The following is a 59,054-nucleotide window of genomic DNA, read 5'->3' on the forward strand; positions in this document are numbered from 1 at the left end:
ACCCCAAGCCTGAGGTTGTAGAGAGCGTGCAGCCTGGCAGTGGTGTTCTTCCCCAGCCCTCCAGATGACTCTGCTCCAGGGGCCCATGGCTTCGGTGCAGCTCCTAATAGATGAGAGGCTGAAGCTCAGAGGGGTGATTTGTCCAAGGACACACAGCTCTGGGAATAGGACTCAAGCCCCCTGCCGCCAGCCCACAGTGGCCTCTCCTGATTAAAAAGTCTGGGGCAGTTAGAGACACCCCAGAGGGCAGCCTGCCATAGTGATGATGTAGTGGCCATGGTGGGAGAACTGGGCTGGGGTTCTTGGCCAGCCCATCGGAGCAGTAATCTTGGCCCCTAGGTGGATGGGTGAGGCTTATATCCCCCTGGGAGGCAGACAGGAACACTCCCCCATCCCCACTCCTCCCTAGATAGCTCTTGCCGGAGAGCCACAGGGAGCGGGGGGAGCAGCCACTTACAGCCTGTGTGACCTATGGAAGTTGCCAGATAAAATTCAGGATGAATCATTGTTTTAGCATAAGTATATCCCATGTGTACTGTTGTTTACCTGAAATTCTAATTGAAATGTGCATCCTGAGTTCTCATTTGTTAAATCTGGCAAACCCAGACCCACACACAAGTCCCTTTCACCTCTCTGAGCCTCAGTTTTTCACCTTTGAGAATGAACCAAAATACCACCCTGTAAGGATCCTGTGTCAGTTAAGTGAGATGATGTCAAATGCCTGGCACGAAGGAGGTAAATGTGTGAAGCTGGCAGGTCTTGCCCTCAGAGTGCCCATACTCAGCAGGTTCCTCTGTGCTCCTCCCCATCCCTTTCAGGGTGGAGTTTCAGACCCCAATCTGCAGGACAGCGCCAATGGCACATTTTCAGGAAGGTAACCCAATGTGGTAGAAATAACTATCCCAGGCTGGGTGTGGTGGCTCATGCCTGTATTCCCGACTCTTCGGGAGGCCAAGGTGGTCAGACCACCTGAGGTCAGGAGTTTGGGACCAGCCTGGCCAATATGGTGAGACCTCATCTCTACTAAAAATATGAAAAATTAGCTAGACTAATTCCATTTACAGGCTGTGTGACCTTGTGTGAGTCACTTACCCTCTCTGAACCTCAGTTATCTTATTGGTAAAAGGAACTATGTCATCATGCCACCTCCCCAGGGATTCCGATGATGAAGTGAGGTCGTGTATTAAGCACCCAGTAGGAAGTCCAGTATTCAGTAGGGCTCACAAGGAAGAGCCTGTTAACATCTTGCAAACACACCGCAATGCAGCATCAGCCTCAAAACACCCCAGAGAGGAGAGTGCTTATCCCGTGGAAAGAATGGCTACAGGAGGAATTTCAGGTCCTGTGATGGGCAGATGAGGGGGATCCTTTCTGCTCTGGGCTCTCCCTGGCCGCTCTCCTGTGACCCTCATGCCTAGGTGAGCTCTTTGGAAGCTAGCACGTCCCAGCAACCCGGAAGTCGGGCCCAGCCCTCACAAGGTGGAGGTAACACCTCCTTGTTGGCTTCCATAGCTCAATCTGTTTGTCTTCCAAACTCTCTTAATCCTCTTAATCTTTTTACATCTTACCTGCTTGGTGGCTTCCAACTATATTTGCCTGTCGGGAACTTCTCCAGAGCAGCTCCATCCAGTTCTCCTCTAGGCTTGGCTGCCTTCCTCGTGGTCATTCAGGGTGCTGTCTTCCAGCTAGGGGAGCTTTATTTCTTCCCTTTTTTCCTCACCCTCCCCCAAAGAAATCTTTTTTGTCTTATTTTGTCTTTTTTTTTTTTTTTTTTTTTTTTTTTTTTTTACATTTCCTTTCGTGCACCAGCCCTCTGAGTGCCTGGTGAGAGCAGGAAAAGGTAAGACATTTTGCTAAGCACCTACTGTGTGCCAGAGACCAGCCGCACTGCTGCCTGGAAGCCTCACATAGTTTGAGGTCATCATCCCTTGTTTGTAGGTGAGGTGCTAGAGCCCCGCACACAGGAGGTCACTCACGTAACATCAAGCAGCAAAAGTGAGACAGACACTGAACTCGAACCCATGCTGCCTCCATCTCCACAACAAATAATTTGTTGTTTACAATCTCCTCTGTGTTTTGTAAAGTAATTCCAAGAAGCGCTTTTATCTGCCAAGAAAAGTAAAGAGTAAAGAGTGCATAGATGATGCGTGGCAGGCTCTCACAGAACAGCTCCCTCCCCAGTTCCAAATGCCACCCCCCTGCCAATGACTTTCTAACAAAACCCTGATCTTTTTGAGTGGTGGGGACAGAGAACGCAAGGATAGACCCCAAAAGGTCCAGGAGGAGAATTTTGCAAGAAAGGTGAGACTAAGACAATCTCCATAATCAAGAACAGAGAGCAGGAGGAGTGGGGGAGAAGGAGGAACGGTGGCTCTGGGCAGAGGGGCCAGGAGATTTTTTGTTTTCTTTTTTTGATATGGACAGGAAGATGAAGACAGAGGTCTGAGGGAGTGGGTGGAAGAGAGCAAGGAGCACCAGTGTAAACTCCATGCCTCCTTCTTGGTGTCAAAACGTACAGCAGAGAATTGCATGCTGGGTGGGGCGGAGGACTAGCACAAGAATGTTCGTAGCAGCTTTATTCATCACAGCCCAAACTCCACACCAACAGAAGGGATAAACAAAGTGTGACACTGTGTAAGCATACAATGGAATAGCCCTCAACAATACCATAGGAACTGACACACACAGTAACACAGATACATCTCACCAGCATGCTCATCAACAGAAGCCAGACTCAAAAGGGCACAGGCTGCATGATTCCATTCACATGAAGTTCAAGAACAGGCAGAAGGCACCAGCGGTGAGGGAGAGCAGAGCGCCGGTTACTATGGGGCTGGAGGGGAGCGCTGTTGACTCGGAGGGCACAGGCACCTTGCTGGGGAGATGGATACTCTGCACTCTGATCCGAGTGGTGGCAGAGGGCCTGTGCCTGCAGGTGTAAGCCACCGAGCAGTGCACTCCAGATGTGCACATTTTACTCTGTGCAAATTATGCCTCCATTGTTTAAAAGAAATATACAAGAGTCACATTACATACACACTTGACTATCTGCACTTTGCCTAATAGGACTCAGAGAGAGAAACAACTAGAAATTGCAATTTAAGTAAGGCAGGGGGTATTGTCTTCTTCTTCTTCTTTTTTTGAGACAGAGTTTCACTCTTGTTGCCCAAGGTGGAATGCAATGGCACGATCTTGGCTCATTGCAACCTCTGCCTCCCTGGTTCAAGCAATTCTCCTGCCTCAGCCTCCCAAGTAGCTGGGATTACAGGTGTGCACCACCACACCCAGCTAGTTTTATTTTTTTGTTTGTTTGTTTGTTTGTTTGTTTGTTTTGAGACAGAGTTTCGCTCTTGTTACCCAGGCTGGAGTGCAATGACGCGATCTTGGCTCACTGCAACCTCCGCCTCCTGGGCTCAGGCAATTCTCCTGCCTCAGCCTCCTGAGTAGCTGGGATTACAGGCACGCGCCACCATGCCCAGCTAATTTTTTGTATTTTTTTAGTAGAGAAGGGGTTTCACCATGTTGACCAGGATGGTCTCGATCTCTTGACCTCGTGATCCACCCGCCTCGGCCTCCCAAAGTGCTGGATTTTTTGGTTATTTATTTGACCCGTGACCCCGCTCTGAGACTGAACCTCACTGTGACAGTGCAAGCATGGAATTTCCTCTCTTCCTCACACCTCCCACCTCCCTTCTAGGAGTCTGGGCTTTGGAGAAATGGAAGAATATGCCCTTCCTGTCTGTCTGAATGTGTCCCTGTTGTGACATTCACAGGGTCATTGCTGACCCCCTCTACTTCTCACATTAATGATATGTGCATTACTATCGATGTCTTATTTCTTGGGAAGTGTTTATACTCTTGCAACAGCCTGATAAGTAAAATTATCCAACACTTGGAAATAAGGCAGATAGATAACCAGTGTCCTTTCAAAGTCAAATGAGAGCTGTATCTGACAAGCCCTCCTAAGGATCAACTGACACTCTAGGGGAATGTCGCTTGGCTTGACTTATTATTTACTATTGATTCGAGCCCAGATTCGGTAAAGACAGCTGTTAACTGGTAGAAAACTGATAAGTTGCAAATTATTTTCCTCTGGTAGAGATGCAAATGATTTCTTTCAATAGAGAAGATATGCCCCACATCATCATCCTATTGTCCCATAGAACATTAACCAGTTTTGTATCTAATGTAGCAATCTTATGAACGTTCCAGAATTCTTGTTGTTTTAACTAACTCTCCACATATAGGTATACGTATTTTTTCATATCCATTGAACTAGCTTTGTCACCTAGCTGGTTCCTGCATTAACAACTTACAGGAAGACACTGATGTATTCTCACCCTGTATTTCTATAAAAACTGGGTATTCGATATTTTGAAAACTAGACTTTGGCTGGGTGCAGTGGCTCACGCCTGTAATCCCAGCACTTTGGAAGGCCGAGGTGGTCGAATCACCTGAGGTCAGGAGTTCGAGACCATCCTGGCCAACATGGTAAAACCCTGTCTCTACTAAAAATACAAAAATTAGCCAGGTATGGTGGCACGCGCCTGTAATCCCAGCTACTCAGGAGGCTGAGGCAGAGAATCGCTTGAACCTGGGAGGTGGAGGTTGCAGTGAGCTGAGATCGCGTCACTGCACTCCAGCCTGGGCAATACAGTGAGACTTTATCTCAAAAAGCAGAAGAAGAAGAGAGATATTGGAAGGGATGTTAAAGACCCTTTTGGGGCAGCCTTCCCGCCTCCCACCCGCTCCCTCATCTTGGTAGATGGAGAAAGTGGGGTTCAGAAAGATGACAGAACTTGCCCAAGGTCATGCTGTGAGTTAGGTATGGGTTGAACAGGTGAGATTCCAGCTCTACGAACTTTCTGAATCCAGAGAGCGCGGCGGGGGCTGTCAGGAGGTGCCCCCGCCCTTCAACCCAGCATCCTCATTTTTATCTATTTGACATACTTCAGATGCCACACAAGATTGCAAATGAAATAGAAGCCCCTACCACGTGAAAACCCTGGCTCTGGACCACCCTCCATCTGCCCAGTTACAATAGCCTTCCCTCATAGCTTCTCTCCTCCGCCTCTTCTCCTCCGCCTGCCTCTGGCAACATACTCAGAAAACTAACAAACAAACAAAAACATGCTGATAAGAAGTAGACAGATGTGGTCAGCTTGAACACATTGGCCTCCAGTCTGGGAGAGACAGAGCCCCCCCATCTAACGAAAAGCATTCCCAGGGTTCAAGCTAACAATGATGCGGTGTGCATGCTGCCAGGTAACAGGCACCCCGTCAGTTAAGCCGAGTAAGGCTAGACGGCCCGTTCAAACGTTAGCAGCAATTCTCTCTAGATGGTGGAACACACAGGCTTTTGTTGCTGGGTTTGTTGTTGTTGTTGTTTTGGTTTTTTGAGATGGTATTACAGGATCTTTGGGGTGTCATTTTTCTGACACCTGGTGTCTGCGGCTGGTGGCACCTTTGCCCAAGTTTGGCTCGGCCCACTGGGCTTGTTTCACCCACTCTGCCCTGCAGGCGGCACTCAGCTCACATTTCCAGCCTGAGTCCCACATCTGCCCAAGACAAGTCAGGCGTGGAACCGTGAGAGGTACATGAGTGAGCGTGGGGTCCAGCCGCTGCACACAGTCAGACAAGCTGGCTGCTCGCGTGGGTGAGCAGCTCCAGGTGCCAACACAGGTGCTGGTTCTCTGCGAGGCTGCGGCTGGACCAGGTACACCACAAGCAGCTTCCAGGGGTGGCACTGGGGAACATGGTAGCACCTGGAAGCTTGCAGACACCAAGAACCACAGGGCCCCAAAAAGGGAGTCATAGCCCTGGCTTGAGGAGTTGCCAGGTCTGGGTTCCCCAAAGGGCTGCAGCTCTTCTCACTTTCTCTTCACCTACAACATGGCAAGCAAGGGGCATGTTTCCGTCCTGTTTGTGTTATAGCCCTTTTAGCCTCACCATTCGACAGCTCCCATGTTCTTATCCTGTGACCAGCAAGAATGAGGTACGCAGACACGCGGAGGGTGAGCAAGACGAAGAGGAGCTTTATTGAGCAGTAGAACAGCTCAGCCTCTCGCAGGGGTCAGCTCCTTTCTGCAGCCAGGGTGTCCTGATGAGGGTTCGGCTCGTAGCAGAGAGGAGACCCTGGAGTGGGTTGCTCCTCCTGGCAGCTGGTCATCCCTATGTCTGCCCAGCTCTGGCTGAGCCTGGAGCTTTCATGGGCCTCGGAGGGGAGGGGGTGTATGCTGACTGGTCTATGGGTGGCCACAGGCAGGCCCAGAAAAGATACCACCAGTTCCCACACCAGTCCGTAGGACAGGCAACCTGGCCCCCAGACTTCAGGACCTCCCTGGCCTGAAGGTGGGGCCTTATCAGGGACCCACCCCCTTCCACCCAGGAGCCTGTCTGACTCCTGCTGCTATTCATGGTGCCCAGGCTGCTCATGCCAAGGGGTGCCTGCAGGCCAGTGCCAAGCTGCCCTCAGTGCCCCCTTGGCTTCCCCACCATGACAGTCAATGCCCAAAGTCCAGAGGGGACCGAGGCAGCAGGGGGCCAGCACGTTGACACTGTCTCAAGTATGCACACACCCCGGGCTGCAGCAGTGCCCAGGCTCAGCCGCAACTTTGCTTCGAGATTGGAGTTGGTGCCAAGAGCAGGGAGAAGCCAGGCACTGGGAGCAGGCACTTCTGAGCCTGCAAGGGCAGGGGGAGGGGACCTTCCCAGGCCCCCAAGAGCGCAGGGATGCCTGGGCCCACAGCTGCAGTTTAGGTGGCTACAGCTGCATGGGTGGCAGCAGGGCGGCCACCTGCTCTGTGGAGCAGAAAACCTGGGTCTTCAGCTGTGGTTTGTGCAGCTGCAGCAGGTGTCCAGGAGGGTGGGGTTCCCACTGTCCCCAGCTCCCACTGACTACATGGAGCAGGCAGCCCTGGCTGTGCCTCCCTGCTGCAGCAGGTATGATGTCAGCGCCCATTCCTGATGGCCCACTGCTGCCGTCTGTTTTGCTTTTTTGAGATGGAGTCTTGTTCTGTCTTCCAGGCAGGAGTGCATGGTAAGATCACAGCTCACTGCAGCCTCAACCTCCTGGGCTCAAGCAATCCTCCCAGCTCAGCCTCCCAAATATCTGGGACTAGACAGCTGCATGCTACCACACCTGGCTATTTTTAAAAATTTTAGTATAGATGGAGTTTTACCATATTGGCCAGGCTGGTCTCGAACTCCTGACCTCAAGTGATCCACCTGCCTTAGCCTCCCAAAGTCCTGGGATTACAGGTATGAGCCCCAGCATCAAGACTTGTTCTTTTTCTAAATGTTGGTAAAAGCTAGTGATTAAGTGTTCACCTATCATAATCAGATGAGGTAGAACCTCGTTCCCAATGTACAGGTAAAACTGAGGGAGCCGGAGGTCAAGTAATTTCTGAAGACATGCAACTGGGAAGCCGCAAGTCTAGAAACAGAGCGCTGTGCTTCCTTCTCACCAATGCACTGCTCTTTCTTCTTTGTATTTTCCAAGCTTTTGGCAATGAATTGCATGTCACTTTCATAATCATGAAAAGTCCTACAAGGGGCAGATTTTTTTAAAGATTCCTTCCGCTCTGGTGTTCTGTGCTTCCCTGGTTCTCAGAGCCTTGCCCTACACAGCCTCCACCCCACATCCTCACAGACGCTGGCCTCACCGCCCCCACCCCCACACCAGCTGTTGCTGGGGCAGGACACCCAATGTTCCTGTCTTGCTGAAGGCTGCTCAAAATGTCCCTGGTGAACTTCTGGGCCCTGGGGAAGTGTAGGGGGCAGGTCTGGAGAAGGGGAAGTGGGAAGGGATGTGAAACTTGGCCACAGCCTGGCGCCACTCCTGCTGGGCAGCCCACAGGAGCCCTGCGCAGAGGACAGGAACATCCAGTTGAAGTTGACAACGGGAGGCAGGTGAGGCCAGAGTCCCAGAGGGAGGGGGCTATGGAGTTCCGGGACCCAGGGGAGCTGGCCCAGGAGGCTGGAACACTGAGGCAGGGAGGGAGGGAAATAAGTGTGGCTGATTCTGTGGCAGGACAGGGATGGGGGTGCAGCACTGATCCACCCAGAATGGGAGAGCGGAGGGACCTCAACTCCTAGAGCCAGAGCCTGGGGGAGGGTGTGAGGCGGTGAGTTAGACTCAACAACTGATGGGTAAGACCAGGGTTTCTGGGTCTGGCCCCGAAACACCTAAGAAACTGGGAAAAGGCTGGGGTGCTAGAGCTGGCAGTGGGACCCAGCAGAGGGGACGGTAGGGGCAGCCAGCCAGCCATTCTCGGGTGGATGCTGAAAGCCACTGAGCATGCGGAAGGGTGAGCAGGTGTCGTGCTGGGTGTTTGTGAAATCCTGTGTGTATGCAGAGCTCCACCATCTGGGTGAGTGAGTGTTCATTAAATAAGGAACAGGCGCTCGATACATATTTGTTCAATGAAATCGATCACCTGGGGGAGTGTATGAATGTGTGTGTCGGTGTGAGTGAGGGACAGAGTCTATTTGGGTATCAGTTGTGTGTCTAGGGGTGCGTAGTGGATTTCTGAGTTTCCACACCATGTTTTGTAGGTGTGTGGATGACAGGATGTGTTTGTGAGTGTGTGATGAGGTGGGTGTGCTCGGTTGCGTGTGTGTGTGTGAATTTGTGGTTCTGTGTATATGCGTGGGGTCCCTGGAGCTGGATTGAGAGTGGACGCTGAAAGCCCTGGAGGGTGTGTGTGCACTGGGGGAGGGGTGTGCATATATCATGGTGTGCACGGGACCCAAGGGTGTGAGCTGGGTGTGAGTGTGTGATGTCCAGCCTGCCCAGGCCCTCCTGTGTCTCCACAGGGGCATCATGGAGGGGTCCCGGGGCTGGCTGGTGGTCTGTGTGCTGGCCGTGTCGCTGGCCTCTACGGTGACCCAGGATGTGTGCCGAGCACCAAACGGGAAGGACGGGTTGGCAGGAAGACCCGGCAGACCGGGGCGGCCAGGCCTCAAGGGGGAGCAAGGGGAGCCGGGTAAGCAACCCCCTCGGGACACCGCCCCTCCGACCTCAGCCTGGCCTGGCCTCCAGGGCGAAGGCTTGGGGATGGCACTGAGAATCAGGAGTCCGTCTGCCCCCAACGCCCTATGATGAATCCTCTCCAGTTTGCACTTGGCCCCAGGCGCTAAGGGAGGCCCAGCCTTCTCCCCGGGCCACGTCCCCAGCCTCTCCACTCCCCATTGACGGCCTGGGTCCTCTTCCTTCGGCTTCACCTTCCCCCCTCTGGAGAATGACTTGCTTTGAGCAGTGAATGTGAAAGTTCCAGCAGCAATGATGAGTCCTGGCTCACAGTTCTCTCACCAGCATAACGAGGACCCAGAGTTTAGTCTCAGCGGCCCCCGCCTTGCTGTGTGACCTCAGGCAAGTTATCAACCCTCTCTGAGCTTAAGTGGCCTCATCTGTAAGATGGAGAATAACCCCGCGTGGCACATAGAGAGGGACCAAATAACTGCAACTGCCCCTTCACTTCCTCCGGCACCCTTGGTGCTGTTCGCACTTCCACCTCCCCAACTCTTTAGGCTTCAGAAACTCTCACATTCTAGAAGAAAGGCAGGGGGTGATGGAAAAGGGAGGTCCTGATCAGAGCAGAAAGGGAGTCTCATGAAATCCCCCTGAGCCTCCCGGTCCAAAGCAGACTGGATGGATCACATAGACATTTGCAGTAATTTGCATCCGGGCATCCTACGTGGGATACCTGAACCCGCAGAAGTCAAGGTCAGTGCCCTGGAGGAGGGTAGAGGGCCCAGCCTTGAGCAGGAGCACAGCAGAGCAGCGAGCACCACGCATTTCCCAGAACCTGACACTTTTCCAAGTGCCTGTTCACATTCCTCTCCACTTTACAGATGAAGGGGAGGCTCAGAGAGGTTGAGACACTTGCCCTAAGTCACACAGCCAGTCAGAGCCAATGTCCTGAAGGCCCAGGTACTTCCTGGCCCTTTATTCCATAGACTCAGGGGGTCCAGTTCTCTCCCTGAGGACTGGTAGGCTTTGGACTCTCACTCCCAATCTGCCATTTCTCCCCACAGGGGACCCTGGCATCCGGACAGGCATCCGAGGCCTTAAAGGAGACCAGGGGGAACCCGGGCCCCCTGGAAACCCCGGCAAGGTGGGCTACCCAGGGCCCAGCGGCCTCCCCGGGATCCCTGGCCCGCCAGGAATTAAAGGCATCAAGGGCAATCCAGGAAACATCAAGGACCAGCCGCGGCCGGCCTTCTCGGCCATTAGGAGGAACCCACCGATGGGAGGCAACGTGGTCATCTTCGACACGGTCCTCACCAACCAGGAAGGCCCGTACCAGAACAACTCGGGCCGCTTTGTCTGTGCTGTGCCCGGCTACTATTACTTCACCTTCCAGGTGGTGTCCAAGTGGGACATCTGCCTGTCCATCGTATCCTCCTCTAGGGGCCAGGTCCGACGCTCCCTGGGCTTCTGTGATGCCAACAGCAAGGGAATCTTCCAGGTGGTGTCGGGGGGCACAGTGCTTCATCTGCAGCAGGGTGACCAGGTCTGGGTCGAAAAAGACCCCAGTAAGGGCCGCATTTACCAGGGTTCCGAGGCTGACAGCGTCTTCAGCGGCTTCCTCATCTTCCCATCTGCCTGAGTCAGGGAAGGACCACCCCCCCGCCGCCACCCTGCCACCGCTCTGGCTTCCATGCTTTGCTCTGTAAAATGAGGGTGCTGTTGCTTTAGTTGCTGAAGGGAGGGGGCTGGCTCCAAGAACCCCAGGACTTGCTGCCCCATGACATGGGCTCTAAGAAGCTCGTTTCTTAGAACTCTTCCTGGAATAAACATCTGTGTCTGTGTCTGCTGGACTTAAGCTTCAGTTGCGACTCATTAAGAGAGAGGCCTAAGAACCATAGCAATCGAGTGTTTAAGAGGCAGACCCGTGCTTAGTATTTTCTTTTTTTTTTTTTGAGACAGTTTCAGTCTTGTCACCCAGACTGGAGTGTGATGAGACAATCTCTGCTCACTGCAACCTCTGCCTCCTGGGTTCAAGCAATTCTCCTGCCTCAGCCTCCTGAGTGGCTGGGATTACAGGCGCCCACCACCACACCTGGCTAATTTTTTGCATTTTTGGCAGAGACGGGGTTTCACCATGTTGGCCAGGCTGGTCTCGAACTCCCGACCTCAAGTGATCCACCTGCCTTGGCCTCCCAAGGTGCTGGGATTACAGGCGTGAGCCACCACACCTGGCCCATCCCCAGTATTTCAGGTGGTATGTTTAGCGGGTCCTAGCAGCCTCGTTGGCCCAGGTTCCAATCCTGATGCCACCACTTCTTAGCTGTCTAATCATGTGCGTGGTATCCAAGCTCTGAGACCTGTTTCCCTATCTGTTAAGTGGGACTGATGATACCACCTACCTCAAAGCGTCACTGGGAGGATTCAGTGATGTAATATGAGGATTGTAGAGCACTGCTTGGGTCATAAAAAGGGCTATGGAAGTTCCGCTGTTGTTACATTTTGTTCAATCTTTATCACCAAGCTCTCTATGTGGTATGATGGCCCTGCATTGCAGATGACGAAACTGAGGCTGTGAGGGGCAGGCATAAATCAGCAAATCAGCATTGAAGGGGAGGAGCTGGGGGCCGGGCATGGTGGCTCACGACTGTAATCCCAACACTTTGGGAGGCCGAGGTGGCTAGGTCACCTGAGGTCGGGAGTTAGAGAGCAGCCTGGCCAACATACAGTGAAGCCCCATCTCTCCTAAAAATACAAAACTTTGCTGGGTGTAGTGGTGCATGCCTGTAGACCCAGCTACTTGGAGAGCTGAGGCAGGAGAATCACTTGAATCCAGGAGGTGGAGGTTACAGTGAGCTGAGATTGCACCACTGCACTTTAGCCTGGGTGGCAGAGTGAGACTCCATCTCTCAAAAAAAAAAAAAAAAAAAAGGACAAGGTCGAGGAGAAGCTGGGATTTGAACTCAAGCCTTACTGATGCCCAAGCCTGTGTTTAACCACTACCCTCACCAGCCTCCCCGTTTTCTGTGAAGCACTTGACATATCACACAGGTGCTTTTCCAACCTGTACTAGGAAGGCAGGGGCAGCAATCAGAGACGGGGAGCAGTTGGCCCAAGGGCACTCAGCCGTCCTTCCTGGAGCCAGGTTTCCTGAGTCCAGCCCTGGGCTTCCCCTTAGCAAGGTGTGGAGGCCAGGCTGCTGCCTCTGCTGCCTGCTGGACGTCCCGCCGGGGCGGGGTAGGGGGGGAGGCTGGGAAAGTCGTGAATGCTCACAGTGCATTCCAGGGCCCTACTTGTCTGTCTGGAAGCTGCTACAAAGTAGCAAACCCCACCCTGTACCTCGAATGTGGGAGAAATCAGGATACCGGGAGTTCATACCCGAAAATGTCCAATGCCCTATGCAGTTTCTCAAAGGAAGCTGGGTTTATCTTTGTGCTACACACCACACACACACACACACACACACACACACACCAGTTACACCTTCACGCCCACAGGCTCAGTCAGGGAGGCACAGCCATCATGGCACATGGCCCCTGCATCAGACATACAAGTAACATCCATGAACCATCTAATCTTTCTCTCTCTTACTCACACCCCCGAGACTCATGTCCCAAACACACTCCTTACACCCAGGGGCACACATCCTCCTCCCTCCAGCATGCCTGAGCCCCAGAATGCCTGTGTCCTCTCCCACATGGACCACCATACACTTGAACTCCCGCAGGGCCATCCTCAGAAACACAGGGGCTGTCCCTCCCACCCACAGCCTGACTCACAGATGACCTTACATCCTGGAGCGTACCACCTGAATACCCACCTCTAAAGTACAAGACCCTTTCCTGGGACTGCCCCTGCCCTGCCAACAGGGTTTGGGGGGGTCAGGAAGAAGTGAGGGGGGCCCAGGGAGAGGGGGAACCCTCCACGGTCTCAGGGCAGCCCCTCAGCTCCCTCCCGGGGTCAGCTCTGCCTGTCCCTCCCCGTGCCTTGCCCACCCACATCACACGCTGCTTAAGAGGCGCCAGGGAAACAGACAGGTCTTCAGGTACCTACGTTCTGGCAGTCCACAGCCATTGATGCTCTGAATCCCAGGAAAATTGATGTGGACGCTGAGGCTCAGAGAAAGGGGACATCCACTCAAGGACTCCCAGCCAGAAAGGGGTAGGGGCCTGGGGTCGGATCAGGGCTGCCGGACCCCGCAGGGTTAGGGCACGCAAAGAAAATGCCAGGGGTGGAGGCTGCATCAGCGGCAGCAGAGGCCAAGGTAGAGAAATGGGGTGTGCAGGGAGTGCCCGGCCGCCCCCTTACCCTAAATCCTACCCACACCCCATCATCCGCCCACTACACACGGCAAAATCTCTGGACCCTCCGGGAGGGGAATGAGCTGGAGCCGGAAAGGGGCCAGGTGGGCGGCTCACGGGAGGGCTGAGCGTGGGCCGCGGCTGCCACCTGCTGGACAAGCCGGACCCAGGCGCACAGGAGGTGAAAAGGGAGGAGAGGAGCCCAGAGCCGTCCAGGCTGGCTCGCCCCCAGCCCTGTAACGCAATGTCCGTCATTTCTGCTCATCCCAGTCTTCCGAACCGCTAGGGACTCCTGCGGCAAAGTGCATGCATGCCCCTTAACTCATCCCACGCTCTGCAGCCCCACGGCACAGGCACAGGGTGGAGATACGGGTGGGGAGACTGAGAACCTAAGGTTTCCTGAGCGCGGCAGGGGCAGAGCTCCGAACACCTGACCGTGCCTGGCACGGGACAAGGCATGGATGTGTGTTATGCACTGAATCCAGCCACTGCCCTGCATGGGAGCTATCGGAAGCCCCCGTGTTTCAGAGGAAGACCCGCAGGTGTGCGGTCGAGGCTGGAGCCCCACTACTGCCTGACAGCCCTTTCATTCCTAGAAGCTCATGTAAGAAGAGGGAGAGGGGAGGGCACCTCTAAGCCCTGCCAGCCTGGTCCTGACCGGGAGCCCCTCGCCAGCCATGGTGGGCTCCAAGCCCAGAGGCAGGGCATGCCCGGGATGCAGGCGAGGAAGGTGGTGTTGGCAGGGAAGGTGGAACTGTCAGGGGAGACCAGGGGCCCCAGCAAAGGAAGAGACACCAATACGGGAAGCCGAGGCCCCCGGGGTGGACAGAAGGAGGGCCAGAGGGACCAGTGACTCGCTGAAGGTATCTGGTCTACGGAGTGACAGGGCTGGAAGGAGAAGCCGGGGCCCTGACTCTGTAGCCAGGGCAGCCCGTGCACCACAGCCCCTGCCTGCCTGCCATCCAAGCAGCTCCATCCTGGGGGTCCAGCTCCAAGTTCGACCACTAGGATGGGGCGCGTGGAAGTTTCTAGAACAATCCTTGCCACTTGACAAGTACATGCGAGGCTTGTTTCTGGGGGCAGCTGAGCAGAGGGATCAGAGCAAGGCTTTGGGCCCCAAGAGACCATTCAGTGTGTGACTTTGCATAATGGCGTACATCTCACACATACGACACACACGCGTGCACACACACGCGCGCGCACACACACACACACACACCACATACACCTCAGTTTCCTCATCTGTAAAGGGGGAAAATAACTTCCTCCTAGGGATGATGGGAAAACTGAGTCTCAGGCACAGCAAATGCCAGCGTTGAGCATTAGATGGGCGGAACCTGACTCTGGGGGATGTCTGTGCCTTGGGGGCTTGTGCACACACACACACATACCACACACACACACCAGACACACCACACACCACACACACACACCACACACCACACACACACACAAACCACACACACACCACACACCACACACACACCACATACATCACACACACACACCACACACACACCGCACACACCACACACACCACACACACACCACACAACACACACCACACACATACCATACATACCACGTACCACACACACACCACACACACCACACACACACTACACACACACCGCACACACCACACACACCACACACACCACACACCACACACACACCACACACATTCACCACATACACCACGAACACACACACCACACATACACCACACACACCACACATACACACATACCACACACACACCACACACACCACACACACACTACACACACACCGCACACACCACACCACACACCACACACACACCACACACACCACACACCACACACACACCACACACATTCACCACATACACCACGAACACACACACCACACATACACCATACACACCACACATACACACATACAACACACACACACCATACATACACGCACTACACACCACACACACACCACACACCACACACACACACACACCCACACCAGACACACACACACACACACACACACACACACACACACACACGCCCTCAGCCAGATGCTGGGGCAGTGGACGTTTCCTCATTTCAGACACTCATGACTGCCGTGGGATTGTGGACGGGGGTGTTGCTGTGGTCAGTCTGGCTCAGCACCCAAAAGAAAGTGTCAAGTCAGGGAAAATTCTGGGAAAGGGGATGTGGGATTGGGGAGGACATGAGAAGGGGAGGGGGCCCAGCCCTGCTCTGGGCAATCCTTGCTCTGACCACTCTGACACCGTGTCCTCTTGCCTGGGAGAGAGGAAGCAGATCTGAGGACATCTCTGTGACCAGGCTAGAAGCTGCCCACCCGCAGGTGAGGCCCGGAACCCTGCCCAGGTAAGGGCAGATGGCCGTTCCCCCACCTTCCACCACCTTACTGAAACATGGTGCCAGGGCAGCTTGCTGTGTGAGGGGAAGGAGGGCTCCCACTCCCTGCGGGGCCCCGGGACCTGGGTTTAAGAAGAGGCGTCACCATCCATCCATGGTGAGGCTCCCGGCGGGGGGGTGGGGGGGGCAGGGAGGCAGGATCCCGAGAGCTGAGGAGGACGGGCCCTGGGGAATGAGAGGGTCGGCGAGGTGGGGGCAGGTGAGGGGCTGGGGGCCAGCTCAGCTCTCTCCCTCCCAGCTCCTTCTCCGGGATGGATGTGGGGCGTGGCTCCCACTTTGGGCTGAATCTGCTGCTGCTCCTGCTGCTGCTGCCCCTCAGGGGCCAGGCCAACACAGGCTGCTACGGGATCCCAGGGATGCCCGGCCTGCCCGGGGCACCAGGGAAGGATGGGCACGATGGACTGCCAGGGCCCAAGGGGGAGCCAGGTGAGTCTGCTGGCCTGGTTTGGGGGTTGGGGTCTGGGGCAGGGATCAGAGTGTCTGGGGCTGACCAAGGGGTGGGAGACAGCAGGAAGTGCATTCCCTTGCTGCCACAGCTGCCCCTGGGCAGAGCTGGACTCTCACTGTGGGTCCGGCTCCTCTATCCTCAGAGCCCAGGCTTCAGGCCTCCCCAGAGGTGACATTGGGCCTGGCGCACCTCCACGATCCTCCTCCTCCTCACCCGATTACAGGATGGGAATAAGAGCGCCTGCCCCCGAAGGTGGCCAGGGGGCTCACAGGAGACAGTGCAAGGAAAGTCTTCTTGCCCTGCAACATGGGCACCTGGGAAGGGAATATATCCAATGCATGACTGCCAGGGTTCAAGTCCCAGCCCCACTGAATCCCTCTATGTGAACCCGAACAAGTTACTTAACCTTGTCGTGCCTCAGTTTCCTCATCTGCAAAATGAGGAGATGGTTGCTGTGAGGAGTAAGTTAACTTAAACATAAAACAGCCCTGAGCACCTGGGAGCTCCATACAGGTGCAGGCTATTGAATCGTCGGTTTTATCAGAGATCCGTGCTCACCTCCCTCCTTAGGATTCTGGATAGTTGGAGGGGTGGGGAGCGAGAGGTCAGGATCGCAGCCAGAGAAGCTTCTATTAGAGGCCCACAGGCAATCGTTGGCATAGGAGAAGGGCTGAAGCTATGAATGGGTGACGGGGGCTGAGGCTGGGTGGAGCCCTGGGCATGTGAGTGCCATGTCTGTGAGCAAGCTGTGCACGTCTGAGACTCGGGGTGTGTCTGGAGCCGGCCTGGGGTGAGACTGAGCAGAGGTGATGGGGGACAGGGGTGGAGGAAGGGAGGGGGGCCAGTGAAGAGGAACGTCCTTGGGAGTGGCCTCACCATCACCTTCCCTCCTGGATAGATGGGCTGGCACCAACATTCCCGAAGGAATTCTCCAATTTAAGGGGAGCTCAGTGAGGCCCCCGGGTGTGCCATTTTCCAGGACCTTGTACTTCACAGCGGCCTCTGCCCATCTCCCCGCCCGGGGTAGCTGATGGCCCCCCCGTGATTGAACTCCCAAGTCCCAGGCACAGTCTCAGTTTTAGGAGTGATAAAAAGAGGCCACAATCCCTCGAAGAAGTGGTTGACTCTCATTTTGCACATGCCAAACCTGGGCTTCAAAGAGTTTGCGCAACTTGTCCAAAGTCACACGGTGGGATCCTGTCCAACGCCCAAGCCCACATTCTCCACCCCTGCCCTGGCTGCCGCTCCAGCCCCCCTCCATTGCTGTTTCCTGGTGCTCTCCCAATTGCTGATTTGAGGACATCACAAAGGATGAGACGCTGCCCCGCTCAGCATCACCAGCAGCCACCACGAGGACCAGACCCTCCAGGGCACACTCCTATGGTGTGCCTGGCACTGGGCCTTCTCCCACTCCACCCTTTCAGGGACTCCCTGTTCTATCATGCGCATATCTCAGCTGATGCAAAGGGACAGAACCTGGACGGAGCTTGTGCTGCCTCCGACCAGCCTTCTGGGTTTTTGTCAAGAAGGTCTGAGAATTTCACATTTTAAGTGAGTTCTGAACTTGTTCATGTTGGGCTCTAATTAAACATTTTAAAAATCACCGTGGAGGCCACACGATAACTGTGGCCACATGCCATCTGTGCGTGGGCTGACAGTCGTGGCGTCTGAGATCCCGCCCAGCTCTGAGCTCCCTACTTGCTCCATCACAAATGTGGAAACTGAGGCCAAGAGATGGGGAAGTGCCCTGGGCGAGGTCAGAGGGCAGGTCAGTGGAGGAGCAGGACTTGCACCAGGCTCTCTCTCCCCTCCGGCCAAAGCCTGACTCCCTGCACCCTGCTTCTAGGGAGATGGAAGGAGATTCTAGAGACCAAACACCAGTGCTGTGTTCCCTGGAGGACACCCCCAGGGTCCCTCTTCCCTGTCCCCCACCCTATCACTGTCTTCCTGCCTTCTCCATCTCCAGGAATCCCAGCCATTCCTGGGACCCGAGGGCCCAAAGGGCAGAAGGGAGAACCCGGCACACCTGGCCATCCCGGGAAAAACGGCCCCATGGGACCCCCTGGGATGCCTGGGGTGTCCGGCCCCATGGGCATTCCCGGAGAGCCAGGCGAGGAGGGCAGATACAAGCAGAAGTATCAGTCAGTGTTCACGGTCACTCGGCAGACCTCCCAGTTCCCCGCAGCCAACGGCCTGATTATCTTCAACACGGCGGTCACCAACCCGCAGGGGGATTACGACACGAGCACTGGCAAGTTCACCTGCAAGGTCCCGGGCCTCTACTACTTCGTCTACCACACGTCACAGACGGCCAACCTGTGCGTGCTGCTGTACCGCAACGGCGTCCAGGTGGTCACCTTCTGTGACCACATGTCCAACACCAAGCAGGTCAGCTCAGGCGGAGTGCTGCTGCGGCTGCAGGTGGGCGAGCAGGTGTGGCTGGCTGTCAATGACTACAACGGCATGGTGGGCATCGAGGGCTCCGACAGCGTCTTCTCCGGCTTCCTGCTCTTCCCCGACTAGGGCGCTCAGGTGGGCTCCAGCCCCACGGGCCACCCACCTCCCTCAGCTTCCTGCATGGACCCACCTTACTGGCCTGTCTGCAACCTTGCCTAGACCATTTTCCCCACTGGATGGACTCCTCCTCCAGGAAGCCCATCCTGACCACCGCCCCCTCCATGGGTTCTCTCCCTCCTCTGAACTCCTGTAGGAGTCACTGCTTGTGCAGTTCCCGTGACATTTAACCAATACCTTCTGGTTCTGCCATTTGTTTTTTTTTCAAGTATTGGAAGGGGTGGGGAAATATATAAATAAACAGTGAAATCAATAAATATGCCTGGCTCAGATTCCTCATTGCTGATTCCTTGAACTTCGGATCTTCAACTTGGCGTCGTCCATAGCTGTCTGTGGGCTCTGGACTCAAGACATCTGGCTGGTGCTCAGGGAAATCTTGGCTGCCGGTTTTAGGACACTCGGCACCATTTGGCCAGGTGGGAGAGAGATGTTCTAAGAGTGGTTACAGGCTGCCAGAGGTCCCCGAGGGATCACCTGCTGTCACTTGTCTGGGGGGAGAGGCACTGTCATCGTGAAAGGTGTCCAAGCTCACGGGTAAATGGCAGTAAGTCTGACTTCCCAGGCCTGTGCTGAACTTCGGGAGCATGTACCATGGGAGGGAATGGGGCTTGGGGAAGCCCAGTACAGACAAAGACAAGATGTGCAATGAATTTGTGCTGAATGAATAAGAAATTGGTGTGAATTAATGAATGCATAAGTGGATAGGTAAATGGCTAAAAGCAGAGTAAATGAATGAATGGAAAAAAAAATCATAATAGCTAACATTCATTGAGCACTTAGTATATGCCAGGCATTACACTAAGCACTTTACACATATTGACTCGTTTAACATTCATAATTATGCTCTGAAATGGACATGAGGGGGAGAGAGAGAGAGAGGGAATTGGCCCCCCAGAAGTCTGGCCTGCCCCAAATAACTCACAGGCTCTGGGACTCCCAGGAGATCTGAAACCGCTGCTGCCCACCGGCCACCAGGTTTGACTGGGAGGTTGTTGGGGGGCGGACCCAGCCGCCATGGTCCTTGTGGAGGTTGATGGAAGCCCACTATTTGATGTGCAGGTGCAAAACGATAAAAAGTCTAACTTTCCTACACAGACTCCAGGTCCGGTTCTCAGCTCCCCGTCAGACTCCAGGCTCGCTCTAGCCTGGGAGAAACTGGCCGGTCCTGGCTGTGGTCACAGCTCGGTTCCACAAAGCCCCACAGAGTCATGGAAGCCCCAGTCAACTGAGGCATGAGCTGTTGAGAGCAGAGGCTCAAGCTGAGTTCTGCAACCACCTCCATTCACTTTGGCTCCTCTGCTTGGGAGGGGCTGTGTCACGCCTCCCTGCCTTCGCCCATGCAGTCCCTCCCACTCATGCAAATCATCCATCCACCTGGATAGTATTCACTCAACTGTCAGGAGTCAACACAAACATCACCTCCTCCATGAAGCCTTCTCCGATTTACCCCTTGGGTCCCCACGGTGCCCTCCACAAATTTGGGCACAAATTCCTGACTCCTTAGAGCCCAGGCTCTCAAATCAGGTGGTGAATAAAATTAACCTCAAGACTTATATAAAACAAAACACACAAAACCAGATCTCGCAACTTTTTTAAAGGTTTGGGGAAGACCAGGCTGTAAATGGGTTGGCGGTTTGCAGGGGAATCTCACACACACAGCCCACCCACTAGCTCTTGTGCGCTTACTCACACGTCTGCCTCCCCTCTAGATGGTAAGAATCCTTGGCACAGGGCCCCTTCCATACACACCTGCCACATGACTGGGCATGAAAAGTGTGTAAGATGGGAAGGAGGGAGAGAAAGACCCCCCACACACACACACATACACATATATACACATGCATATAAAGGCACATGTACAGACACACACATATACACATACATGTATAAACATACACACATATACCATACATACACATATATGCATACAAACATATACACACATATACACAAATATACACATATATGCATACATACACACATACATACACATATACACATACATATATAGGCACATGCCCAGACAGACACACACATACACACATAACTGCATACAAATACACATATACACATTCATACACATACACACAGACATGCACAGACATACACACATATACACATACAAAAATATACCGATATACACACACACATATATACACGTACACACATACACAGACTTATGCACAGACATACACATATATACACATACACACACATATATATACAAATACGTTATCCACACAACACATAGATATATGCATACACACAGAAACATACAGACACACATATACGTGGACATATATACACATACATATACATACATACACACTGACACACACACAGACATCCAGACATCCGCACACATCCACAGACACACACATAGACATGCACAGACACTCATGCACACATACACGCAGATATACACACAGACACATACACACATACACACATACACACATGTATATGGACACACACATACATACACATACAGAAATCCAAGTGGGAGAGCAGGAGCCAGGGGCCGAGGAACCCGGTCGGTTCACTGAGTCCAGTGTCCCCGGCAGGGACAGTGTGAAGGCCACGTCCACGACATCCACTGCTCTCTCCCACCAGCCCCTTAGTCGTCCGCCTGGTGACACCGAAAGTGATACATCTTCCTTCTCATTTCTCTTTTGTTTAAAAAATCAATACCCCGTTTCTGCAGGCCACAGTGTCGGATCAGAAACCAGTACTTTGGAAACAACCATCTTCGTGCCATTTTTATTTTCCGTAATTGTTTCTTTGCCGCCTTCTCTTTGGCAGGGGAGGCCGGCCTTTGAAAACGCCAGCTTGTCTGCCTTGCTGAGGGGAGGCGGGTGAGAGTTTTCCGGTGGGGCAGGCAAGGAGGGGTGGATGTGGGGCAGAAGGCGGGACAAGATGCCCCAGCCGCAAGGAACCCCTTTCTGACTACGAGAAGGTGAGGGTACGGGTTTCTTCTGCTGCTCTACAGGGACTGGGGTTTCCACTCTCCATCAGGGATGCCAGTCCAAACTTTCGTGGCTACAGACACCTGCTGGCTCCCATCAGGAGTCAAGGCCCAGGGACCCTTCAGCTCCTGATCCCCAAGTCCAGGCCTCCTCCTAATCCAGGCATGCATGGCTTCTTTGCTCCTGGGTTCCAAGAATTCCATCTTCTCTTCATGTAAGTAATACCATTCCCATGTTTGCAGTGGGTGCCCACCAAGGGCTGGGCACTCACCTGGTCCTGGACATAACCGAGTGACCTCGCTGGCCCCACAGCAGCCCCAGGAGATAGGTGTTTGCGCCTTCCATTTCTACACGAGGAAACCTAGGCCAGTAGACCTTCCTGAGGCCACATAGTTAGCAAGAGGCAGAGCTGGGATTCAAACTGCCAAAGTCCGTGCTCTTAACCCACCTCTGCTACTTTCTCTGCTCACTGCTTCTACCCCAAATTCACGTCCACCTTTTCCCATTGCCATTAGCCACCTAAGAATTCGAGACACAGGGGCCAGGCACAGTGGCTCATGCCTATAATCCCAACACTTTGGGAAGCCAAGGCAGGCAGATCACTTGAGGTCAGGAGTTCAAGACCAGCCTGACCAACATGGTGAAACCCTGTTTCTACTAAAAACAAAAAAAAATACAAAAATGAGCCGGGTTTGGTGGCCTGCACCTATAGTCCCAGCTACTCAGGAGGCTAAAGTAGGAAAATCACTTGAACCTGGGAGGCAGAGGCCGCAGTGAGCCGAGATCACACCACTGCACTCCAGCCTGAGAGACAGAGACTCCATCTCGAGAAAAAAAGAAAGAAAGAGTTAGAGGCCCAGGCCCACTCGGCTTTGGGAACTCCCAAAACCCCTTGACTTGCAACCTACTAACTCCCTTCTCCCTCTGTGGGATCCCCTGCTTCTGCTCCTGCCCCTAGCCCGGGTTCCTTTAGGCCCATGGTTGACTGAGTTCAGAGTCCTTCTGGTCTTATCAAGCTTATCTTTCCCTCCTAATCACCCGCTTCGATTAACACTTAATTTCCACCAAGCCGCACCCACCAGCCCGGTGATTTTCCATCTCCAGGCACAGATGTCAAGAGGGCAGGCTCTCCAGCTCCTGGTGCTCGCCATTCATCACGTCTTAGATGCAGCCACAGGGAGAGGGAGGCTGATACCCCAGTGCCGGGGATGCCGGCTTCCAGGCCTGTGTCTGCCACTTCCATGAGGCATAGGCCCCAGCAGTCACGTCTTTCTGTGACATTTACCACAGAAGCAATGAAGCCTCATGTCCTTCTGTGTTTAACACTGGTCTCCCCCTGTAGAAGGGAGGCCCCATGGGGACAGGGACAGTGGCCGATTTGCTAAGAGCTCACCCTTCAGTGCTTAGCACATGGAGGGGAACACACAATATTCGTTAAATGGTGGCTCCCCGCTCCGGGCCTCAGTTTCCCTGTATATAAAATGAGGAGGATGGGCCGAGTAATCTCAGCCCCTCTCCAGCCCTAACTTGGCGTGATTCCAGGATCAAGAAGAAGCAACAGGCCCCTGCCTGGGCCTATTACTGTCATCAGCTTCAAGCCCTGCTGGAAGCAGAGGGAGGGGCATGAATAAATAATGAGCACATTTAAAACGCATTATGAGGTTGTTTTCTGAGAACAGGGAAAGAGCAGGGGCACAGAATGGGAAGGAAGCAGAAGAGATGAGCCCAGAAAGGGGAAGCCTGGGACATGAAGTGATATTAACAATGAGCACGTGCACAGTACTTTACAGTTTACCCCACACACTTTCTCCCCCATCATTTCTTCCATTATCCTCCCAGCAGCCCGTGAGATCTGTATCTGTAGAGCAGGTAGAATTATGGTCTCATCTCATAGCAGAGAAAATTGGGGCTCCCTTGGGGTGCCCTTGACTGAGAACATGTAAGCTGGCAAGTGGCAGAGCCGGGATCGGAATCAAAGTCTCTGACTCGAAGTCAGTGCTCAGGCACTGGGCCAGCCACATGATGCTCACGGAACACCCCTGCCCAGTGTAGAAGAAGATCACGAGGTCAGAGTGCCTGGGCGGGTGAGCCGCCAGCTGCAGACGGTTCCCCAAGACTGCATGTTCTCCTCACAGCTGCTGAGTCGGCAAAACTGAACTCACACACCCACCCATCTCATTTACAGTAAATCCGGTGGGTTGCAGAAATGGGACCTGAAACTGCCTGAGGGCAGCAGGGTTGGGGGACAGTGAGGGCACGGGAAGGGGTCATGGGAGGGGACTGCCGTGCCACGGGAGGGGACCGTCAGGGGAAGCCCTTCCCGCCTCTGGGGAAGGGAACTTCCGCTTCGACCCAGGGCAGCAGACCCACGGCTCCTGGTCCCACCGCTGCTCAGCCCAGCGGCATCACAGGACACCAGCTTCCGAGGTGAGGACGGGGCTTGGCACCTGGGGGAGGCTGGCAAGGACGATATGGAGAAAGTGGTGATTCCATAAGTGTGAGCTTTGCCTCCGCTGCCTTGGAGCCAGCTGGGCTGTTTAACACTGCAGACAGCCGGGCCCAATCCCAGACCTGTGGAACCCATCTTTCTGGGGAGTCTGGGGAGTCTGCTGCCACCCAGGGCCCAGCGGACGGGCAGGCCACCACAAGTGGACGCCTGCAGCCTAGGGGCTTTGGCATCACAGACTCGAGCTGACTCCAGCTCTGCATCATATGCGTTGGTCATCTTGGGCAAGCCACCTAACCTCTCTCAGCCCGGCCCCCCTAGGGAGAACAGAACCTCTCTGGGCCGCTGTGCCCTACAGGAGATCAAGCTTGCAAAAGCTTAGTGCATGCCCTGGCTCAAAATTTATCAGTAAACCAGACACCGGAGTGGAATTAGAACCCAGACGCCCCTGCCCGGCCCAGCGTTTCTCCAGCATCTTGCTTCTCTTATTTCTTCACACTCTGCTGAGAAAGCTCGGCTTGACTCTCCCAAAGAAATAAGGGACGTTCAGGTGGAGTTAGGGTTTGTTCTTAGCTAGTGCTGAGTGAATGCGATGTTTGTGCGGGGGGATGGGAAGTGGTCCTGCACCGGGGACCTTACTTCTTCTAAGCACCTTCTCCCGTCATCCTTCCGGCAGCCCGGTCAGGCTGAAATCAGCATTGCCAAGAGGCTCAGAGAGGTCGAGGCACTTGCCTGAGGTTATGCTGCCGGCTGCACAGAAGGGGCTTTACAGAGTGGGCCTGACTCCAGGTTGGGGGAAGGGACAGCTGGGACCGGAGATGGAAAGGCCAGAGCTGGGGGGAAGACGGGAGGAACCTGACTGGCCATGATAATGGGCTGGCACAGGCAGGAGGCGGGTAAACCAGGTGAGTCGTAAGCCCTAACCCAAGCCTGAAACTCGGTGGCTTTTGAAATGGGTTAGAACCAGCATTTTCCCACTCCCGCTACCCCTGGCTTCTCCAGGAAGCCCACGTCCCTTCAGAGCCCTGCTCCCCCCCCACCCCCCCGCACCAGCTGGCCTCAGCGCTCCGCCTCTGGCTGCCTCCAGCTGACAGAGCCCCTCCCTCTCAGCCCAGTCCCTCCGAGGGATTGTCTTTTTTTAACTTCTCCAACCACCCTTCCCTTCTGTTCAACCACTCAGGAATTCTTGGATGACAGTGAGAATAATAAAATAGCTAATATTCATTAAGCACTGCCAACATGCCAGGCTCCATTGGAAGCTGTAACTCATGTCCTCAAGCCAACCCTATAAGGGAGAGAGTAGCATTATTCCCACTTTATAGGAGGGCCAACTGTGGCCCGAGAGGAGGAGTGATTTCCCCAGTCCCTGAGCTAAGAAGCAGCAGAGAGCTGACGTGAATCCGGATGGTGCTGCTCTTCTTGGGACACTGCAGGCTCCCACTGTCCGGTGAATGTTTGCTGCCTGCAAAGAGCAGCGATCAGCGTGGTGGTAAAATCCCACTTCACCGAGCCCTGACCATGCGCCTAACACTGCTCTTAGCGTGTCCATTCATTCATCCTTGTATCAGGCTATCTGGCTTCACAGTTTATGTTTTAACCACCAGGTACAGTGGCCTCTTAACGTAACACTGAGTTTTAAGATCTAATGGATATGAGTTTGAATCCCAGCCACATAGGAGCTGTGTGACTTTATCAAGGTGCTTGCCCTCTCTGATCCTGTTTCCTCATCTGTAAAATGAGAAAGCCAGAGAGCGTTCTCAGGGGTTGAGCATTCAAATGACATGAGATAAAGGCATGTAAACCATTTGGCTCAGACCCTGACCCATAAGTGCCCAACTTATTAACGTTGTCAAATTGCCATTGTGTAAAACCTTCAGCAAGAGCAAGAGTGAGAGCGGATGCCTATTCAGGGCTAAGCAGGACCACGCCCCTGAGCTACCGTCTCTTCAGAGCACAGAGCCTGACGGAGTCTAAATCCATCAACAGCAGACCCTGACCACACTCATCTTTACAGCTTTCCTCTCCTCGGTGCACGGGGTCTGGCATAGCTCAGGGCTTTGAGGAAGAAATTTATCAGGACTAGGCTGAGGGGCTGAGGCTAATCTGTAGGTCATAGGAGCCAAATAGCAGGCTTTTCTGGTCCCAGGGAGCCCTCCACATGCCAGACCCTGGGGTTGGTACAGCCGGCATGAGGCAGAGAGGGTAGGGGTTTGCCCACAGCCCTACCGTTAAATCATTTGCTGGGTGACTTGGGGTAGGTTGCTTTCTAAGTTCTGATCATCAGTTTCCTCATCTGAGAGATGGGAAATTCATCACAACCCCCTTCCCCAGGGTCTTGTGAGAATCAGAGAGCCGCAGTAACAGCAGAAGCAGCCACAAGTCCCAACGAGAGCTCAGGGTTGGGGGCTTTGTGACTCTTTCCCATCCATGGCCTCACCTGGGTCCCTATGGCCACTCTGGGAGGTGGGCAGAGACCGCTCTGCTCCCCGATTTTAAAAGAGGATACAGTTCAGCCTCTGAGGGAAGGCTTCCCGGAGGAAGAAGGCTTTGACCCAGGCCTTGAATAGTGAAAAAAATGTGAATCTGGGCAAAGGTGGAATGGGCTGCCTCAAGAGGTAATGAGCTGCCCGTCACTGAAAGGGTGCAAACCGTGGGTGGAAGAGCCCTTGGCAGAGATGTCATTTCCTCATACTCTGCTGAGAAAGTTCAGCTTGACTCTTCCAAGGAAAGAATGTGATGTGGAGATGGAGTTGTGACTGGTTCTCAGGACTGAGTGAACACAGCGTTTGTGCCGCAGGAGACTGGGAGGAGGCACCGCACGGGGGACCTTGGCAGAGACGTCACTGAGGAGATTAGAACAGTCTGAAGGGTCCTCAGGCACTTAAACATGGAATTACCATAAGCGGTAATTCCTCTCCTAGGTATAAACCCCGAAGAATTAAAAACAGATACTCAAATCCTCGTTCGCAAATGTTCGTAGCAGCACTCTTCACAATCGCCAAAAGGCGGAAATGTCCCAAATGCCCACCAATGATGAGTGGACAAAGAAACAGCCGAGCGAGGTGGCAAGTGCCCATAACCGCAGCTACGCAGGAGGCTGAGGCAGGAGGGTCGCCTGAGCGCTAGAGTTTGAGACCAGCCTGGGCAACACAGCGAGACCCCATCTCAGCAGAACAAAACAAACAAACAAACAAAACAAATTGTGATCTAGTCTGTAAAGGGAAAAACACAAAGTATGTTTCGCCCACTCTCACACCACAACAATCAACACAAAGACTTCTGTGACCAAATGTGCGGGATTTCCCCCGACACACCAAGCAAGCAACCAAATCTGCTGGGTGTCTTTCCATTCAGTTCTGACACTACCCAGAAATAGCATCACACCCCACAGGCTGAGAGCTCAGTCCCACAAGACCGCTCCCCCTCAGACAACAGTTACAAGCCCAGACCCCCAGAGCATCTGACCAGCAGCTTCACGTTGGGGTTTGTGCCCACAAACCCCTCCTTGGGTTTGGTTTCTTTGCTGGAGTGGCCCGCAGAACTCAGGGAAACACGTTTACCGGTTTGTTATCAAAGATACTACAAAAGATACAGATGAGGAGATGCCCAGGGTGAGGTATGGGGGGAGGGGCGTGCCAATGTCACACCCAGGTCCCTGGGCATACCATCCCCCAGGAACCTCCATGTGTTCAGCTATCTGGAAGCTCACCGAACCTAGTTTTTGGGATTTTATGGAGGCTTTATTATGTAGGTATGGTTGATTAAACCACTGACCATTGGTAATCAACTTAACCTTCAGCCCCACTCCCCTCCCCAGGGGTTAGGAGGTGGGGCTGAGGGTAAACTCTCTAAGTCTACCTTGGTCTTCCTGGTGACCAGCCCCATCCTGAAGCTACCTAGGGCTGCCAGCCATCAATCAATCATTAGCATACAAAAAAACATCTCTTTGGAAATTCTAAGGATTTTAGGAGTTGTCTGCCAGGAAAGGGGTAGAAGACCAAATATAAATTTTGCAATATCACATGTATCCGTACAATGGAATATTACTCAGCTATAAACAGGAATGAAGTACTGATACATGCTACAACATGGATGAACTTTGAAAACATCACACTAAATGAAAAATTGTTTAACTCCATTTACACGAAATAATAGGAATAGGTAAATCCATAGGGACAGAAAGCAGATTCGTGTTTATCAGGGGCTGGGGGAAGTGGGGTGGAAAAGAAACTGCTTCATGGGCATAGGGTTTTATTTTGGGGTGATGAAAAGTCTTGGAACTAGATGGGGGTGATGGTTGCATAAGACTGTGAATGTATTCAATACCGCTAAAATGCTCGTTTCCAATTGGTTAAATTTATGTTGTAGGAATGTTGCCTCAATTACAAATATATAGGCTGAGGGTTAAACTGGATGGACTTTAAAGCCACTCTGTCCCAAGAGCTAACAGCATGGGACACTGGCCATGCTGACCAGTTTGAGACAGCCCACCAGCTTCTTCCTAGTTCTCTGGGATTTAAAAGCGGCCAGCACTGCTCTCCTGCCAGAGTCACAGCTCTGAGAATGTTCCAGCAGCAGAGACGGCCTGGTACACTGGCAGGGACCTCGGCTTCATTCCTTCCTGTGTGACTCTGAGCAAGTGACTTAGCCTCCCTGTGTCCTCTTTGGTGTAGGAATCACAGTAGATGCCGGGATGCTCGAAGCATGCAAGGTGGCCTGCTCATAAGTGGCATCGCACCCTGAATTCAGAAGCTCTACTGAACAAGAGCTTTGGGGGAATAAAACCCCAAACCCACAGTAGCCTAATTGCCTCTCCAGTCTTGCATCCTGTCCGTTGAACCCTCGCTCCCCTCTGCCATGCTGGCCTCCTGCTGATGCTCAACATTTCAACCCCTGTCCTACCTCTGGGCCTTCTCCGCACTCTTCTGTCCTCCTGGAACATTCTTGCCCCCACCTTTTCTGAACCTTTAGGTCTCAGCCTAATCATCACTTCCGAAGTGGCTTCCCCTTGGAGAAGACTTTCCTGGTGGGAGGACATCCCTCCCAAAACCCGCCACCTTCCTTCCACCTCCAGCCCAGTGACTCTGCCTCCCAGCACCTTTCCCTTTCTTTCAGAGTGCCAACATAGTCTATCACTACTTCTATTTACTTCTATGCTGACCTGTTTATATCTGTTTCTCCACCAGGGGCACAAGATCATGAGGGCAGAGACTGTGTCTGTCTTGTTCTTCACTGAATCCCCAGAACCTTGCACAGGGTCTGGTAGATAGGCAACAATCAGTGAACATTGTGGGTGAAAAGATGAATGGAGAGACAGATGGAGGAATAGAGAGATGGATGGATGAGTGGATGGATGGATAGATGGACAGAGGGATGTAGGGATGTAGGTGTGGAAGGATGCATGGATAGATGGATGGGTGGATGGATGGATGGATGGGTGGATGGATGGATGGATGGATGTACAGCAGGATGGAGGCAGGGATGGATGGATGGAGGGATGCGGGGATGGAGGGATAGAGAAATGAATGAATGGATGGATGGATGGGGGATGGATAGATGCAAAGATAGAGGGATGGAGAGATGGATGGATGGATGGTTGCAGGGATGGACAGAGGGAGGGAGGGAGGGAGGGATAGATGAATGGATGAATGGATGCAGGGATGGAAGGATAGGGAGATGAATGGATAGATGGATGGATGGATGGACAGAGGGATACAGGGATGGAAGGATGGATGGATGGATGGATGGACAGCAGGATGGAGGGAGGGATGGATAGATGAATACAGGGATGGAAGGATAGAGATGGATGAATGGATGGATGGATGGATGGATGCAGGGATGGAGGGATAGAGATGGATGAATAGATGGATGGATGGGTGGATGAATGGATGGATGGATGGATGCAGAGATGGAGGGATAGAAGGATGGCTGGCTGGCTGGATGAATGGATGCAGGGATGGAGGGATAGAGATGGATGAATAGATGGATGGATGGCTGGATGGATGGATGGATGCAGGGATGCAGAGATGGAGGGATAGAGATGGATGGATGGATGGATGGATGGATGCAGGGATGGAGGGATAGAGGGATGGCTGGCTGGCTGGATGGATGGATGGATGCAGGGATGGAGGGATAGAGATGGATGAATAGATGGATGGATGGATGGATGCAGGGATGGAGGGATAGAGGGATGGCTGGCTGGCTGGCTGGATGGACAGACAGATGGACGGATGGACAGATGGACAGACGGATGGATGGATGGATGGATGGATGGATGGATGGATGGATGGATGAATGGATGGACAGATGGACGGATGGATGGACAGATGGACAGATAGATGGATGAATGGATGGATGGGTGGATGGATGGATGCAAGGATAACAGCATCACCTCTCACATTGTCTTCTCCTCCACAGGAGGCATCTGACTTGGTATGATGATGAAGATCCTGTGGGGCAGCATCCCAGTACTGATGTCGCTCCTACTCCTGGGCCTGCCTGATGTCTCCTGGGCCCAGGGCAGCTGCACTGGGCACCCAGCCATCCCTGGCATCCCGGGTATCCCTGGGGTGCCTGGCTCTGACGGCCAACCTGGGACCCCAGGGATAAAAGGACAGAAAGGTACCATGGGCTTTAGGGACACACTAGTAATACTGACCAAGTTCCCATCTCCTGCCTCCCAAGTCACAGTTGCCTAACTTTGAGACCGCAAAAGCACAGGCAGATCCAGCAGCTTGCTGAACGCTTGCAGTAACTTTGCAGGGAGGGAATTCTGATTCCCATTTGACCGGCAGGAAAACTGGCTTCCAAAAAGGCTACTGACTTACTCAAGGTAGCTCAGCAAATGTTGAGGCTGAGACCAGACCACGGGTCTCTTACTATTAAATTCAGGTGGAGAGAGTGCCGCTGTTCCCAGACAGTCCTGGTGTGAAACTTCGCCTCCTGGGCACGTGACTTCTCTCTGACTCGCTATTTCCTCACCTGTAAAATGGGGACCACAGTATTTTGTGGGGTTGTCATAGGGTTCAAATGAGACTCCCTACCATGAAAACCCCTCTATAAATTGTGGTTTATTCATTCATTTAACCTAAGGTTATACAGCAACCCTCTGTGCCAGTCACTATCCTCACATAACCTCATCTAATCCTCACAATCCCCCAAAATATCTTCATCCCCATTTGACAGATGAGGAGGCTGAGCCTCAAGAAATGTGACTCAGCCAAGGTGACACCTCTACAAATGGCAGATGTGACATATGAAGCACACCTGTCTGTCCCCAGAGCCCATGTTCTCAGGCCCTAGTCTCCACCACTCTACGAAAATTGCTTTTATCTTCTGTTGTGCCAAACCAAGGGGCAGTGGCTGCTCGGGGGGTGGGGGCGGAGTGAGAAAGATTCTAAAGTCCATTTCCAGGGGCAGCAAGACTGAAGGCCACGATTAATTAGGGATGCCTGCCAGGGGGGAGGGGTGGAGAGGGACAGCACTCATTATCCCCGCTCTAGCCTGAACAAGGACCCCTACGCAAGCCTGGGAGGAGGGCCAGCCCAGCACCTTCCTCAGCAAGCAGTCATTCCGCTCCCCACGGCCATCAGTCCCCATGAAGTTCAAGCATATCACAGATTCAGGAAGCTAGGCTAGAGGGAGACCCAGAGCCCCTCTCTGACACTGCCTTCTTTGTTTTATAAACGAGAGGCTGAGGCCCAGAGAGGGGCTGGGCTCTGCCCAAGGCCCCAGCATGGGCCTTTTTCTTTTGGTCTCAGTGATGTCATCTCTTCGGTCTCTGCTTTTCCAGGGCTTCCAGGGCTGGCTGGAAACCATGGTGAGTTTGGAGAGAAGGGAGACCCAGGGATTCCTGGGAATCCAGGAAAAGTCGGCCCCAAGGGCCCCATCGGCCCTAAAGGTGGCCCTGGGGCCCCTGGAGCCCCGGGCCCCAAAGGTGAATCGGGAGACTACAAGGCCACCGAGAAAATTGCCTTCTCTGCCACAAGAACCATCAACACCCCGCTGCGCCGGGACCAGACCGTCCGCTTCGACCACGTGATCACCAACGTGAACAACAACTATGAGCCCCGCAGCGGCAAGTTCACCTGCAAGGTGTCCGGCCTCTACTACTTCACTTACCACGCCAGCTCTCGAGGAAACCTGTGCTTGAACCTCATGCGTGGCCGGGAGCGTGCACAGAAGGTGGTCACCTTCTGCGACTACACCTACAACACCTACCAGGTCACCACCGGTGGCCTGGTCCTCAAGCTGGAGCGGGGGGAGAATGTCTTCCTGCAGGCCACCGACAAGAACTCGCTAGTGGGCTTAGAGGGTGCCAACAGCATCTTCTCCGGGTTCCTGCTCTTTCCAGATGTGGAGGCCTGACCTGTGGAGCTGCTTCACACCCCCACGCCCCCCTCCACTCGCCCCACCAGCAACTCGCACCCTATCCCCAGCCCCACCCCTTGCCCAGCCAATGCACACAGTAAGGCTTGGTAAATGTTGCTGAGTGAATAAATCAACTCTTCAAGGCCAAGAGACAGTGGTCTAATTGAACTCTGTGTCCCAGCACCTGGCACACCGTAAGTGCCAGGCTCAGAGTGTTGGTTACATGAATGAATGAACCATGAATGAATGAAGGCCTCTGTCCGAGTCCTGCTCTGTGCCAGCCACCCAGTGGGAGGCGGGGGTCGAACACCCACTGCGCTCCCAGCAGTAGGGTACACCTTTTCCTGATTCTCCTGTTAATCCTCATTCTCTTCCTGGGAGAGAGGGCGCATCGTGCCCAGCTTTCGGAAGAGCAAACTGGAGATCAGAAGGGATGCAGGGATTCTCCACAATCTCATAGCAGGGCTCGGATTCAAGGGCAGCTCTGCCCACTGATGACCTGAAACCTCTTTTAAAGGCAACTTACCTAGGCCAGCCCTGAAAGGTGCTCTGTGCTCGTCCCTTCCCATTACCCCTACCAAGGATCAAGGGGTCCTCCTCCAAAGCTTTACATGACCTTGAAACAGTAACTTTTCCCTTTTTTATTGTCCCCACATGCCTTCCTCCCAGTATCTTCCCAGCCTAGCACAAGCTCAGCCATCCAGTTAGAGCAAATGTCACTCCCTGCTCAAAACCTTCAGTGGCTCCCCAGTGTCCACCAGATATAGTCCTAGCCCATGAACCTGGCCTCCCAGCCTCACTCTACTAGGACTTTCTGTCGTCTAAACAAGCCCACCTCCGTGCCCTTCACCTAGAAGCCTTCCACTCTGCCCATCTACCCATCCTGTAAAACCTCATTCAAGCCACCCCTCCTCCCTGAAGCCAGACCAACCTAGCTCTCGCACGCTCACTCCTCTGGCCTCCTCTAACCCCGGAGCGTGCACAGCCAGCATCTGGCTTCTCATCCTATCTCCCCAGCTAGGCTGGAGCTCCACACCCTGCTCACTTCTGAGCCAGCACAGAACCCACGATGGACAGCAGTCACTCAGTAAAGATTCATTGCTGGATTGGCTGAGACCACAGGCCTAGGACTCCAGAGTCCCGCCCAGCTCTGCACCTGCTCCCCTCAGCCTCTCCTACTAGCCCCACCATCAAGACCCTCAACCAATCCTGACCTGAGGTGGGAGGGATTTAAGATATTCCCGCCTATGGCACCAGCCCAGCCTCCTGTTTGGCTGGCCCATCGCTCAGGACTCCATTCACTGGGTGCTGCTTCTGCTCTATCTCCTGGGCCTGGGACCCGGCCTTGGTGACCTGCCCTAATCCCATCACAGTCCAACATGCCTGGCTCCACACAGACGTGCATGCGCCTCAACTCTTCACATTTATTTATTTATATTTATTTTTGAGACAGGGTCTTTAGCCTATGGGTTATAGTTTGCCAACCTGCTCTAGACCCAAATGTGGCTCTAACCTTGGAGAAGAGGAGCGGGAAGGTGGGCCCAGCGCTGCCTGACTCCCTTCTGACTACAGTATGAGTCCTGGCTTCTTTACGCCCATTGATCCTGACCCACACGCCCCTCCCAGTGGCCCACAATGCTTTGAGTCGATTGAGAGAGGAAAGGAGAGGAAAGGGCCAAGATGCAGGAAGGTGGGGGTGTAATAAATAGCGGTAACAACAGCTCGCAGCACGCACGGTTCTATGTCTTCATGTTAACCCGTGTAACCTTTGCAATCATGCTCCCCTTTTACAGATGGGAACACCGAGGCAGAGCAGGTCAATGACTTGCCCAGCATTCTGCAATTAGTTAAGTAACAGAACCAGGTTCCACACCCGGCAGGTCAGTTCTGGAGCTGCTGCTCTGTCACTGCAGACAGAAGGATCCCCGAGGGGCGGTGCAGGTGGCAGTTGAGGGCACTGGCTCTTGACTTAGACCTGAGTTCAAATCCTGCCTGGGCTTCTCACTAGCTGTGTGGCTCCCGTCAAGTGACTGCACTGGTCTCCTGTTTATTTGTACAGGGGTTTCCTCTTTCACCCCCATACAAATAAACAGTGCAGCAGTGATGTCCTGGTGCAGATCCTTGACGCTTTTCCTGGGTGAAGCCCCTACATGTGGACTCCCCCAGTGAAAGGATATGCACCCTTTGAAGGCTCTGAAGTGTGTTTCCAAATGGAGGGATGGGCGGTCAGAGCTCTAGGCTGCTCCAGGCTTGCTGCCACCAGGGGGGAGCAGACACCAAGGCAAGGACAGCCTGGAGAAGGGGCGGGTGGTTACGCGGGATGGTGGAAACTCCTCCCTCCCTGCTCTCTCGTCCCCCAGCCCTTCCCACTCTCTGGGTGGGCACTGAACTTCCAGGGTGGTGGTGAGGTCAGCTTTCAAGTCCGAGATTCCTCTAAACCAGTGTCCTCAGCCTGGGGTCTCAGCATCAGCATCACCTGGAAACTGATCAGAAATGCAAATCCTTGGCCCCATCTCAGACTGGCTGAATCAGAAAATCGGAGGGAGGAGCCCAGCGGTCACCTGCCCAGGTGATTTTGTTGCAGCCAGAGCTTGAGAATCGCTGCTCTAGACCAGAGCTTGCCTACTTTTTCTGTAAGCAACTAGAAAATATTTTAGGCCTTGCAGGCCACACAGCGTCTGCTGCAACTACTCAGCCCTCTTTTCGTAACATGAAAACAGCCATGAGCAATGTATAAATAAATGAACGTGGCTATGTTCCAGTAAGTCTTTATGAACACTAAACTTTGAATTTTACATAATATTCATGTGTCACAAAATATTTTTCTTTTGTTGTTTTTTTTTTTCAACCATTTAAAAATGTAAAAACCATTCTTAGCTAGCAGGCTGCACACAACAGTCTGTGGGCCGGATTTAGCCTGTGGGTTACAGTTTGCCAACCTGCTCTAGACCCAGATACGGCTCTAACCTTGGAGAAGAGGAGCAGGAAGTTGAGCCCAGTGCTGCCTGACTCCCAAGCCAGTGCTCCTTCCTGTAAGTTCATCTGCCAGATTCAAACCTGGGGAAATTGACAGAAAAACTCTCTGGGTCTCACCGCCCTTAACAATAAAATGGGCATTGCAATCTCTGTGCGATCTGAGGCACTGGGTCCCCAATTTTACTGGGCAGTGAGATCCCCTCGAAATTTGCTAGTATCCAGGCACCATCCCAGAGGTTCTAGTGGTTCTGATTCCATCAGATTAGACAAGATCTGGAGGGGCCTGGGAAGGTGCCCTCTGTACTGATTCCAAAGTGGCCTTCCACCTCCAGCCAGGGGGCTGGCTTAATGAATACAGAAACTTGAATAAGAGCAGATGCAGTCTCTTCCCCCAGAAATCCAGTGGCTATATGGGGAGAGGAAATGGGAAGCAGACGTTTTGTCTGTCAGCACCTACACAAGATGAGAAATGCAGCAGAGGAGAAAAGCCTAGGGGCTCAGAGAGGCTGGATTCAAATCCCTCCTCTGCCACTTCCAAGCTGTGTGTTCTCAAGCTGATTACTTAACCTCTCTGGCTTAGTTTCTTCATCTGTCACATAGAGGTAATAATATCATACTCATTCCAGAAAGCTGATGAAGATTAAATGAGATTCTGTGTGCCAAGCCCCTGGCACATAGAAAGTTCCCCACAAGTAGTAGCTGTCGTTATAGTGATGGGTTGTTATTGAAATCGGGGTGCTATGGTGGTGCAAGGGTTCCCCAAATTTCCATGTACACAAAACTCACCTAGGTCTTGCCAAAATGCAGATTCAAATTCAGTAAATCTGGGGTAGACCCCTGAGAATCTGCTTTTCTAATAAGTTGCTGGGAGGCACTGACGCTGCCTGGCTGGCACCACGCTTTAGGTAGCCCCGGTCAGGAGCAGTGGTTCGGCATTTTGATTTGTGATGAAGTTAAAATCTGTCATCCACAGGCCCTGGTTAGCCTAGGGACTGGTAGACGGCAAGGGCTCTGTCATTAACATGTTACTGGTATTGTCGCTATTGTGTTCATGGTGGTGATGCTGTGATGGGGAGGATGCGGGAGCTCAAGGTCAGGGTGATGCTGTGATGGGGAGGATGCGGGAGCTCAAGGTCAGGGTGATGTTGTGATGGGGAGGATGCGGGAGCTCAAGGTCAGGCAGAGGAAAGGACAAAGGGTGGATCATCATTTCCCCAACGGTGAGCACTGTGGTCCCCCTCCTGGTTTGTCCTCCATGTCTTCACCTTTCTGTTCTCCTGCTGATAACGGGGCACCAAGTGCCCTGCCTTAAACAACACAAACAATACACACAACACACACACACACACACACACACACACACACACACACACACATACAAACACACACGCCCTCCTTCAGAGAAAGCTGCAAGCTGCATTTATTTTTGCACATAGCCAGAAGGCATTCTCATAGACAACCCTGTTGACCAGATGCAGGAGAAAAGTGGGTGTTTGCTCAAGAAACTTAGCAGCCCACCCAGGGAGGTGGGGACACCTGCAGTGAGGGGACCTGGCAGAGCAGGAGGCACCCTGGGTGGGAAGTTAAGAGCTCCCAGTTTTAGGCTGGCCTCAGAACCTGACTTATTGTGTGACTTCAGACAAGTCACTATCCCTCTCTGAGCCTCAGACTATCCCACAGAAAGAAGAGGTTACATCAGACTCACCTGGGGGGCTTGTGATACAGTCTTGAGCCCAAGCCTAGCCTACTTATTAGGAACTAGGGGAGCTTGGTGATGCCCTCAAGAAAAAGGCAACGAATAATGGCAGGGTCACCGACCAGTGAGAAAGCAGCAGCCCTGTCCCTCGATCACACCCCACTTACTCAGAATCCTCAGCTACACAGAACACGGCCAGGACCCGGGAGGGCTGAAACTGACACCTCACAGCCCAGAGAGCCTGGAAGATTCATGTTTATCAAATGAATGCATGAAAGCATGGCTATGTTGGTTAATTAATTAATTGACTGATCGACTCCAGAGACTATAGGGCCTGGAGACAGATATCCATAATAGATGCACAGTGAATAGCTGCCAAACAGAATGAAGAAAGGCAAGATGGAAGGACTGTCAAAATTATGTCCTGCCTGGAAAGATAGGGCCTATAATAATAACGCTTCCTAGGCCCTTGGGACATTTCCAGGGGAAGGCTTGGCAACTGGAAGGAAACGAAAGCAGGCAGGGAGAAGCCAAACTGAGCGTGGTGAACGTGCCCGCTGCACAGACATCAGCCCCTGACATCCTCACAGCAGCACCTGATGTGGGCGTCGTCACCACTGTTCAGAGGCAAAGACCCAGTGGACAGCTGAGGCTCCAGAACTCCAGAGAGACCCGCCAGGGCTCAGAGAGTGTGCAGGGCTTTACGCACCATGCTTTCTTTCTTGAGACAGAGTCTCACTCTGGCTCCCAGGCTGGAGTGCAGTGGTGCGATCTCAGCTCACTGCAACCTCCGCCTCCTGGGCTCAAGCAATTCTCTTGCCTCAGCCTCCTGAGTGGCTGGGATTATAGGTGTGTGCCACCATACCGGGCTAATTTTTGTATTTTCAATAGAGACGGAGTTTCATCATGTTGACCAGGCTGGTCTGGAACTCCTCGAGTGACCTGCCCACCTCACTCTCCCAAAGTGCTGGGATTATAGGCTTGAGGCACCATGCCTGGCCCATACTTTCTTCGAAGCCTCCCTCCTCATTTCTGTTTACGTCTTCCTGCCTCCCCCTCCTCATTTTCCATTGCTTTTGCAGATTCTTCTCATTTATGTCTTCTCATCACTTTTTTTTTTTTTTGAGACAGAGTCTTGCTCTGTTGCCCAGACTAGAGTGCAATGGCGTGATCATGCCTCACTGCAGCCTCAACTTCCTAGACTCAAGTGATCTTCCTTCTCCAGCCTCCCAAGTAGCTGACACCACAGGTGCGCACTACCATGCCTGGCTTATTTTTGTAGAGATGGGGTTTTGCCATGTTGCCCAGGCTGATCTCAAACTCCTGGGCTCAAGCAATCTGCCTGCCTCGGCTTCCCAAAGCACTGAGATTACAGGTGTGAGCCACAGCACCCAGCCACATCACATATTTCTTCCTATAACCTGCCCTACAGCATCTGCGGAGCAAGAGAGGATGCGAACAAGCCAAGCAGCAAAAAGAAGGCAAAAGAAGCAAGGCGGATGCAGCAAGCAGCTCCGATGTGACGGGCGCCACGCCAGACGCGGCCTGCTGCTTCTCTCTTTGGCTTCTGGCTTCAGCCCCACCAGCTTCATTCCTGCTTTGCCACTTTCTAGCTGGATGACCTTGACAAGCAAGTCGCCTCGACTCTGAGCTTTTATATCCTTGGCTGCAAAATGGAACTCTATTGGCTGCTGTTGTGACGAGCATTCCGTGAGCTCGTGCATGTGAAGCACCCGCCTGGTACATAGTAGGCCGAAAACAAAATCCGGCTGTTACAAAGAAACACAAGCTGGTCAGGGTGGCTCACACCTGTGATTCCAGCACTTCCAGAGGCTGAAGCAGGTGCGTCCCTTGAGCCCAGGAGTTCAAGACCAGCCTGGGCAACCTAGTGGGATCCTGTATTTACAAAACATAAAAAAATTAGCTGGGTGTAATGGCACACACCTATGTCCCAGCTACTCGGGAGGCTGAGGTGGGAGGTTCTATTGAGCCCAGGAGGTTGAGGCTGCAGGGAGCCATGATCACATCACTGCACTCCAGCCTGGGTAACAGAGCAAGACCGTGTCTTCAAACAAAACAAAAGAACCACACACCTTCCCAGACACATTATAGGTCCTCAACAAAGGTTAGCATCCTTAGCCGTGAAATGTGACTACTGGTTGTTGTAAGGTTCAGACGAGCCACAAGAGGCAAAAAATCCTGTGCCCACCTCAGGACAGATAGTTCCTTCTCCCTCCAGCCTGGATTGCAGCCACTCCAACCAGCCCCGGCTTCTGCAGGGCTTGCGGCGGCCGCACGTGAGCGGTGCCACAGAGTGGGCCTGTCTGCAGGCTCCAGGCCCGAGTTAGCACATCTCGGGGCGGGCTCCCCCCGACAGCACAGGTAGCCACAGGAGAGACAGCTGGGCCCTCGTTAACAAGGTGTCTCCAGACCGTGTTTGGAATACGTCAGCTACTGTGATTAAAGACAGTACATAAATGTCAGCCTCGCCGGGCCCCAGCCCCAGCTGGTTTCCGGGGAAGGAGACCTGAAAAATATGTCTTCATTCCTTCTGTTTTACAGCTTAGGCCGTGATGGCTTTGTACAGAGCGAGTTCACAGTGGTGGAAGCCTGTGCAGGTCCTGCCAGTCATGGGGAGAGGGAGAACAATTTCCCAGTGAGCCCCCAGCCAGGCCAGGCCTGATCATTGTGTGACCTGGAGTCATTTTTCCCCTTCAGAGCCTCGGTTTCCTCATCTATAAAATGGGGACGATGATATATGTGCCCATGGGTTCTTAAGAAGAGGAAGATCGGCCAGGCACGGTGGCTCACACCTGTAATTCCAGCACTTTGGGAGGCCGAGGTGGGTGGAGTCAGGAGGTCAGGAGTTTGAAACCAGCCTCCTAACCAACATGGTGAAATCCCCTAGAAGGAAAAAAAAAAAAAAAAAAGATGAAGATTACCTTTGTAAGCTGCCCAGGGTAGTCTGTCAATCAGAGCAGGACTCACTGCAACCAGGAAATCACAAAAAGGGGCACACTGGGGCATGGAGCTGCCCACATCGTAGACACAGGTGCTCAACGAATGGCCCTTTCCTTGGATCCAAGCAGGGAGAGACTTTGACATCCTCAGTGAAACCACATTGAAAGTAGGTCATGGGGGGCAAAGGAAGCTGCAGGAGCACTGGTCCCAGAGTCGCTGACTCACTGTGTGACCTCCGATAGGTGACTCCACTCTCTGGGACTGGGTTTCCTCATCTGTAAAATCCCTGGCCTGGCTGGGCTCTTCCTTTTGGAGCGCTGTGTGATGAGGCCAATGCCTGGCCTCAGCTTCCCAATCTGTAAAATGAGGGGACTGTACCAGATGATCTCTGGCTCAGCTCAGCTCAGGCATATGGAATTTTTTTCCAGGAAGGAAAACAATGGTCGGGACTAGGCTGTGTGGAAAAGGGAGATTTAATGATTGACGAAGGGCAGAATCCCAGGAGAGGCTATCCTGGAGAATGGAGTTACCGACCTGAGGTCACACAGTACGTGGGTGACTCTGAGACTAGTGCTCCGGCCATTCCTATGGCAGGAGAGTCCCCCAGGGAGGCAGAGAGATAAACCCAGGGCAGGGAGTGAGCTCACCATGCTGCAACAAAGGTGAGTCTGGGAGACCTGCCTCCCAGGCCCAGTGGCAGGATGAGGGCAGGGGAGGGGACTGGAGATGCCTTTTCACAAATTGCTTCCGAACCTCAGAAGAAAACAGCCTCACACCAGCCACGCGCCTCCTTTGTTCCAGGCTGTGTTCCAAACAGTTTACACATCTTCACTCGTTTAATCCCCATGAGGCAGGTGCTACTGTGATGCCCATTTCACAGATATGGAAACTGAGGTATAGGGAAGTAATTTGGCCAAGTCCTCACAGCTACTCTGCAGCAGAGCTGGGACATGGACTAAAACATGGCACTAAAGCCACTCTTTTGAAGTATCAGTGATGAAGAGCACCTTTTAATGAGTACCTACTATGTAACAGGCATTGTGCTGGCTTCCTTACAGGATGATCTTCATTAACTGGGACAGCATTCTTATGAGGACAGCACTTTGTTACCCACCTTTCATAGAGGAAGAAATGGAGGCACAGAGAAGCGAAGCACCTGCCCTTGGCCGCAGAGCCGGACCGTGGCTGAGCTGGGAGGCTGACCCAGGGCCCAGGCCCCTTCCACGCCACCAGGCTGGACAGGGCCCCTTCCGAGAAACTCTGAGAAGAGGCTACAGCAAGTGTCAGGAGACAGGACGCAGCTGTGCCTTGTGCAGAACGGTGTGAACGTCCGTCAGGTGGTCCTGAGACAAGAAAAGGAGTCCAGGACACAGCTGGGTGGTGGGGAGACGCCTATGAAGGATGTCTGGGGGCTTTGAGGGGCTCTGGGGGTTTCGAGGGGCTCAGGGGGGCTTTAAGGGGTTTCAAGGGGCTCTGGCAAGCTTCACACACATCAGAGTCGTGAGGGCAGGTCCTTTGATGGAGCGCCTACTGTGTCCTGGGCACTGTATTAAGTGCTTTGTATTCATTCTTGCTCACTTCTTACCATGGCAGGAATGGCACAGGTATCATTGTCATCCCCATTTCATGCATAAGGAACTGAGGCTCACACAGGTGGAGTCACTAGTCCAGGGTCACATCGCTAGCAAGAGGCAAACTCAGGTCCCCCCGTCTCAAAGCCAGTGACTTTCCAACAGGCTACCCCTTCCCTCCCAGGTTCGAAGGGCTCAAGCCATCCACACCGCATGGCTCAGGATCGGGTGCACGGGGCCCCGCCCCTTCCTAGCTCCATTCCAGGACCCTGAACGGGTTAACTTCTCTGTGGCCCCGGGTCCATCCCTGCCAGCCCGCCACCCCTGCCCCTGCGTTATGAGGACCAGACCAGCCATCGCTCCGGGCAGCTGATGAGTTCTCTGCTCAGTGGTTCGCGCTCCAGATATTAAATTACTCATAAAATATTTGGCCCATCCCCAAAGTGGCTGCTGCCTCCTCCCCGTGCCCACCGCTCACTTCGCAACAGAAGGTCACACTCTTCCATGGGGGAGGAGCCCTTGGAAAATGAACCCAACTTCATCTTGGGGGATCTGGGAGCCCAGGAAGAGGAAGGCTCTGGTGGGGTTGGGATATTCCAAGGGCAAGGATTCTGTCCCCCAATTCTGGGGCCCTCTGGCCTGGCCTGAGCTGAGGACTATGCCCCCAATCCCCATGCTGCAGGGTACAAACAGCCCAGAACTGCTGACCACCCCAAGTCCCTCAGGATAAGGCCAAGGGTGACCTGGAATAGGTTCCCATTGTCTGAGGGACGAGTGGTCTCTCCCCCCCTCCTCCCTCCCCTCCTCAGTTGCCATGGCAACCACAGTAGCGGGTGGGAGGCTGGACCGCTCAGCTCCTGGCCGGGCTACCCGGCATGCTCTGCTTTCACCCAGTTTTCTCCTTCTCTGCCCCTTGGCAGGCAGGGGGTGGGGCAGACCCAGCCCTTTCACTGGTCAGCAGAGGGTTTGCAGCCAAGGGGCATCGCCTCCAGTCCCCTGCCTTCAGGCAGGGGGTTATCCGGCACAGCCCCCAGCGATGGACCCTTTCTGAGTGTGGCTCATCAGAGGATGATTTGGGGGAGTGGTCTCTCTCAAGCCCCCCTGGAGTTAATGAAGTCAGTTAAGCCCTGGGATTAGAAGGTCGGGGTCATGGGTACAGCCCATGTTTGCAGAGTAACACCCCACCCTACCCCTAGCTCCCACCAGCTGTTTCAGAAATGCCTAATGCTGGTTGTCTAGGGAACTGGTGAGAGGGTCTGGGCATGACATGGCAACCTCATCCTGAGTCCCCCAGTCACAGTCCCTCACAGCATACACCGCAGCCTGGGCATCGGGAGCCTCCTCTCTTTCTTCCTGCACCCCCATAGAGGACACATTTTTCATAATAGTAGTGTACATATTACTAGTAAGTTCTTATCACCCTGGCCTGGAGTTTCATACGTGTAATACTGAAAGAAACTGGGTTTAGCCTTTGTCATGGCTCTACTGGCGGTACACTGCCAGCAGGTGGCGGTAGTCACTGTCCAAGTGTTTCCTGAGATTCCAGAAAATGATTTTCCACGTTTACATCCCACCACCATAACCTAGAAAATGCCATTGCTTTCTTATTTTTATATTAAGACTACAGGACTTTAAAATAGCCTAAGTGAACCAGGCTTTAAACAAACTCGATGTTTTGGTAGGAGAGCATAGCAGACAGCAGAACTCTAGAGCCAAATGGCCTGATTTCAAATCCTGGCTCAGCCGCCTGCTGGCTGTCTACCCTTGGACAGGTTACTTCTCTGTGCTTCAGTTTCTTTATCTGCAAAATGGAGATGATAGAAAGCACCTCCCTCAATGCATCGTTTTAAAGACTCAATGAGCAAATGTACACGAAGCATTTAGAACAGTGTCTGGCACAAAGCATTAAGCTCTTTAAAAATGTTGGTTATCAATATTTAAAGATGAGTATAGGACAAAGTTTCAAAAACAATTCATATTGAGACCCGCAGACATACCTTTCTCTACTTGGTCTTTCATCTAGTATTTCTTTCTTTCTTTCTTTCTTTTTTTTTTGAAATAGAGTCTTGCTCTGTTGCCAAGGGTGGAGTGCAGTGGCACGATCTCGGCTCACTGTAAACTCCAACCTCCTGGGTTCAAGAGATTCTTTTGCCTCAGCCTCCCAAGTAGCTGAGATTACAGACATGTACCACCACACCTGGCTAATTTTTTTTTTTTTTTTTTTTTTTAGTAGAGATGAGGTTTCACTATGTCATCCAGGCTGGTATTGAACTCCTGACCTTGTGATCTACCTGCCTCAACCTCCCAAAGTGCTGAGTTACAGCCTATTTCTAATCTGGTGATTCATTTTAGGGCTGCACTGCTAGACGCCCATCATCTCCCCAGATGCCTCCTCCAGCTCCCTCAACCCCACATTCAAGCCCATATCCTGATGCCTTCACCTTCTGGGTGTCTGTGGGATCGTCCCTGCATTCCCTGTGCACAGCCATCCTGATCTCATTCCTGAACCACTGCAACTGTCCCCCTGCCTCTTGCCTGTTCCCCTCCAACCAATTTTCTCACCGCTGCCACAGTGATTTTTCTTTTTCTTTCTTTTTTTTTTTTTTTGTGAGATGGAGTCTCACTCTTTGCTCAGGCTGGAAGTATAATCTCGGCTCACTGCAACCTCTGCCTCCCAGGTTCACGAGATTCTACTGCCTCAACTTCTGGAGCAGCTGGGACTACAGGCTCCTGCCACCACGCCTGGCTAATTTTTTTATTTCTAGTAGAGACGGGGTTTCACTATATTGACCAGGTTGGTTTTGAACTCCTGATCTTGTGATCCACCCAATCCCAAAGTGCTGGGATTACAGGTGTGAGCCACTGCACCTGGCTGGGAGTGATTTTTCTAAAACAAAAATACACCTATACTCAGATGCCCTCCATGGCTCCCCAGTGACTCAGTATCAAATCCAGGCGATTCAACTAGGTCCGCTCCCCATCTCCCACTCCAGCCTCATCTCCCCATCTCCACTGCAGCCTCGTCTCCCCATCTCCACTGCAGCCTCGTCTCCCCATCTCCACTGCAGCCTCACCCCCCCATCTCCACTGCCAGAATGCCATGCCCCTGCCCCAGCTGCCTCCTTGCAGTTCCCCCAAAGCCCTGGGCTCCCAGGCGCTGCAGCCTGAGCAGGGGCTACCTCCTCTGCCTTCGTCTCTTCTTTCTCCTGCCTGCCCAGCTCCTGCCTGCTCAGCCTCAAGATGTGGCCCCTGTCTCCCCTTCCCTGGGAAGCACTTCGCAACCCCTCCATGGCCTATGGACCGGGTGCAGACCTTTCTCGGCAAGCCCCGAGCCTCTGCGTGCTAGAAAGGGCCTGTCTCATTTCACTGGTATCACCGGCGATGCCCTGTGCACAGCCGGCCCTCGGAGAACCTCTGAGGAATGAATCCAGAACGTCCACTTCACCTGCTCAGCCTGCAGTGTCGTCTTTCCCATCTGTTCTGTCCCAGCATCTCCTTCCAGGCCTGGTTCAAATGTCACCTCTTCAGGAGCCTCCCAGTAACCCTCACCCCATGTCATCCCTGCATGGACTATTTCACTCTCTCCTCAAAGAGGCAAATGCAATAGACATGAACTGGACATGTGCTGAATGAATGAATAGGATTATGGTCTAGACCAATGTTTCTCAGCAGGGGTTGTCTCCCCCCCAGGGGACATTGGCAATGTCTGGAGACCTTTTTGGGGTCACAGGGGTGCTGCTGAGATCTGGTGATGGAGGCCAAGGATGTTGTAACACGTCCTGCCATGCATAGGACACCCCCCCAACCAGGAGCTGTCTACCCCAAACGTCACTTTCTCAAGGCTGAGAAACTGGTCCTGAGCCTGTTACCTACAAATCTGTCTTCCTAGCAGCCAGAGGGCCCCAGGCGCCAAGGCTGATCTTATTTCTCCTGGTTTTCTCAGCGCCCACCGCACAGCAGCCACACAACAATTTTTTAAAATAAGCTCCTGGGTGACATAATTCCTGTCCTTTTTCTCTCCCAGCTTCCCCCTCTCACGCAGAGCTTGGCCTCAAATGACCGTCAGAGGCCCCGTCTGGGGCTGTTCTTTGGTCCTGAGACTTCAACTGGCTAAGTCCCTCCAGTGTCTGTGGCCCTCAACCTTCTCAGAGTCTCCTGGTCCCCACAGCTGGGTGGAGTGAACAGGCAGGAAAGAGAGATCACAGTTCCGAGACAGCAGGAGCTTTGCTGGGCGCTAGGGACCTGAGGAGGGAGTCCTGGCTGGTGACTCACTTGCTGTGTGACTTGCCTGAGTCACAGACCTGTCTGGGCCTCCAGCTCTCAGGGAGGTGATGGGGGCGTGCGGACAGAGCCTCTCTGGGCTCGCCCCATCTAAAGGACTGCCCCCACTCCCAGCACCTCGCCTGCATGCGAGGCTTCCTGTGAAATCCTGGGACCCCGTCTTTCCCCAGCGTGGGTGCTCCAGATGCTCCCGGCTCTCCCGCTCACTGGGGTGCCACTGTCTCCAAGGGCGCCGCTGTCAGCTGTGACCCCTGCGCCCCCAGAGGCGGCCAAACAAGCGGCCTTTGTGGTCTGTGCGTCCGGCGGCCCTCGGGGAGCGTCACAAAGGGTGGGAAGAAAGGCCGCCAATCCTCTTAGGGACAGCTTTCCCACTGCGGCCCATCTGCTCCTGGGGAGACTCATAACCGCCGCCTGGCCCCACGGCGAGCAAAGCAAGCAAAAGCTGCCCAGGAATGAAAGGCAGGGGCCCGGGCAGCCCAGATCCCCACGGCAAACACAGGCCTGGCCGGGGGCCTGGGAGGGGGCAGGGCTGATCCCCGGGGGAGACCATGGTTAAAAGCGCCGCCCCAGGAGGGGGACCCAGGGCTAATCCCCTCCTGTCCCACGCCTTCCCTTCCCACACCCCTGCAAGGGGAAGGGGAGAGGCAGGGAAGGGCTGGGATCAAAGGTCCTTCCTCCTGTGCCAGGCGCTCAGTGGGGCCCTTTCTACCCACCGCTATCTTTTCCTTGAAGCACCCTATTTTACAAAGTGGCTCAGCAAGAGGAAATCACTTGCCCAGGATCACCCAGCTGTGATATGGCAGAGCTGGGTCTCAGCTGGAGGCTGAATCCGAATTCTTCCGTCTACCTAGCTGAAGTTTGCTGAGCCTCTCTATGCCAGGGGCTCTACAACCATCTCAGTTTCTTACTGCAACTCTTGCAACAGATGGGGAAATTGAGGTCGTAGGCAGGTGGTGGTGATTGCCCAAGAGCACAGACTCAACAGAGTCCTGGCTCTACCATCCCCTGCATTCTGGTGGTAACCCCATCACTCATGTGCAGCCCTGGGCTCAGTCAGACCCCAGTGTGGGCCCTCAGACCAGTTGCTTCACCCCCAGAGCCTCAATTTGCTCCTCCGGAAAGTGGGGATCTGTGAAGGGCGTAGTTCTGAGGGTTTGATGAGACGATCTTCTAAAGACTTTAGCTCCAGGCCCGGCACACAGTAGGCACCCAATGATGGCAGCTGCTATTGGTATCACTTGGCCCGGAGCAGGATGGGATCTCCTCCCAGAACAGGAGGAGAAGAAAACAAAGACTTTCCGCCCACTAATGGCTGGCCCCAAACCTTTCGTTTTTCCACTGTCGGGATTGGCTTGGCAGATTAGAGAAGGAGCTGGAGAGAGCGGGAGGGAGGCAATGGATGTGTGGGAGGCCGCAGCTGGGCCCCAGGCTGGATCTGCCCAGGGAGGGGGCTATCGACCAGCTGCCCCACCTCCCACCCACGAGAGGCCCAGAGCCCAGGCGTGGTGGCACCCAGAACATCAGAGCCCAAATGCTGCCTCTTACACACACACACACACACACACACATGCACTCACACATATGCACACACACAACTACATACACACACAACCACACACATGCACACACACCCCACACACAGACACACATACACATGTGTACACAGACATCACTCACACACAAACACACACAACCACACACTCACCACACTCAAATACATACACACCTGCACATGCATACACATACATATACACATGCACACACATACACATACACTCTCACACACACAACCGCACACATACACACACACATCCCCCCACAGAGACACACACATACAGACATGTACATACACATACACACAGACATAAACTCACACACACCACATACAAATACACAAGTGCACATACATAGACACACATACACTCTCACACATACACACACAACCACATATAAATCCCCCTAGAGAGACACACACATACACACAGACACACTCACACACACAAACGACACATACACACATGCACATACACATAACCACATATACACACAGCCCACTACAGAGACACACACATACACACAGACACACAGACACACACACCCTCACACACACAGATGCATGCAGCCCCAGCTCTGGACATTTTGCAGATTTGGAACCTGAGGCTCGCGAGAGGGGCCGTGGCTCCCTGAAGATCACTCAGCTCCTGAGCATGGCCCAGGCCCCCAGTCACCCTCTCCCATCCCTCCATGGGATCTGGCCCTGAATCCCACCAGCCTGGCTCCATCCCTTGTCCACCAAGGGGCCACGCAGGGGACAAGTGCAGGGGACAAGGAGGCAAGGGTCCTTATGCTCCTGTCAAGCCGACTGAGTTAACCACTCTGCCTCTGGCAGTCCTCTAGATCTGGAAATGGGTTCTGCCCAGAACATGAAAACGAATCCATCAGTCATTCTCTCTCTTCTCTTCCCGTCCTCCCTCTCTCCCTCCTTCCTTCCCTCCATCTTTCCCCCCTGCTTGCCCTCTCTTTCTCTTTTTTTATCTTAACGTCTCTTTTAATGTCTCTCACATTCACCGTCTTTCCCCTTCCAGCTGCTGCCCCCTCCCCCAACTCTTGCTCATGACGCTGTTCCCAGGGAACCTGACTGTGTGGCTTTGAGTCTGTTTCTGTTCCCTTCCAGGTACCAGGTGGCTGCTGGGGGCTTCCCCCACTGACAGGCGCCCTCTGGGATATGGGGGCACAGTTGGTGCCAGGTAGGCCGTGGTTTGGGGTCAGTTCCAGCTCTGTCACCTCCTTTTCTTCTCCAAGTCTCATCTCTTCCTCTGTGTGTGTGGCGGGCACTCGTGAAGAAGCTGGCCTCTGTGAATGCCCTGTCCCCGAGAGCCAGAGCCACGGAGCCCTTTGAGGGATTGCATCAGAACTGCATTCACCTTTGAAAATGGTCCTTCCTCCAAGGGTCTGACCTCCTGCCCAAAGCTCTAAGACTCTGCCCTCCCAGAGCAGAACAGGGCAGAGCAGGCCTGGGGGTCCTGACTTGGACTGACTCCAAGACGCCACCAGTAGACCACAGCCTTCTCCGTTAACCTTGACCTTGGAAGGTGAGAAGTCACAGAAATAAGCGCCACCGGGAGTCAAGACAACGTGGGTTCTAATGCCCCCTCGGCCTCATGCCTGACTGAGGGTGTGGAGAAGTCACTTCATCTCTCCTGGCCTCATTGTCCCTCATTAGGGAACTGGAGCTAGTGGCTGATTTGTGCTTGAAATTAAAGAAAGGGAGGTTACCAAAGAAACTGGCACGAAGGTGGCATTTTGCTGAATTCATGGATCAGCTAATTTGTGGACCACAGACTGTCTGCTCTACCCAGGCCCTTTCTACTTAGGGGGAAACTGAGGCTGGGAGAAGGGAGGCAGTTGCCCAGGGCTTGGCAGCGAGTGGCAGCAGTGCCCAGACTTGAATTCCAGCCCAATGCCCAGCAGTTCATCAGTGCAGGCTATCAAAGACAGCCGATTCCAGAAGGGAGATCAAAGGCCTGCTTCCTTATTTACGAAGAGAAGCCCTCATTAAAACATGGCCAACGGCTGAGACGCTGTGGAGATGGGCCACGTGTGCTCAACAGACAATTCGCTGATCCCAAACAGACTGTGCAAGTGGCAAGGGAGCCATTCAGCAAGTCTGTCCTGGGGAGAGCCAGCCCGAGGGTGGGGGTAGTCAGGGAGGGCTTCCTGCAGGAGGACTGGGCTCGGGCCAGCCTCACAGGGAAGACGAGACATCCAAGGAGAGTTGACCACATCTACTTTTTTTTTTTTTTTTTTTTGAGACAGAGTCTTGCCGTGTTGCCCAGGCTATACTGCAATGGCGCTACCCCAGCCCACCGCAACCTCTGCCTCCCGGATTCAAGCAATTCTTCAGCTTCAAACTCCTGAGTAACTGGGAGTACAGGGTGTACCACCAGGTCAGGCTAATTTTTGTATTTTTAGTAGAGACAGGGTTTCTGCATATTGGCGAGGCTGGTCTCGAACTCCTGGCCTCAAGTGATTCACCCGCCTAAGCTTCCCAAAGTGCTAGGATTCCAGGCGTGAGCCACCGCGCCCGGCCCACAGCTACCCTTTGTTGAGCACCTACTGCATGCCAGGCACTGACAGTAACTCTGAGAGGCTGGGATTCTGTCCCTGTTTTCCAGGGGATGAAACTGAGAGGCACAGGGCCTGCTGGGGGGGACGCCACAGGGCAAGCCAGACCCCACTGAACCAAGCTCTGGGATCTCTGAGCTTGTCACCACTGGGTTACACTGCCCTTTCAAGGATAACGTGAGCCACTGTGTGTGTCTGGGGGTGGGAACATCGTCTGCCACCAGAGTCATTTGTCAAAAGCAAAATGTCTGGGAAGTGGGGTGGAGGGGCAGGAGGAGTGCCTGACTGGAACAGCAGGTTGGGGCTGGACTAGACAGATCCTACCAGCATGCAGGGCCCAGGGCTCTTTGATTCAACTGAATCCTTCATGAGCATCTACAATGCAACAGGTACTGTGCCAGACATGAAGTACCGAGCAGCGACACCAACAGATGGCACCTGGCCTTATGGAGCGGATCCCTTGAGGAGAAGGATGAAGAGTAAATCCATAAATAAATACGATCATTTCTCATTCGGATGTTGTCAGTCTCCTAGCGCTGCCGCAGTGAGATAACACAAACCAGGTGGCTGAAAACAGCAGGAATGGATTGTCTCCGGTTGCGGAGGCTGGACGCCTGGAGTCAAGGCCTGGGAGGGCCCTGCTTCCTCTGAGGATGTGGGGAAGAATCCTCCCGCCTTTTCCAGCTTCTGGTGGCCCGGCATTCCTTGGCTGGTGGCAGAATAGCTCATACCTCAGCCTCTGTCTTCAGGCGGCCTCTTCCCTGCGTCCTCTCCTCTTCTTAGAAAGACATCCCATTTTATAGAGGAGGAAACCGAGACTCGGACAGGAGAAATAACTCACCCAAGGTTGCACAGCCAAGGAGTGGGAGGCCAAGACGGGAAGCCAACTGTGACTGATCTCCAAGTGCCGTGTGGGTACCTGGACTCTACTCCATGTAAGAGGAGTCTGGCTGCTTATCACTCCCAGGCCAGGAACACTCTCGGCCCTGGGGGTCTCTCACTGGCCAGGGAGAGACCCAGTCTCTCCAGCCCCTTCTCCGGGGAGCAGCCTCCTGATTTCCTGCAGGGACCTCCTGTTCGCACTCGCTGTCTGTGCAATTTGGGAGGGCCTGACGCTGCTCCTCGCACTCATCCCCATACCACTCTAAGACTCTAAGGTGTGCCTGGCCGCTCAACACAGTCCATTCTCCTCTGGCCATGGCAACTGGTTCAAAAATGGACATGAGACGCATGTCAGGCCAACAGGAGTCTATCCAGGAATTTCGTGGAAGAATATTATTTTAAAAAGAGCCCTCTTTTTGTTGGGCTTTCTAGCAGAAAGGCCTCTTGTTAATACATGGGGAGAGAATCCTTGCGGACAAAACCCTTGGAGAGGAAAACAGAGGCAAGAGATGGAGGACTGGGGACATCACTCAAGAACCTGGATCCAGCCATGCCTGAAGCTCACTATTGATCATTTCAGTGATGTGCATCCATAAACTCCATTTATTTACTTGGTGTCCTGACTTAGCCCATTTTCTTATCTGGAAAACTTCGAGGAAGGCAGTGTGAGCCACAAGTGCACAACTTCACTCCCTGCCTACCTTCCCTGCTAGACGAATAACCTTCGCGCCAGTCCCAGGCGTCATTAGCCAATAACAATGGTAAAGAAGACTTAAATATGAGCTCTTCAGGCCGGGCACAGTGGCTCACGCCTATAATCCCAGCACTTTGGGAGGCCGAGGCAGGCAGATCACCTGAGGTCAGGAGTTTGAGACCAGCCCGGCCATCGGCCATCATGGTGAAACCCTGTCTCTACTAAAAATGCAAAAATTAGCTGGGCGTGGTGGCGCTGCTCCTCCCACTCACTCCCCCTCCCACTCTAAGACTCTAAGGCACGCCTGGCCTTAGGCACGCCTGTAATCCCAGCTACTCGGGAGACTGAGGTAGGAGAATTGCTTGAACCCAGGAGATGGAGGTTGCAGTGAGCCAAGATCAGCCCACTGCGCTCCAGCCTGGGTGACAGAATGAGACTCCGTCTCAAAAAAAAAAAAAAAAGTGCTCCTCTTTCCCTGATTCTCTGCCTAGTAAGCTCCTATTCATCCTTCAAAGTCCAGCAAAGAATGTCACCTGTATTGTAAAGAAATTCCCTGAAAGTTGGCTGCTCCTCCTCTGCCTTCCTGTAACTCACCATGCTGTTCTCCCTGGTGGCAGGGAGTTGGAGGACGTCATAGCACTCTGCATTGTGAGGTCTGTCTTGGAGGCTCTGAGTTCCTTTGAATCAGGCATTGGGCCTCATTCATTCATTCATTCATTCATTCATTCAACAAATATTACTCAGAGCTCTGAATCTCTGCTCTGAGTCTCAGGGCTCAGTGCTGTGGGCTGGGGGAGAGACAGACTTTCTGTTCATGCAGCTTTCCATTGATCTAGAGAAACTGATGAGAAAACAGTTAAAATCATGTGTGACATGATGATGGGGAAGTACAGGGACCATGGAAACGCAGGAGCCAAAGGGTGGGGCTATACATGGGTTTCCAGGGAGAGGGGCCAGGGGACTTCCAGGCAGAGTGTACAGAGGCTGAGAGCCAACGAATGCATGGCACATCCATGAATGCAGAAAAGTTCAGATGGCCTGGATTAGGGAGGGTGGGTAAGACAGGCAGGGCCAGACCAGGCCAAGTAGCTCAGATTCATCCTGCGAACTTTGGACAGCTGCTGAAGGTTGTGAGTAGCAGAGAGATGTGGCGGAGACCACCTTAGTCCCAACGTGGAGACGGGCAGGCCAAACCCGAGCAGAAGCCAGCTAGAGCCACAGCAGGGCCCAGGCGGCTTGGACTGCGGGCGGCAGAGGGTGGAAAGAGTGGAGTGGCAGGAGCTGACTGGGTGGAAGGAGTAGCGTGGCGGGGGGAAGGCACCAGGGGATACCCAGGTTCCCATCCTTTGCAAGCAAGAGGTTGGTGGGACAGCCCTGAGAGGGGGGACATGGGGCAGAAGCTTATCGTTCTGGGTGGGGCGGCCTGGGAAGGGGGTTCAGTTTGGGCATGTGGGCTTTGAGGAGCCTGCGGCACCTCCAGATGGAGATGTGGATCCGTCTCTGTGTTCGTACCTTTCCGGGCCCCAATGCCTGGCTCTTGGCGCTGGTAGAGTCCCACCCACTCTGCAGTGCCCTTGCTCTCGCTTGGTCCCTCGCCTTTCCATGCCAGTCACAGGGCACCCCCGCACCTCTCCCCGACCTTCTCATGGCCTTCACATATGCTGTTTCCTCTACGCTTCCTGCTTGGACCCTCTTTGCCTGGCTAATTATGTGCTATACGGCATCTCCTCCAGGAAGCCTTCCTGACGTCACCCAGCTGGGAGAAGGCACACTTCAGAGCTCCCTCGGCCCTTTCTGTGGCTGCCACCATAGGCCTTCCCAGTAGGGTATGGCACTCCTGAGTCACATTAGCAGAGTACAGCGGTTAAGCGTCATGCTCTGGGGACAGACTGTCTGTGTTCAAACCCTGAGAAAGCCAGTTGACCTCTCTGTCCCTCCATTCCTCATTCACAGAAAGGGGATAATAATAGTCCTTAGGTCTCAGGATCTGTTGTGAGAACTAAGTAAATTAAGCTACATGAGGAAAGGTACCTGGTGCCTAGTAAGCGTTCGCTATTAACTACTTACTATCATGGGTCCCTGCTTGTCTCACCCAAGTGTCTTGGGGGTCCTTGTGGGCCAGTTCTTCCCCAGCAAACAGCGTGAGGCTAGCACAGGGGCAGAGCCCACCCAATTGCCTGGGGAAGGATCAGGGCAATCTGGGACTGGCTTTCTTCCACCCAAATTCAACAAAGGAGCTGCATAGAACAGTATGAGCGCAGAGCGCCGGGGGCAGGCCCATGGCTTGATATTGGGAGGATGCACATGGCGATTGTCTGACCACCACCTGCCTCTGCCTGGCTGGGCGTCCGAATTCTCAAAGCACACCAGAGGCTCGCAGATGGAGAGAACCCCCTCCGGTTCCTTCCTCGCTGAGGCCCCGGATGCTTCTCCCCTGAATATTTCCCACCCAGGCTGGGTACATCACACACTCCAGCATCATCTCCTAGCCCCGGGGCCTGCAGCCCATTCCTCTGTCCCTGTCCCCAGTTCCCCTTCAGGCTGAGCCCCGGCGGGGCCCCTCCTTGGCTGCTCCTCCTGAAAACTGGCTTGGATTATGCAGCGTGTTTTGCTCAGCAAGGCTGGGAGGAGACAGACCCTCCTATCCTCCCACGGCAGCCCCTGCCTGGCTGGCGCACAGCTCCCAGGCCACACTCTCCTTCCCATCCCCCTTAAAGCCCTTCACTCCTGGTCCTGACAGCTCTGTCTCAGCGACACTCTCCCTCCCACACAAATTCGTTCCCTCCTCGGCCCAGGCCTGTCTCTGGACACTGTACGTGGGAGCCCACAGTCACTTCAAACCCAGTGCATGCCCGTTTATCATCTCTTCCCCAGCCCTGCCCCCTGGCTGCAGCCCTGTCTTGGCAGCCAGCAGCAGATACCCAGGCCCTGCCTCACAGTCCACTGCCCTCTCTCAAACCTGCTCCTGCTCTCTGGCACCCCCGCTCCCATCCCCTTCCTAAAAGCTGCCTCCTCACCAGCCTCGCCGCCTCCCGGATTTCCCCTAGTCTAATTCATCCTCCCCAGAGTGTGGCCAGGATCCCCAAGACCTTAACAGGGAATTTCCAAGATCAAACTTTTTTCAAAATCATAAGCCAGACATAAAAGAGATGAGCAAAAATGTGAAACAGTGGTACTCTGTCCACTAAACCCTTTTCTTTGGGAAAATGTTGTTATTTATATAATAATATAAAAGATATTATTCACTTAAACATGGAATGCATTTTGTTATTATTTGGAAGTGAATTTACAGGTTAAAATGGTCATGGTTTCTCAGTCTTAATTTTCAATCCATGTAAATATCATGTTCATGGAGTGTATCAATAAACCATGTAAGTGATGGTTCTTCCTCAAGAAGTTTTGAAGAGTCTGTAAGGATCCTGACAGCAGAAAGTTTGAGAATTGCTGTTCTAGAATTGATCATCAGAGGCATAGGTTGTGAGGACCAGGGTCTTATCTGTCTTATTCTCAGTCAGGGCCAGAGCTGGGCCTGGCACTCAGCATAGTAAGCTCTGGCACTCAACATACGCTTGCTGAGCAAATAAATGAAGATATTGCTCTACCCACCCAAACCCTTCCTTGACTCCTCACCGCGCACTGGATTCAGTCCAAGCCCCATGGCCTTTTTAAAGTTTCCCGAAGGTGCCCATTCTGTCCCTCTGCCCTGAATACCTTCCTTGTCCTTCTTCACCTGACTATGAGAGTCTGGCATTGCTTCCTCCAGGAAGCTGTCCAGATGCCTCTCATCTGAGCTGGATGCCGCTCTGTGCTCCCATCATTCTCACACTGTCCTCTGTCAAAGTACTTCGGAGCACCTGTCACCCTCTGTTGAAATGGTCTGTTTTGGTGTGTTTCCCCCAGAAGATTGCAAGCTCCACGCTGGTCTCTGCACCCCCACCCCTGGCATGGAGCCTAACATAGAGTAGGTGCTCAGTGAATTCTGGAGCTTAATGAGGAGCCTGTGACAGGTGGACAGATAGTGGTGGGTCCAGGATTTCTACCTAGAGGAGATTTAAGGCAGCTATCTTGCTGGAAGGCCTGCTGAGGGATAGCTAAGGAATTCACTGAAGTTGTGGTGACTCAGATAGGTTAAGCCATTTGAACTCTCTGAGCTTCAACTTCCTTACTTGTGAGATGGGGTTAACAACAATACCACTCCCCTCTGCTTCACAGAAATGTTTTGCAAACTGTAAAGTACTATACACATGCAAGATGTTCATTATAACTATTAGAGTAGGGAAGGGACTTGGAGATGGTAGCACAGCCTTAATTTTAGCGCTAAGACCTGAGCAATTGATTTCATCCAGCCTTCTCATTTTACAGGTGAGAAGTCTAAGGCTCAGAGAGAAGGACTCTAAAGTCTAATGTCACAATGACAGGGAACGCTGAAGGGGTGTTTCCCATTCTCAGTGTATAATCTTATCTCCTTCTATTAACTCAAGGGTCCCCAGAATCGTGGAGAAACATCCCCCTCAACTGGACATCAGAAAACCTGGTTTCCATTCTGACCTGTCCCTAACTCGCTTGAAGAAGCAGATCCCCAGCTCTGTGCCTGTTTTCACAGCTGTCAAAATAACAAGCTGGATGATAAGCTCCAAAATCTGTTCCAGTATAATTGACCAAGAAGCCCGAGGAAAACATGTCCGCAACATCCCAAAGAAAATACAAGTTAAAACAATAATGAAATGAAAAGTGATAATACCCAATGTTGGCAGGCATGAGCTGAAATGGGCACTCTTGATGTTTTTGATGGCAGTGTTGATCAATAACTGTCAAATCCTGTAGCCAAAGTCTTTTAAATATGGCGTGCATATCCTTTGGCCTAGAAACTGCACCTCTAGGATTTTATCCTACGGAAATCATGAAGAAATTGACCACAGGAATGTTATTTATTATTCAAAATAGTGAGAAAGAGCGAGAGAGAGAGAGAGGATACCAGTCCTGTCAAACATATACACCAGGGAATACTCTGCAGCCTCAAACTGATGACATAACAGTGCATTTGTAGATGTAGAAAAACATTCATTATACATGGTTGGATGAGAAAAGCAGGTTAGAAGCAGTACCGGCAACACATTCTTGTTAATGTTGCTGTCTTAAGAGTGTATGGAGGCCGGGTGCCGTGGCTCAAGCCTGTAATCCCAGCACTTTGGGAGGCCAAGGCGGGTGGATCACGAGGTCAAGAGATCCTGGTCAACATGGTGAAACCCTGTCTCTACTAAAAATACAAAAAATTAGCTGGGCATGATGGCACATGCCTGTAATCCCAGCTACTCAGGAGGCTGAGGCAGGAGAACTGCCTGAACCCAGGAGGCAGAGGTTGCGGTGAGCCGAGATCGCGCCATTGCACTCCAGCCTGGGTAACAAGAGCAAAACTCTGCCTCAAAAAAAAAAAAAAAAAAAAAAAAAAAAAAAAAAAAAAGAGTGTATGGAAGAAAACAAGCGAGATGCAGGTTGGACATCCCTTGGCTGAAATGCTTCGGATCAGAAGTACTTTGGATTTCAGATTTTTAATTTTGAGATCTGGGATGCTCAACCAGTGTTTGCTAAAATATTAAAGGTGGTTATGACTCACACCTGTAATCCCGGCACTTTGGGAGGCCGAGGCGGGCAGGTTGCTTGAAGTAAGGAGTTTGAGACCAGCCTGGCCAACATGGTGAAACCCAGCCTCTCGTAAAAATACAAAATTTAGCAAGGCGTGGCAGTGGGTGCCTATAATCCCAGCTACTCTGGAGGCTAAGGCAGGAGAATCGCTTGAACTCAGGAAGCGGCGGTGGCAGTGAGCTGAGATTGCACCACCGCACTCCAGCCTGGGTGACAGAATGAGACTCTGTCTCAATAAATAATAAATAAAGGTAATTATCTTTAGGTGCTGGTATTGTCGAGATAGATAGATGGATGGATGGATAGATGGATGGATGGATGGATGGATGGATGGATGGATGGTTGGATAGATAGATCAATAGATAGATCAATCTATCTTTTGGCAGTAAAAGTGCATTACTGTGAAATAAGAGAAAAAAAAAAGAACCAAGTCCCTCCGAGCTCTGAAATTCTGGAATGTGGGGCCCCTGCTTGATTGCATCCTCATCAACATCAACTCATCTCTTCCAGCCCTGTGTGACTCATGGAAAACAGGAGTGATAGTCAACCAGAGAGGAATGTGAACTTAGCGGGTAATGCCATCAACCTTTGGCCAGGACATGAGCAGTGGAAGCAGCCTGTATGTGTCATCCACGAGAAGGCCCCGCTGTGACTGCAGAGGCAGGAAACCAGGTGTCAGCAGAGACAAAGGAGTCCTCGGGGCGTGAAATGGGACTTGGAGCAGGGCCCACCGGGAGGGGACAGAGGGCGGCTGTCCAGCCAGGCAGTCCTGACTCGGGGAATTCAGTGACCAGACCATCCCTGGGTCACACAGCTGTGAGGCCTTCAGAGCATCGCCATTCAGTCATCCCTTTTTACACTGGGGGAAACTGAGGCTCAGGGAAGTAAAGCAGAAATGCCTTTAGACCTGGGCAAGAGGAGCTGTCCTAGGCCCTGCGTTTTGGGAGCACTGCTTTTCGAACTGCCTAAGGCAAAGGACTATTTTGGTTTTTAAACCTCTCATCTGTCTCAGACTGATACGTTAATAAGAGACAATAAAAATGAATCCATAATGAGGTATCTAAAGTAAGTCCAATTTATAGAAACAGATAGAAGAATGGTGGATACCAGGAGCTGAGAGGAGGGGGAGAGAGGAGTTGTTTAAAGGGTACAGAATTTTCATTTTTTTGTAAAGATGAAAAAGTCCTAGAGATCTATTTCACAATATCGTGAATGTACTTAGCACTATGGAACCGTACACTTAAACATTGCTAAGATGGGTAAATTTTACGTGATGTGTTTTTTTCACCACAGTGAAAAAAAAAACAATTTCATAACTTGCAAAGATAGAGATGCCAATATACAATGTGCTATTTTAAAATGACAGTCAATGCAGCACAAAGCAACGGTAATAAAATTTCAGGAGATGAGAGAAACATGTTCTAGCTGTCTTAGAACATTTTATAAAATAATTACTTAAACATGAACTACTAGAAAAGTAAACACGAGCTTGGGCGTAGCAGTCATGCTGTGAATATTTTAAAATACTTATTCTTGGTTTCTGAGTAGTTCATGCACCAGCCACAGTCCTCATGTGAGTAGCCCAGGGACCCCCAGATCACAAACACGCGCGATTTATTACAGGACACACGGAGCCCTGGTCACTTGGCCTAGCACGCCCCGTGTAACCCTCAGTATCCGCTTCCATGACTGACACTGCTCAGGCCCCAGGAGGGAGAAGGGATTC

The 59,054-nt window shown here is 52.9% G+C and overlaps 3 protein-coding genes across 4 annotated transcripts; all 3 read left to right on the top strand.

The window, feature by feature from the left end:
- The first annotated feature begins 7,805 nt into the window (after window positions 1–7,805).
- Window positions 7,806–10,824, top strand: C1QA (complement C1q A chain). Its single transcript, XM_003934894.3, has 3 exons — window positions 7,806–7,911; window positions 8,818–8,987; window positions 10,039–10,824. Exons 2-3 carry the CDS (start codon window positions 8,825–8,827, stop codon window positions 10,611–10,613), a joined length of 738 nt encoding a protein of 245 aa, XP_003934943.1. The 5' UTR covers window positions 7,806–7,911; window positions 8,818–8,824; the 3' UTR covers window positions 10,614–10,824.
- Window positions 10,825–15,497: 4,673 nt separating this feature from the next.
- C1QC (complement C1q C chain) lies at window positions 15,498–18,974 on the top strand. Of its 2 annotated transcripts, none has more exons than XM_003934893.4 (3): window positions 15,498–15,644; window positions 15,934–16,121; window positions 18,110–18,974. In XM_003934893.4, exons 2-3 carry the CDS (start codon window positions 15,947–15,949, stop codon window positions 18,664–18,666), a joined length of 732 nt encoding a protein of 243 aa, XP_003934942.1. In that variant the 5' UTR covers window positions 15,498–15,644; window positions 15,934–15,946; the 3' UTR covers window positions 18,667–18,974. The 2 variants fall into 2 exon arrangements, with proteins under 2 accessions (XP_003934942.1, XP_003934941.1); XM_003934892.3 differs by having other exon boundaries at window positions 15,532–15,621.
- A 5,005-nt stretch (window positions 18,975–23,979) lies between these two features.
- C1QB (complement C1q B chain) lies at window positions 23,980–32,651 on the top strand. The gene is made up of 3 exons (XM_003934896.4): window positions 23,980–24,110; window positions 30,547–30,750; window positions 31,922–32,651. Exons 2-3 carry the CDS (start codon window positions 30,564–30,566, stop codon window positions 32,494–32,496), a joined length of 762 nt encoding a protein of 253 aa, XP_003934945.1. The 5' UTR covers window positions 23,980–24,110; window positions 30,547–30,563; the 3' UTR covers window positions 32,497–32,651.
- Window positions 32,652–59,054: the final 26,403 nt, after the last annotated feature.

This window comes from Saimiri boliviensis, chromosome 11 (assembly GCF_048565385.1).
Source record: "Saimiri boliviensis isolate mSaiBol1 chromosome 11, mSaiBol1.pri, whole genome shotgun sequence".
Lineage (NCBI taxonomy): Eukaryota > Metazoa > Chordata > Mammalia > Primates > Cebidae > Saimiri > Saimiri boliviensis.

Bases quoted from the DNA above. Each gene is read 5' to 3' on its own strand.
- C1QB (XM_003934896.4), top strand. From the start codon at position 30,564: ATGATGATGAAGATCCTGTGGGGCAGCATCCCAGTACTGATGTCGCTC. The intron at 30,751-31,921 runs GTACCATGGGCT...CTGCTTTTCCAG, and splicing joins AGGGATAAAAGGACAGAAAG to GGCTTCCAGGGCTGGCTGGA.
- C1QA (XM_003934894.3), top strand. From the start codon at position 8,825: ATGGAGGGGTCCCGGGGCTGGCTGGTGGTCTGTGTGCTGGCCGTGTCG. The intron at 8,988-10,038 runs GTAAGCAACCCC...TTCTCCCCACAG, and splicing joins GGGGGAGCAAGGGGAGCCGG to GGGACCCTGGCATCCGGACA.
- C1QC (XM_003934893.4), top strand. From the start codon at position 15,947: ATGGATGTGGGGCGTGGCTCCCACTTTGGGCTGAATCTGCTGCTGCTC. The intron at 16,122-18,109 runs GTGAGTCTGCTG...CTCCATCTCCAG, and splicing joins AGGGCCCAAGGGGGAGCCAG to GAATCCCAGCCATTCCTGGG.